This window comes from Mytilus trossulus, chromosome 6 (genome assembly GCF_036588685.1).
Source record: "Mytilus trossulus isolate FHL-02 chromosome 6, PNRI_Mtr1.1.1.hap1, whole genome shotgun sequence".
Taxonomy (NCBI): domain Eukaryota; kingdom Metazoa; phylum Mollusca; class Bivalvia; order Mytilida; family Mytilidae; genus Mytilus; species Mytilus trossulus.
In genome coordinates this window covers 16,340,624-16,402,811 of record NC_086378.1, presented here as the reverse complement: position 1 = coordinate 16,402,811, position 62,188 = coordinate 16,340,624, and the positions used below count along the sequence as shown (strand labels likewise).

At 32.5% G+C, this 62,188-nt stretch overlaps 1 protein-coding gene across 1 annotated transcript; it reads left to right on the top strand.

The window, feature by feature from the left end:
* Positions 1 to 24,233: 24,233 nt before the first annotated feature.
* On the top strand, positions 24,234 to 42,903 carry LOC134722359 (hemicentin-1-like). The gene is made up of 6 exons (XM_063585974.1): positions 24,234 to 24,532; positions 33,567 to 33,865; positions 34,704 to 35,000; positions 36,101 to 36,412; positions 39,829 to 40,113; positions 42,767 to 42,903. The coding sequence occupies exons 1-6, from the start codon at positions 24,234 to 24,236 to the stop codon at positions 42,901 to 42,903; spliced, it is 1,629 nt and encodes a 542-aa protein (XP_063442044.1).
* The last annotated feature ends 19,285 nt before the right edge of the window (positions 42,904 to 62,188 follow it).

Sequence of the window (62,188 nt, the reverse complement as noted above, 5' to 3'; positions counted from 1 at the left end):
ATACCAAATCGCCTGCACTACAGCCGTCCCGCTAGACCACACCACCAACTGGGCTCTTAAAAAAAGAGCTTTTGCTGACCATGTGTTACCTTTCCACGTCAGTTTTAATCTAGCGGCGTACTACAGTACATGATATATAAGGCATGAAGATGTTATTGTTACAGATCAGCTAAATTATCTATAGTAAAGGATCCTACAAATTAATGTAAGATACAGTCACAGAAAATAATTATATTCATAAGTACGTCTGAGTCAGTGACAACCCTACAACAGATCCGATGGATACAAATTTCACTAACAGGTCGAACAACTGATGTTCTTTAACCCTGCTGACTGCTATTGGCGATTACCGAATAAAATTGATCACAAGATGTTACAAAATGGATCTTAATATAAATTTAATACTAAACAGAAAACAAATTTTAACGTGTGGCCACGATGTTATGTCACGGTGTCAATATTTTTTAGTACACCAGATCCGGATTTCGACAATAAATGTCTCTTCAGTGATGTTATGGATCGAAACGGTATTTGGAAGGCCATATAAAAAGAACCCTCATTTTTAGAAAAAGTACCCTCATTTTTAGAAAAAGTACCCTCATTTTTAGATCCTGACTTTAGAATTTAAAGAGTCAATATAGGATGAACGGATCATATAAACCGGAGGGAAAATATGATACAAGCCCAAACGAAAAAATATAAACGAGTCTAAATTGAAAACTATGTTCAAACCTATGATTGCCTTGGATAAAAACCACAATTTTTATACGTGTGCATGTAAAACAAATTTCGTTGTAGAATTCTAAAACATCACAAACAACATTTTCCAAAAGACCAAAAAAGTGAAAAAAGTATATTTAAACAAAAACCTTTGACTAACAGGTCGAACAACTGATGTTCTTTAACCCTGCGGACTGCGATTGGCGATTGCCAAATAAAATTGATCACAAGATGTTACAAAATTGATGTTAATATAAATTTAATACTAAACAGAAAACAAATTTTAACTTGTGGCCACGATGGTTTGCCACGGTGTCAATATTTTTTAGTACACCATATCCGGATTTCGACAATAAATGTATTTTCAGTGATGTTAGGGATCGAAACGGTATTTGGAAGGCCATATAAAAAGTACCCTCTTTTTTTGATAAAGTACCCTCATTTTAGATCCTGACTCTTGAATTTAAAGTGTCAATATAGGATGAACAGATCGTATAAACCGGAGGGAAAATATGATACAAGCCCAAACGAAAAAATATAAACGAGTCTAAATTGAAAACTACGTTCAAACTTATGACTGCGTTAGATAAAAACCGCAATGATTATACGTGTGCATGTAAAACAAAGTTCGTTGTAGAAGGGTCTAAAACAACACAAACAACATTTTCCAAAAGACCAAAAAAGTGAAAAAGTATATTTAAACAAAACGCATTTTACTAACAGGTCGAACAACTGATGTTTTTAACCCTGCTGACTGCCATTGGCGATTCCCAAATAAAATTGATCACAAGATGTTACAAAATGGATCTTAATATAAATTTAATACTAAACAGAAAACAATTTTTAACTTGTGGCCACGATGTTATGCCACGGTGTTAATATTTTTTAGTACACCAGATCCGGATTTCGACAATAAATGTCTCTTCAGTGATGTTAGGGATCGAAACGATATTTAGTAGACCATATAAAAAGTACCCTCATTTTTAGAAAAAGTACCCTCATTTTTAGATCCTGACTCTTGAATTTAAAGAGTCAATATAGGATGCACGGATCATATTAACCGAAGGGAAAATATGATACAAGCCCAAACGAAAAAATATAAACGAGTCTAAATTGAAAACTACGTTCAAACCTAGGACAACGTTGGATAAAAACCGCAATTTTTATACGTGTGCATGTAAAACAAATTTTGTTGAAAAAGGGTCTAAAACAGCACAAATAACATTTTCCAAAAGACCAAAAAAGTGAAAAAGTGTATTTAAACAAAACGCATTTCACTAACAGGTCGAACAACTGATATTCTTTAACCCTGCTGACTGCCATTGACGATTGCCAAATAAAATTGATCACAACATGGTACAAAATGGATGTTAATATACATTTAATACTAAACAGAAAACAAATTTTAACTTGTGGCCACGATGGTATGCCACGGTGTCAATATTTTTTAGTACACCAGATCCGTATTTGGACAATAAATGTCTCTTCAGTGATGTTAGGGATCGAAACGGTATTTGGAAGGACATATAAAAAGTACCCTCATTTTTAGAAAAGGTACCCTCATTTTTAGATCCTGACTCTTGAATTTGAAGAGTCAATAAAGGATGAACGGATCATATAAACCGGAGGGAAAATATGATACAAGCCCAAACGAAAAAATATAAACGAGTCTAAATTGAAAACTACGTTCAAACCTATGATTGCGTTGGATAAAAACCGCAATTTTTATACGTGTGCATGTAAAACAAATTTCGTTGTAAAAGGGTCTAAAACATCACAAACAACATTTTCCAAAAGACCAAAAAAGTGAAAAAATATATTTAAACAAAACGCATTGAATAACAGGTCGAACAACTGATGTTTTTTTTAACCTTGCTGACTGCCATTGGCGATTGCTAAAAAAAATTGATCACAACATGTTACAAAATGGATGTTAATATAAATTTAATATTTATACAAAATTCTCAGAAATGATCCTGAATATGTTTAATTGTCATTTGTTCCATGTTTGCATTGTGTTCTGATTCTTTGTAAATATTTTTTTAGGGTAAATTTATTTCTGTTTGATGTGATGCTGTTCTAATCTTATTTTAATTGTCTTTTGTTTATACTGTATCTTTTCTGTGGTAATCTGTTATGTAATAGGGAAATGTGTGTTAACACCTGAGCAAACATCCAACCTCATATCTTCTTGCAAATTCTTTGACCTGACAATTAAACCATCCTGATCTAAATTTCGGCCCTATATTTTAATTTAGCTAATAAATGTGTCAGTGAACAAAATCCTCAAAGTCACACATAATGAGTTCATATTAATTTCATAGTAATTTAAATAATTTAATTACCCTTGATTTCTTTCAGAACACACCGTTTGAACTCATGATATGTAAAATTAAGGATTTAGTGCTCACATTATTATCAACCTAATTTTTCCTGCTATCACCTATCTTGTAAATAAACTCCTGGGAAATACTGTGTAGCAATGCCATTGGTATCCATGTTTGAATTAAACATAAATCATAATTTAATTACAACTTTTATTTTATATATATACACCACAATTATAATTTGGCCCTTGGGGAAACTACTCAGCTAAAAAATTTAATATTTTGCTCCATGCCTAAACCAAGAGCCTAGCTATGTGCATACTGAAAAGTAGCAAAGTATAGACCCCTGGCTTGACATCACACCAACCCAATTGGAACGATGGTTCAAAATAAATGCATGAGGCTATCAGGAAGCCTATGAGGCTATCATTCCTAGAGGCTATCATGCCTATGAGGCTATGAGGAAGCCTATAATGAGACAATTAGGAAGCCTGTAAGGAGGCTATGAGGAAGCCTAGTAGTGTTGATGTTGAATTGGTGTTGGAAGGAATTTGTATAAAATTTGACAGTTTATCCCCAGAAATTCTTGGGGGATGAGTGAAATTTTTGAAACAACCAGTGATAAAATTTCATAAATGGCCATAACACAGATGGTAACAGCTGAGTGTCCCGAAGGATTTGTGAGGTTAGGGAGGGGGTACCTTCAATAAAGCCATGAAATAAAAAAAAATTAAAAAAAATTAATAAATGTTATCACATAATAATACACAATATCAAAATCAATTGTCAAACAAAAACAATATCATCCAAAATCTCTGTAAAAAACATGCGTATGGAATATTTGAAAATGAGCATGCCCTTAAATTCTACCTAACCTACTTTGAGCTGTTTTAATAGATGCTGGCGTTACCCTAATGTAACTGATGTAACTATCTGAAGTCCAGCGCCCTAATGTTTTTATCAAGTGATCTTCTATTTTTGCCTTACCAGCACTTGTAGCTGCCCCAATTCTAAAACTATGACCATTATAATGACTTGAGTTGAAACCACATATATCCAGTAATTTTTTAATACAAGTGATGAAATATTGTCTCTCCAGAGGTTTCTTATCAATGGTTATGAAAAGTGGATCAGTTTGATTAGTAGGAGAAAATTCTTTCCTTATTTGTATATATTCTAACAAAATTGTGTAAGGGCAGATAAGCTGACCTAATTTATGTAGCTGTATATTTATGCCTTTTCTAAAAGGATCTTTTTTGGATTGTTTTAATTTCAAAACTACTAAGTCTGAGTGAAATACAACATCTTCAATACATAAATTAAGATGTGGATCAAACTGTGAGGCCTTTGACACTGTAAACTCGCCACATCTCAAAAATCCATAAAATGCGACAATGCATGCAGTTCTTAACATTAAATCAATAAACTTGGAACAAAAACCTTTTCTCAAACAATTTACAATTTTTTCCAAAATTTCGAAAGTTATTGGTAATCTTATGTGATTTTTTGGTTTTTGCAGTCTTTTTACAGAATTTAAAACATAATCAAGTCTGATTAAAGGTGTATTATGAGCAGATTGTAAGGGATCATTTTGATTACCCTGTACATATTTATACCTAATTCCACATAAATATAGGTTAATGGTAGAGTATTGTTAACTCAGAATTTTAAAGCAGTGGGCTATGAAATAAATTAAAATATCCTCAGAAATAGGAGGTAAATTAGAAAATTGAAAACCATTCAATAACATAAAAGTCTCAAATTTTCTGAACCCAGTATCATACACAGTTCTTGTAGTATTAGCAATAGCACTGTTCCAAAGTTCATTCACTGCTTGATTTAGGACCACATTACATCTGAGCTGCTTGGGCACTTCATTGGATGTTGTGCTGCACTGGGAATCTGTCTATCTGTTAACGAGATAGAGCATCACTTATATCATTCTGATATCCTGGAACATGTTTGGCACTAAAATGAAAGTTGAATTTACAAGCACACCATGTAAGTTTCCTCATTAATTTCATTATTTGTAAACACTTTGAACGGCCCTTTTTTACTATAGCCACTGTAGCTTCATTGTCACACCAGAAAAGAATGCGTTTTGTTGTCCACTGCGAGCCCCACAGTATTGCGGATACTACAATGGGGTATAATTCAAGAAAAGCCATTGAAAATGTTTTGTCAGGATAAGCAATGTTTGATGGACATGATGAATAAAACCATTCTCCCTTGAAATATCCACCAAATCCTTTTGTTGATGAGGCATCAGTAAAAAGTTCCATATCATAACTTGAGTAAAATTGTCTACTGTAAAACATGTTCACACCATTCCAGCTGCTCAGAAAAAGTAACCAAAATTCTAGGTCAACACGGCATTCCTTATCTAATTTAACATAATGATGCAAATCATTGACAGTAGTGGACCTATGAGGTATAAAACAAAGGATCTACCAGGTAAAATGACACGTGAAGCAAAGTTTAAGTGACCCAAAAGCTGCAACAATTCCCTTTTTGTACAAGATTTTTTCCTGCATAATTTTTTGATGAATTCACAAATGCGATCAACTTTATTAAGAGGTAGTCGAGCTTCCATTTTTTCAGAATCTAGAATAATACCCAAATATTCTAAACATTTTACAGGACCTATTGTCTTATGTTTTGCTATAGGAATGTTCAGTTTTTTGAAAATCATCATCATTATAGCCATAGTCCTCTCACCATCAGCATCTGGTGGATCTATGGTTAGGAAATCATCCAATAAATGCAAAATGCTATTAACTTTGTAATTGTTTTCTGCAATATGACACAAAGCTTGGGATAAATGGTCAAAAATTTTGGGGCTTGAACGACATCCAAAAGTTAAACGGACATAAAAATAATACATTTTTTCCCATTTTATGCAGAAAAGTGGCCACTGACTTGGTACAATTGGACAATTTTTGAACGCATCGGATATGTCGAACTTGCAAAGCCAGGAATTTCTTCCAAATTTCAAAATAACATCAATAGCGTCATCTATTCTAACATAAGACATTGAGCAATCCTGTTTGTCAATAAGATCATTTATACTTAGATGTTTATCATCATTATGTGGTGAAGATAAGTCCAATATTAAACGCTTTTTACCAGAATATTTCCCTTCTGCAATACCAATTGGGCTTACCCTATATATTTGAAAAGGGGATCCTTAAAAGGCCCATACAAGAAACCTTTAAAAACTTCTTTCTCTATCAAATCAGAAACCAATTTTATTTGGCAATCGCCAATGGCAGTCAGCAGGGTTAAAGAACATCAGTTGTTTGACCTGTTAGTCAAATGCGTTTTGTTAAAATATACTTTTTCACTTTTTTGGTCTTTTGGAAAATGTTGTTTGTGCTGTTTTAGACCCTTCTACAACGAAATTTGTTTTACATGCACACGTATAAAAATTGCGGTTTTTATCCAACGCAATCATAGGTTTGAACGTAGTTTTCAATTTAGAATCGTATATATATATATATATATATATAGAAGGGTCTAAAAACAGCACAAACAACATATTCCAAATGACTAAAAAAGTGATAAAGTATATTTAAACAAAACGCATTTGACTAACAGGTCGAACAACTGATGTTCTTTAACCCTGTTGACTGTCATTGCCGATTGCCAAATAAAATTGATCACAAGATATAACAAAATGGACCTTAATGTAAACACTGCCAAGAAACAATTTTACCTGTGGCCACGATTTTATGCCACAATCATACGGTGTCAATATTTTTAGTACACCAGATCCGGATTTCGACAATAAATGTCTCTTCAGTGATGTTAGGGACCGACAAGTATTTTTTAAGCGTGTGTAGATGTTATATCCTTGTTCTTATACACACTGTCTTTTTCATTTGTCAGCAATCTAACTCAACAATGTGTATATATTTATATTTTAATTCAGTAACTGTTTCAGTTAATTTTAACATCCTGATCCAAGCTCAAAAAGATTGAATGTTGATTGTTGCTATTCTTAGACATAATCATTATGAAGCCCCGGTGGTCGTGTTGTCTAGCGCACCGGTTACAGTTCATGCGATTTGGTGTCACGATACTTCAGTAGCATGGGTTCGAATAACGGCGAGGGAAGAACAAAAAATTTGCGATACCAAATTTGCAGATCTAACATTTTTAAGACGAGTTGTATATAAAGAATGTGCACAGCCATGTATCGCCATCACTACCGGTGATCCGATGGATGAATCTGTTGTGGAGTTGTCACTAAGTGAGACGTTTATATTTGTCATCCTCGCTTATACATGTTATACATATTCTGTTTTGGGTTATTTTTGGAGAAAAACGATAATAATAAACATATCAACCACACTTGTAATTGGCGGCTATTTCACGGGTGTGTTCTAGTATTTAATATAAGTTAAACTAGTGAAATCATTAGAATAGAGAAAGGAAACGGGAAATGTGGTAAAGACACAACGACCTGGCCAAAGATAAAAAACAAAGAAAAACCACTTAGGGGTCTGTAACGCAGAGAAAATTAAACGCCTTGTGACCGGTTTCGGATGGCCCTTTGACACCAATGGTGTATTCTAGTTGAGCGATGCATCAAACAAACCTCGAAATATGCAAATGAACAAATGACCGAAACTAACAAAACACAGACAAGTTTTATAAAGGCTTGGGGTTCCTGACTTATAAGGACAGTCGCAACAATGCGGCAGTTTAAAGATGAGAAATGTGATCTGCAGTACCACAATATCCTTTTCTAAAACAAGAAGACGTGATAATTTAGCAGTTCAGACAACATTCTACCAATTTGAAAGTTCAAACGCAGTGGATGTAACATATAGCATTTATAGACAACCGTATTGTCATAAATGCATGAACAGCATTTACTGTGAAACTGACAGTAAAAAGGGGAGACAACAATTTTAAAATTAAGTAATTGAAATCATTCAATATTCAAACTTGTTTATTGTGATCATTTATCATTTATTTCACGGATTACATATTTATATAGATAAAAGAAGATGCATGGTACTCTGATCGTTGTAAAAAATAAACATATACAAGTCTTTACATTTAAAAAACTAGTTTAATTAAACATTACTGATATGAGTGTATATAACATGATGTCTGCTTGTAAATGTGTATTTGCTTGTATCATGAAAGCCTGCAACCTTAAAATGCCAGGGTATGCTAGAGCTACACGTATATTATCTGTATTTGGATAGGAACCGGCTCCCGATGTCCCACGTAGATAAGTACATATGTACAATTTCGTTTAGTACCAATTGATGATGTAACAAGGCGTCTTGACTAAATGTATGTCATGTTGTTACCATTCACACTTCCAAACTTCGTTTTATTTTAATACCCAATTAGTAGAATTGTATCAATTTCTATGGCAATATATTGAAACTATTATTATTAATAAAAATGTTTGTTTTTTTTTAAATACAACATAAATTTGAAATTGTAATTTTTGATTGTTTACCATGTTTACTAAATATTTTGCCCGACATGAAGACGATTTCTTGTTCAAAGTGATAATGGTGTGTCCAACTTATGTATGTTTATGTCCAGTCTTACAAAGGACAGTTAAAAATGTCCATCACGCGTTAACATTTACAAAAGTTATTATCTGAACCTACAAGGCAAACTTTAACAAAAAGTTGTCACAGTCATCATTGAAGTATATAGTTTCAGAAGTGTGTCCGATGACACACTATTACAGCATGGCTAAAATAGAACATGCCGTAATAAATGCAAATTTGTTTATTCGAATATTTTTTTCTTTTTTTGCCTCTTATTCCGAAAACTCTTACAGATGAAAAGAAATTTTGAAATTATTAAGAATCTAAGGTTTCAATTTCAAAGCTCATCGGACGCAAGAAATAATAAAACGTGTTGTTTTTAATATTTGTTATATCACTTGGTCGATTCCTCTGCTGGTGGACTATCAGTTCTCGAGGGTTTCATCAGTTCAGTAGGCAGTACTTAGGTACTGATATGATCTAAGAAACTTTACTAAAATTGTCCGTTTATCCATTTTAAAATTTGTAAGAAACTAAGGTTTCAACTCCCTTAGGCAAAGTTGGATTCAGATGAAATTGGCTATTTGTTGTAAGGTATTTTTGACATATGTATGTGTAGCTTTTCAACGATTCTCTAATAAAGAGCTGACAACCGATAACCCACTTTTTAGATAATTATAGGAAATAATATCGGTATTATTGTCAATAAGACAACTCTTTACAAGAGACCAAATGAAACCAACTAAAGATCTTACAACAAAATGAGCGAAAATCAAATATGTAGCACACGACATACGACAACAACCGAATTACAAACTCCTGCCTTGCGACAGTCTTGCATGCGTAAATTCTGTTAAGCTAGCTGACAAATTTTGGTTTTGAACGGATATGTCTACCAGTTATAGTTTCTAAGTTATGAATGCACTACGACAAAAAGGAACAATTCGATATTTATGGACAATAATTTCGGTAAAGAGTCGACAAAAGATCCCTGCTATGTCGGCTTCTTTGTTGATCTTTTCGAGGTGGCTCATAAGTCTTGCTTTATATAGTTTATAATTTATGTTTCAAGCTAAAAGGCAAATACAAACAATAAAATGGGAAAGTTTTGTCATATTAGGGAAATTACTTCTATGAGAAGTTGATTGACAGTCTTGATATAAATGACTAATTGGAAGGTTTCAGTATTTCAATCGGTACTGACATGATTTAACAAACTTTTCTTAAATTATCCGTTCATAAATTTTGAAATTCTTGAAAACTTAGGTTTCAACTCCCTCAGGCAAAGTTTACTCGAGATGAATTTGGCTATTTTATCTTATGTATTTGTTGTCATAAAGATTCCAACGGGCTCGGTACTTATACATCTTCGGATTTTAAATGTTTGTATTTAAGTATAACTGATGAAGGTAAATCCAGAAAACCGCTTTGGACACATGAATTTTTAAACGTGTTGTGTTTCATTTTATACATCACTCGGTCGTTACCTCTGCTGGTGGACTATCAGTCCCCGAGGGTATCTTCAGCTCAGTAGTCAGTGCTTCGGTACTGACATGATTTAACTAACTTTTCTAAAATTATCCGTTAATAAATTTTTAAATTATTAAGAAACGTAGGTATCAACTCCCTCAGGCAAAGCTGACCTTGGATGAATTTGGATTTTTATTGTAGGTTATGTTTTTGTCATATACATGTAGCTCTTCAACGGGTTCGGTACTTATACATCTTCGGATTTCAAATGTTTGGCTTTGAGCGTTCCGGATGATAGATTACGGTTGGATATCATCTCTATGTTCTTTTTCTAGCAATGCCGACCATGTTAACGTTGGTAGGCATGCAAGTTCATCGCAGACATTTGTTAATTAAGATGCCTTACTAAAGTTTTGGCTTAGTTTGGTCTACCGTTGCCTAGTAAACAAAGTTTTAGACGGGATGTTTTTTTTATATAAAAGAAAACAGACATCGATGTTGGATCCCTCTTTGAGGCTAGCTAGGTGTGATTTAAAATAAACGGGTTGTGATTTAAAAAAAAAACTAGACGGTATCTGCATGAAAATTGTACCTGGCTGGAATGTCGCGATTCATTGTCGTATGTAATGTTGACCTGTGTTTTTTTTATGTTTAGAATAATTGGTTGATGGCAAATATCCATTTTTTTTAATATATATTTAGATTTTGCACCATTAATTTCTCCAAATATTGTTCAGCCACCAGTCTGTTATGTCTTGTTAGTTAATTATTTGGTAAAATTGACTTCTTTTATTTAGAAATAATTGATGCAAGCTACACTTTATTGTAGTTTTTAAATTGGTTGGCATTATATTCGTGTTATGTTAGTCCTCACTATGCTTATATGCAAGAAAAACTTTACTGTAGTTTTAACATGAATAAGCATTATATTTGTGATAACTTTTTGCCCGAACGATAGTGAGGACTAACATAACACAAATATAATGCCTACCCATTTTAAAACTACAATATAGTATAGCTTGCATCAGTTATTTCGATTATGCATAGTACAATTAGCAAAGGTAATTTCTATGTCAGATTAGTATAAGTGTAAAAGCGTTTTTGTAGGCTCTTTCATGGACCTCACTTTTTTATTTGTAAACAAGCAAACGACTGGCACTGTGATTTGTCAGAGGGAGTAGTTTGAACAGCCAGCTATGTCTTTGTCAAATATCTCAATTTCGGAATTTAACACATTACAGTCATTATAAATGAATTAGTAACATCATCTGCATAATTTTTAAAACAGTTTGAAAGTGTTTTAAAGTTAAGGAAATATATTAAGTGCATTATAATTTGATTAAGTTCATTATTCTGAAGTAGTCAATATACGCATGTGCAATCAACTTTTATTCGATTTAGAGCATCGGTTAGTTCACAAAGCAAAAGAAGCGCGTCATATCAGAATTATATGTACTTACTATATACCTACTTATAACAATAGTTATGATTATTAATGAAGTTTGCAAGTACATGTACACTGTGAGGTTCGACTGTACATCACAGTGTCACAATGACCCACTTAACAAGATTCAAATCAAGGGATATAATGTTGTTTACTTTTATATAAATTCAAAGGAAAGAGAAAAATCAAGATCTTTCAATAATCTTTCAATAATATTTTCATGATAATTTCATGTTTACATAATAACAACATAATTGATTTATTATGTTATTTGACGTAAAAATTGTGATTTTACAGTTGAATGCATAACTTTACAGTTGAATGCATACGAAAATTGCTGATATATTCTTTTAATCAACAGTCAGTTCGACCTCCAAACCCATGTCTAAGAATTGTTCTGTCATATTTCAGTCTCTCAACAAGCGAAGTAGTCAGCACTTTTTGTGCTGACATTAATTGTCATTGATATGGTTATATTTATAAATTTACTGTTTACAAATTTTGTGATGTTTTTGAAATACTTAGACTTTTCTACCTCAGGCATAGATTACCTAAGCTGGATTTAGCAAAAAATTTAGGAATTTTGGTCCTCAATGCTCTTCAACTTCGTACTTTATTTGACATTTTTAATTATTTTGGGTTTTGAGCGTCACTGATGAGTCTTTTGTAGACGAAACGAGCGTCTGGCGTATATACTAAATTTAGTCCTGGGATCTATGATGAGTTTGTTTATCGTAAACCTCCAATACAGTTTTCTACGATTTATCATAAGAAATCCCTTATTCTGTTTGAGTATAGTTTGTGTTCTTTTATTGTTATTAAAATCTGAGACATGGTTTAAAGTATAATTATTCAAGAAACGAAATGTGATAAAATCAGGGATAGTGCATCCATCAATATTAAATAAAAAAGGATTTTCCGTTTTGAACCTCATTAACTTCAATATAATTCATACATTTACAATAGAGATTCTTCAAGACTGGCCTTTTAATCATAAATCAATGAGGTTTGACGAATAAGAAAACTCGTTTTCAGCAGTATAAGGAACATTTAAGCTGCAACAAAAATCTGATCTTCCGTGGGAATGTTAATCATGTACTCAGTTTAAACATATTTATCTATAGTGGATTTGGGAAACAATTAAAACTAATTTCCCAATTGATGTTAAAAGAGGAAATTATTCAAATTTAACTTGGTGACGGTTCCCTCAAATAAAAACTAGTTTATGTAGAAATTTGTAATGTAACTTAACATAAGTTTGATCACTACTCCAGATGAGATTTGGAAGTTCCTGTACATTGAATATTAATATTAGATTGTTTTAACATGGTCAAACGGACGTTATAATATTTTAAACATTTCATACTCAAAACATGTTAAAGTTTTTGGGGGTGTTTTGTTTTTGTTTTAACTTATCGATACTGACCAGTTCATGCACGTACAGTTAAGATACAAATTATTGTCCGAATAACATCATTTAAATGACTTTTTAACATTTTCTAAAAAATGTTTTGCACCCTTCTGGATATAATATGACAAATATATTTCAAATAACATCTCAGAATATACAGGTGGCATGAGGGTCAGGTGACAATTAAGTTTTTTTTAAGAAACCATTCAATTCACGAAATGAAAAACACAATAAACACGATATCATTTTATTATTTCAGATGGACCTAGCAATGTTACCATCTCCCCACAAACACCAACTTACACAGTTAATGAGTCAACTGGTAGTGTTGGAGCAGTAACTTGTCAAGCCCATGACTGCAAACCTGAATGCGAAGTTAGATGGATTGGACCAACATTTACTGGTGATACCTCTCTGACCTATTCTGTATTAAACCTACGAAACATTTTAAGGAACCAAACAGGAAACTATTGTTGCAGGGCAGCAAATCAGGCCTGGAATAAGACATCTGTTTACATTAGTGTTATTGTCAATTGTAAGCACATTATGCACATACAATTTCTGTTTATTTTATCCAATTAAGCTGAGCGCATATATACTTTTTAAAACTTGACCTATAGGTTGGTATTATATTTACCTGTGACATAATAATAAACGGTCAAACATATAAACATAAAAAGAAAAATATAACGTATTTTTTAGCAACTGATACATATGATCAATTAAGATGAGGGAATACTAGTATCAAAATACACAAGACAACCAAGCGTCAACCAGGGGAATTCCATTAGTACTGTTACATATTCGTTTTTAACTTAGTTTCTACATTATTGTGAATGTAATTAAAAATAAAACCCCCGCTGTGTCTGAAATCACCGCCGTAGGTTAATGAGGTTCGTGTTGCTCAGTCTTTACTTTCCTATTGTGTTTTGTATACTGTTGCTTGTCTTCCTATCTTTTCCATTCATTGGAATGTTTTTGTTCGTTTGTTTTTCATTATTGAGATTGGATATCCCTTTGCTATATTTCGCCTTTCTTTTTAGATTAAAGGAGGGGTGGGAGGGAGATTCTTTTTTGAAATGAATACACAAAATAAACATAGGTTAGAATGAAAAATGTGTTACCTCTAAGTGGACAACAATGTTACGAAATAGAACATGAACAATGAAAAGTATAAATAAAAAAGTCTTTCGTGCTTATAGATCGTCCAACCAAGGTCACCATAACCCCACCAAGTCAGGTTTACACTGTTCGTGAGACCACCGATAGCGTTGGACCAATTAATTGTACAGCCGATTGTAAACCTGAATGTACAATGACATGGAATAGACCTAATATTCATGATGGTACCACATCTGTATTGAATTTACAGAACATCGAGAGAAACCAGGCAGGAGACTACCAGTGTATGGCTACAAACATTATTGGCAGTGAGATGTCTGTTATAGTGGATATAACGGTTATGTGTAAGTATAATTCTAGTACATGCCATAATACATAACATGATCGTGATTTATAATCTGTTTTTATGAACATTGTTGTTTTTACATTTATTTATGAAAAATCAATTCTGACCATTTTATATATTTTTGATCATGTATGTTTCATAACTGACCAACTAGTATGGTTTGTTTACGCACTCTTTTTCGAATATCTTACCCCATGTATAAGTCTTAAGGGAAATTTGTTCACAGATCACTATATCAAAATATATCGTATATTTATTACCTTTTATTAATTTTGTTTATGACATGAAAAGTTTTGTGTGAAACGAAAAGAACACATATGAACAGGCTTTTTAAAACTGACAATACACGCTAAGACGGGTTTATGGAAATTGTCACAGAGATTCATTTAAATAAACGCTGTAATGTATTAATGTTCGGCCGAGTATAACAGAATCGTGGTTAATATTTAGGCGTATTAGTAATTTATCTATAGGGCATTCTTATAAACAGTGGTATTCGTGTTTTTAACGTACTGAATACATGGTGTATCACATCATTTGTAAGTACATCATATTTTGACTTTGATTAACTCTGGTTCCCTTACATACAAGTTATTTTTAGTTACAATTGGTCACCTTCTGAAGAAGGTAACCTCTGGTCACTTCACTCATATACTGACGTTGGTTAATTGAGATCACCTTAAACATCGGTTTAATTTGTTCTCTGTGTTCTTTTAAAATGTACACATGTATTATGTCCACAGACTTTGGTCATCTTTGATCACATTACTTTACGATGGTACATACTCTTGTAATCCATTTTGAACTGATATAAAAAAATAATTTAGATAGTTGAAATGTATATATACATTCAAATGCTTCATTCTTAAAAGATTTTGTTTTTACTTTTATTTGAAGACTTACTCACTCAAATTATAACCGTGTTCGTGATTATATCAGCTGCTTCAAAACGACATCATTATATAGACAAGCAACTAATACAGTGACAGTAAACTTCGTTATAAGTGAATAAAGATCAAACAAAGTTTTGCATTACCCACAAAATGAAATAAAACATAAAAAATTGTAAAAAGGCATAGTGACTAAATAATATAGCTCCAAGAAATGTAATGTTGTTATTTCAGACGGACCAAAACAGGTTAACATAGAGCCAAACACACTTATATACACGGTAACAGAGACATCAGGAGCAATTGGTCCTATCACATGCACAGCTGAATGTAATCCGAACTGTTCAGTGTCATGGACAGGACCAAATATTCGTAGTGGATCTTTATCAGTACTTCATCTACAGAACATTGATCGTAATCAAGCAGGGAGTTATATGTGTACGGCGACAAATAATTACGGGAGTAAGACATCTTCAACTGTCAGTGTTATTGTTGAGTGTGAGTATTAAATGTATTATTGTTTGATTCAATGTAACTTTCTTTAAGATGTTTGTTGTGGTTAGTGACAAAGTCGTTTAATGACTTTTCCATATTATACTTTTTCATATCAGGTCTATAAGATGGTAAGTTTACATATTGTAGTTGATCGGGTAACTTAGTTAAAACATGTAGTTTTGCCAATTATACTGCCACAAGATTGTAATATGCTTCGTATATATACATACAATATTTGGCCAGACAGAATGATTTGAACATTTGAATGATGGAGTCGTTGTTTTAAAGCAAAACAATATATATATATATATATATATATATATTTATTGTCGAAATCCGGATATGTTGTACTAAAGAAATATTGACACCGAATGTTTGTGGCACAACATCCTGTCCACAAGTTAACAACTTTTTTTTCTGTGACGTATTAAATTTATTTAGATCCAGTTTGTTACATCTTGTGATCAATTTTATTTGGCAATCGTCAATGGCAGTCAGCAGGGTTAAAGAACATCAGTTGTTCGACCTGTTAGTCAAATGCGTTTTGTTTAAATATACTTTTTCACTCTTTTGGTCCTACGAAATTTGTTTGACATGCACACGTATAAAAACTGCGGTTTTTATCCAACGCAGTCATAGGTTTGAACGTAGTTTTCAATTTAGACTCGTTTATATATATATATATATATACGAGTCTAAATTGAAAACTACGTTCAAACCTATGACTGCGTTGGATAAAAACCGCAGTTTTTATACGTGTGCATGTCAAACAAATTTCGTTGTAGAAGGGTCTAAAAACAGCACAAACAACATTTTCCAAAAGACCAAAAGAGTGAAAAAGTATATTTAAACAACGCATTTGACTAACAGGTCGAACAACTGATGTTCTTTAACCCTGCTGACTGCCATTGACGAATGCCAAATATATCCGGATTTCGACAATAAATGTCTCTTCAGTGATGTTAGGGATCGAAACGGTATTTGGAAGGCCATATAATATATATATATATATATATATATCACCATCATTGTTGTAGAGTTGTCACTGATTCAGACGTACTTATGAATATAATTATTTTCTGTGACTGTATCTTACATTAATTTGTAGGATCCTTTACTATAGATAATTAAGCTGATCTGTAATAATAACATCTTCATGCCTTATATATCATGTACTGTAGTACTCCGCTAGATTAAAACTGACGTGGAAAGGTAACACATTGCCTGCGAAAGCTCTATTTTTGTAGAGCCCGTGTGGTCGTGTGGTCTAGTGGGACGGCTGCAGTGCAGGCGATTTGGTGTCACGATATCACAGAAGCATGGGTTCGAATCCCGGCGAGGGAAGAACCAAAAATTTGCGAAAGCAAATTTACAGATCTAACATTGTTGGGTTGATGTTTAGACGAGTTGTATATACATTATGTACACAGCCATGTATCACCATCATTGATGGCGATCCGATGGATACATCATCTGTTGTAGGGTTGTCACTGACTCAGACGTACTTATGAATATAATTATTTTCTGTGACTGTATCTTACATTAATTTGTAGGATCCTTTACTATAGATAATTTAGCTGATCTGTAACAATAACATCTTCATGCCTTATATATCATGTACTGTAGTACGCCGCTAGATTAAAACTGACGTGGAAAGGTAACATATGGCCACCGTGAGCTCTTTATTTGAGAGTCCAGGTGGTCGTGTGGTCTAGCGGGACGGCTGCAGTGCAGGCGATTTGGTGTCACGATATCACAGAAGCATGGGTTCGAATCCCGGTGAGGGAAGAACCAAAAATTTGCGAAAGCAAATTTACAGATCTAACATTGTTGGGTTGATGTTTAGACGAGTTGTATATATATATATAACAAGTCTAAAAGAATACAACATCACCAAAAACATAATAAAACGAACAATATGTTAGATATTTCGGATAACAGATATTCTTCTTCGGTAATTGCACGATGAAAAATGAATCATGTCAATTCAAATTAAGACTCTATCAAAATCTTGATTTATACAATTTAAGCGAACGCTGGAACAATTTTAAAATTTTTTTCAAACACACCGCAAAGACTACAAAAATATGCCAAAAATAAAAAAAGTGATTTACGATGTGAACTGGTACAACTCTAAATTCCCAAAGGTGTGGACAGTTGAGATGTTAAACAACTGCGTGGAAATACAGTCCCAATAAACAGTCCTGACCGATCTAAACTGGTATGATATTTAAAATGTGACAACGGTAGGGCAGTTGCATCAGAGACTGCGTATTTAAACATCTAAAAAATATAGTAATTTGATTATAAGAAAATTGAGTAATAAATGTTTACTAAGGTTAAGTAATAGAACGTGGCTGCGTACTTACACATATACGAGTCTAAATATATAACAAGTCAAAAAGGGTACAACATCACCATTAAACAACTATAAAATATACAAATACTAGATATTTCCGATAACAGATATCCTTCTTCGGTAATTGCACAATGACAAATGAATCATGTCAATTCAAATTGAGACTCTATCAAAATCTTGATTTATACAATTTAAGCGAACACTGGAACAATTTTAAAATTTCCAAACACACCGCGAAGACTACAGAAATCAGAAATATGCAAAAAATAAAAACAGTTATTTACGTTTCAAAACATGTTTCCTGAAATTCGAGTAAAAGTTAACAAAATGTGTGAAAACCTTTTTTTTTTCTTTCTGGTGCAACTGCTAATCACTTTAAACTAAGAAATACCCTGTAATGACTATCAAAGAGGTTTTTGACATCATGAAATTTCCTAAAAGTATGCTTACTTCTAATCAAACAGCAAATCATAACAACTCATACAGTTGCCCAAAATACCGCCATCTGCGAAAACGCTGCTTTTAAGAATTTCTTCCTATTCAAACAGTGTATGTGGTCAATATAAGATTTAATAAACTAATTCTTAAGAATCTGAAAAATTTAGAGTAAAAAAATATGTGCGCGAATCATCTTATTGCTTGAAATAAAGGGGAAAACGAAGAGATTGCAATCTGCATTGTAACTACCAGTCTGAAATAAACATATTTTGACTTTTTTAATTGTTTGATTTGTAGCTTCATTATCAATATTGATGTAGTAAAAAGACCTTTTTATTTTTTTTATGTGAATTGAAAATTTAGACCAAAATAAATAAAAATAAATTGATGAAAATTGAAATTTTAAAGAATTTAAAAAAAACGAGTAAACACATTATAAAACTTGATTTCTTGATTGCTTGACTTGCGTTGTTCATTGTTTACATGTATTAATTCATTAAATAAGAATAATTTCGAAGAAAAAATATCCATTTATACGCAAAGATTCTAGTTACAACTAGACTTCCTGAATAGCTTGAATAACTAGTTCATTTTTCATACAAGGATGACTTCATGCAAGAGTTTCTGATGACGACTGAAAAGAAGCTATCATTATCTTGAAACTTCACTTTCCACTATATAGATGTCATCTCACTAAAGAGTGCAAAATTTGTAACAATGATGGACTCGTATTTTCCATTGAAATTGGAAATAAAAGACTCTACAGATATAGTTTACTCCATCACGTATCTTGAAATCGATGATGAGGTTTAGTTGAGAAAAAGTTTTACGACAAGAGAAATGTGCATAAAACAACCAATCAAACCATCCCTTACTACAAAATTATACACTTCTCATTTCCATCTAACAACATTATAGCAACGCCTGCATATCTATACTACTAAAAGAGGAGACCGATTTATTGAGCCGCAACTCATCTGAAATAAAGGCAACTATAGTATACCGCTATTCAATAGTGATCAATCGATTTACTATAGTAACTGAAATAAATCCAGGTCACAAAGCAAAAACTAGGGAAACGCATCAACTTTAAGAGGAACACAACGGTATAACAGAACACTGAGCTGCTACAAAAAAACGCACGCAAACATTCAAAGAAACAGATTATTCGATACCAACTGTCATATGCCTGACTTGGTACAGGACATTTGAAGAAAAATGGTGGTTTAAACATGGTTCTAAACCAGAGTTCAAATGCAAAGTTGAAATCAGCCCTTTGAAAATTTCATGGACGCCACTGCGAGTTAGTTGACAATTATGAGATATTTGTTTCGCCAGATTACGACTGATTAGTTCCATCGACGTAACCAAATTGCCGTCATCTCTGCTGTGAATGACACCAACCGAATAAGGCTTGGCACCGAGTTATGAAATACATAAGCCACAAGACGGGTAAAAGAGAGCAGTGGTGTAGTGGATAGTGCATCGAACTACTAATACAAAGGTGCATGGTTCGATTCCCGTTCCGTGATGAAAATTTCAGGGACTGAATTTTCGGCTCTACTAGACACCATTTGTGAGTATGGTTTTAATTAAACAATGAGAGTCCGTCGGAAGGGGACGATAAATGGCTGACCCGTGTAAAGAGAGCGCCATATATCTTGCGCGTTAAACACACGTTTGTAGATTTCGAATAAGAGCAGACTAATGCCGCTACAAGGCAGCACTTGCTCACGCAAAGTGGAAAGAGATTAATTTAAGTTGCAAAACTTGTTTTCCAATCCACTATAAATAAATATTTTTAAACTAAGACGGTTGTCACAAGTGGAACATAATCTGCCTATCCTTTGGAAGCCCCTGAGTTCACTCAAAGTGTTTTGGGGAGATTGTGTTACTCAATCTGTAGCTTTATATGTTGTGTTTTGTATACTGTTGCTTGTCTTGTTCGTTTGTTGCCCGGCTTTGTCAGTTCGTTTTTAATCAGGAGTTTGATGTCCCTATAGTATATTTCGTCACTATTCAAGTAGTAAAAGGTTTTAAAATGATAGATCAGTGTAGCTAAATGTATCATGATAACGATTTGGTTCTATATATATATCACCGTGAGCAAATTAAGTTACTTAGTATTTTCGCAGATATTTGTCTTATTGCGTTTATCTTCTTCACTTTACTTTGAGGTGATTTTTGGCCGATTTTCATTACTGCAACTTAATGTCTTTAAAGTAAAAAAAAATACCACAGGGACAATCAACATCTAAAACCATGAATCAAATAAAGTTCAGTAAAACCATGAACAAAATAAAAATTAAAGTCCAAGAGACGAACAACAGTCCACAAAACACAGCATACCATGATCACAACGATCACTCCTAAAACAGCGAATGATCTTATAAGGTAAAGAAGGGTATTCAACTTTGTCATTTTGTTATTATACACTGCTTATAGTTTTTACATCCACAATGACATGCTTTTGTATTTCAAAAGCTTATGTAGAAATTTCTCAAAGCATCTTTTATTCAAATGATTAAAGCGATTAAACTTCTAAAGACATCTAATTTGATTTAATATAACACGATTTTAAACTTAATAAGAAACAGCCGCATTTTATTTAGTTCGTTAACATCCCGCTCTAGACAACCAAGTGTTTCTAACCATTGTTACTTATTTCAATGTTGCCTACGATTTAGTAGCAAAGCCACGTTTGCATTTAAACATAATTACAAAAAGTAAAAAAGTTTGACTTAGTAAAAAACAGTTTAACCTCAATTACCTCGCATATATTATGTTCTAACTTTAAAAATCCCTTCTTTTATTATGAAATCTCATTCTCCTCCCTGATATACACAATTAGCGATGTGCTTTTTTAACATAAATTAACAAAATGATTGCTATTTGAAGATGGTTGATTTTTGGGCAACTGCAAACACTTCAATAGAATAGATATAGGAAGATGTGGTGTGAGTGCCAATGAGACAACTCTCCATCCAAATAACAATTTAAAAATTAAACCATTATAGGTTAAAGTACGGCCTTCAACACGGAGCCTTGGCTCACACCGAACAACAAGCTATAAAGGGCCCCAAAATTACTAGTGTAAAACCATTCAAACGGGAAAACCAACGGTCTAATCTATATAAACAAAACGAGAAACGAGAAACACGTATATATTACATAAACAAACGACAACTACTGTACATCAGATTCCTGACTTAGGACAGGTGCAAACATTTGCAGCGGGATTAAACGTTTTAATGGGCCCAAACCTTCTCCCTTTTTCTAAAACAATAGCATAACATCACAACATATAAAAACATACGATAAACTATCAATTAGCAGACTTAACTCAATCAAAAAATAGAAGGCTGTTCCATGAACAAAAATAAATAAGAACATCTTAAAATTACAAAACAAATATTCCTTGACCTAAAATATATACATTTATCTATTTTTTAGCATACAAATATCGATTTCCCAAAATATATTTTGCTTTTTGAAAAAAAATCATTGTTTTAGGATTTGTGATAAATTTCAATTTTCGGGAAATTTGGCGCATTGAATTTAGAATTTTTGTTTGATTTGAAAATAATGTATCATGTTCCATAAAGTTCATATGATCTTTTGAAAAATTTTAGGGTACAAGAATTAGAAAATAGCGTTTTATTTAATAATCGCAAAAATTGGAAATTTTGTTCATGACCTTTGATCTTGATTTAATAGTCCAGCAGCTAAGTCCAATATTTTGGGACAATTGATCACTTTATGGTAAAAGCATGAAACTTTGCACAGTGTTAGTTATGATGCTTATAAACATTTTTGGATATGGAGCCATAAAAAAAAAATCCACAATGTCTGCCAATTTCAAAATGGCCGCCAACAGTTATGAAGCAGAGTCCAAAAATATAGTATAATTTATCATTTGAAAATAAAAGCACACAACTTTGCATATTGCTAGTTCTGATGATTATTGATCTTTTCTGAATATGGAACAATAAAAAAAAATCCATAATGGCCGCCAATTTTAAAAATGGCCGCCAGCAGTCATGAAGCAGAGTCCAAAAATATGGTATAATTTATCATTTGAAAATAAAAGCATAACACTTTGCATATTACTAGTTACGGTGCTTATTAATCTTTAATGAATATGGAACAATCAAAAATAATTCCATGATGGCCGACAAATTCAAAATGGCCGCCAACAGTTATGAGGCAGAGTAAAAAAAAATGGTACAATTGATCATTTGAAAATAAAAACATAAAACTTTGCATTTTGCTAGTTATGATGCTAATTAATCTTTTCTAATATTGAAAATCAAAAATAATTCCTTAATGGCCTATTATCAGAAACTATGTCGGGTATATCTAGAAAGCTATTAGCGTCACTGATATGTCATTTGTAGACGTAACGTCGCATCTGGCATACAGAAATTATCCACAAGGAATATATAAATCAATTTATGATCATAGTTTTTACAACATGGCTACTGAAAAGACATTCAGGGTATCAAGTGTAGAATATGACAAACCGACTAAATCAAATAATATTGATTGGGCAAATTGTATCCTATGCCAAGACAGTATAGAGGAAAAACTTATATGCCCATTTGATTCTAAACGTCTAAATGTTGGGGCTGGTTATCAATCTTTAGCTGACAATATTAAGAAGTTTCATAAATTACGATAGATGCCTGAAGGCCTTAATGTGTGCATTGAAAATTTAGATGAGGGATCTGGAATAGCACAGTCTTTCATTGACCAAAAGGCATGTTGGCACAAATCTTGCAACTTAAAACTGAACAAAGTTGAATAGAGCAGAAAAACGAACCTCACATGAGAGGATATATAATAAAGCAACCACATCTGAAAGAAAACTATACATAGCTTTTCCTTTCAGTCCACCAGTAACCCGTCTGTGTGCTATTTCCATAATGAAAATAGCCAAGAAGCCCTTGATGAGTCCTCAACATTTGGATAAGATACACGTGTGAGAGAATGTGCAGTAAAATTAAATGACACATCGTTTCTTGCAAATTTCAGAACTGTTGATCTAATTGCACAGGAAGCAAAGTACCACTCGGAATGTTTAGTTTGCTTATATAATCGTGCATCTCGAATTGAAACGAAAAATGATAATGTCGAATATAAGAAGGAAAGTCAAATCCATGGTATTGCATTTTCAGAAATAGTCTCTTATATAAATGAAACAAGATCGTGCGATGAGACCATACGTGTTTACAAGTTGTCAGATCTATGTAAACTTTATTCGGAAAAAATAACATGTCTAGGTGCAGATGTTTCATCTCGAGTTAATAGTACACGACTAAAACACAGAATTGTATCTAATTTCCATAACTTAGATGCTTACAAACAAGGCCTTGAAAACATTCTTGCTTTCAAAGATGACATTGGTCCTGCATTGAAGAGAATCTGATTAGAAGGCTTTGATAATGAGTTTGTCAACATATCAAAAGCAGCTAGGTTTGTTCGTAATGATATTTTCGCATCAAATTTAGAATTTAAAGGAACCTTCCCAAATGGATGTCAGGAAGTTTCTGTACCCCAGTCATTGCTTTCTTTGGTCCGTCTGATTCAATTTCGACCTAACATTTAGGATCGTTCATATTCTGAGTCGACATAAACAATAACACAGCCTCTAATGTAAAGTTGTACAAAGAAACTATCCAACCGTCACATGAAAGATAATGAACTACCTCCAGTTTGTGCTTATTTGGGAATCATGATCTACTGTCATGACTGTAAGACTAGAAAACGTGATCTAGTAGATACTTTCTTCAAACTTAGACTGTCTGTCATCTACAACCAAGTGTTAGAAATTTCTACTTCCATGGCCAATGATGCTTGTCGTCGTTATGTCCAAGAAGGTATTGTTTGCCCTACCAATCTACAACGAAATGCGTTTACCTCATCTGCTGTAGACAACATTGGTCACAATCCAAGCAGTATCTCGTTAAAAGACATTCCATGGTACAGGTATATCTTTATTCAAGCATATTTCAGAGGTTGGTCAAGGCGTTGTTTAAACATTTGACCAATCTGAACCTATTTGCAAATGCCAATCAAAGAGAGTGCCTCTTTTACCAAAGAGTTATTCAAATCTTCCACCAGCTGTACTAAGATTCAGCGAACCAGATATCCCATTAAATGAAGGAGAACTTTCAATTGACATGTCCTTAGTTCCAGCTGTATTAAAAGGGGAAGTCAAATGGCTGAACAGCTGTGGATAGGATTTGACACTGGAAAGAACTCCCGACATATTTCAATCCATGGATTGTGCCTTGCTCTAGGACCATTGAAATTGAAAGTATTTCCACTGTTCCATTCATTTGCCAGTTGTAACACAGTCTCAGCTTTTTTTTTGGGAAAGGTAAGAAATCAGCTTGGGACATATGGTTCGTATATGAGGAGTTGTCAGAGGCATTTCTGCAGGTTATCGAGAATTCAAATGAAGTGGAAATTTTAAAAGTGTTAAAAGTAATAGAACGATATATTGTGCTTTTGTATGACCGATCTAGTACAGCTAATGTGGTGAATGAGTAAAGAAAACAGTTATTCACGCAGAAGACAAGAACAATTGACAATATTCTTCCAACACTGCACTTCTTCATCAAACATACGAAACGTGCAGCTTACCAAGGTAGTGTTATTTTGGGCAATTGTTTAGTTGCAAATCCAAGTATGACCTCACCAGATTTATTTGGTTGGCAAAAACTCTATGGTATCATTCTGATCTGTGCTTGCTGAAGCTTCAATGACATGCATGTAAATTCTTGAAAGCAGCATTTAAATGCACAGCATTATGAAACTGCTCACCGGACTGTGAAAGAGAAACTGATTAAGACTGTGCTTTCTTTTGATTTTCCTACATTTGTATCATATTTTAATTATAATTTTGATCTGTTGTTATGTTGAATAGTAACTTGTGAGGTTTTTTTTTATTTCATTTCTTAAAAAAGAAATACTCTTTGCACTGATTCAATACTGCATATGTTGGATATTTTTTTCATTTCAGGAAAATTGTGAAATTTTCTTAGGTCATTACCTGTAGCTGTGAAAAATAAGAACTCATCAAAAACGCCATGTTGAGTTATATCGGCCATTTTTATTTCATAGTTAATGTCACCTGTTACATTAAATAATAATATGCTTGTTTATTCGTTCTTGTATTGAAATAATTGATCCATTATTTTTTGATTATTTTTATACCATATTTAAAAACAAACATCAAATTTTCATATGTTAAACGGCGCCATTTTGAATATTGCCGCCATTTTGAAAATATTATCTATGCACCCAAGTATTTATGATACATTGTAGGCCTTTGTCGATATCAAATTATCCAGTTTTACGAATTTGGTAAATTTATAACACACAATGATGGTGTATACATACGAATACTGTCAAACTTATACATTTTGACGCGCCATTTTGAATTGGGACGCCATTTTGATGATTTTTGTATTATAAGGTTTAAAAAAATAATAATTGACATATCTTAATTGTATTTCCTTAAGTTTGTGACATCTTCTGAACTCATTAAAATTGGAAGACTTCATCAAGTGAATTATGTTATACTTATGTCGGCCATCTTGAATTTTGCGGCCATATTGGATTTTTTTTTCGTGGCTCCATATCTAAATTTTGTCTATACCCCTTAATCTTTCACTATGCCAAGTTCCATGCTTTTACCATAAAGTGATCAATTATTCTGATATCCGCTGGACTATAACAGAAAATGCACCGTACGATTTTTTAACGACCAGGCAAAACAGAAAGTACAGATTATCAGCTTTCGAATGATATATAATACAGCCGTGTGTTAAGGTGGGTGCATTAAAGTCGTTAACTAAGCGTCTTTTTGAAAAAAGTCACTCGCCTAAATACATTGTGTACCGTAACGTTCCCGATTTTGGTTCTGTTGTTAGGGATTTAGCTGTGACGTTCTTTAAGTTATGGCGTCATATTCAATGTAAACAAAAGAAACGCTTCCATCAGGTAACGTTTTTTTTTTTTAAATCAAACCATTATCAAAAAAGAAATTGTATTCCAATCTTATATCTTACTAGACTGATAAATATATATTTTTTTAAAAGTCTCATGCAAACAAGACAGATTTCTGCGCAAATGCGAGGGAAACCGGAACAGGAACTAGATCTGAAATTTTTTTTTAACGATTTTGAGTTGATTAGTAGAATGAAAAATTCGGGAATTTTTTTTTTTTATTGATTTTTCTACCGTTATTGGGGACTTGGTCCCCATATAAACTGAATGGAAGGCGGTCTTGTATAGTACATATATTGTACATACATTGACGTTTGGTTTGTGAAAATGTCATAAAGTTCTAGCCGAATCGTTTCTACAATGACAGCATAGCCAATCACATTTTGACCAACATTGACAACACGTACAACTGATTTATTATTCATAGGTTACTAAGTGTGTTTTTTTGTTGTTGGTGCGAAAACTAACTTAATGTCCCTGAAAAAAATCCTTTATTCAGACACATTATTTAAAGTTCATATTTTCTTGGTATTTTATGTATTGTGCAGTTTTGAAATTATCTAAATATGTGGGACAGTATAGCCCTGAAATTGGAATATCCCGTTTTACACATGACTTTTACGTGACAAAAATTTCCAGTTGAATATTTCACCGTTGCAACAATTAATTTGTTTATGAATTCATAGGCTACCCCAGATTCAGGGCCCCCCTTTTTGTTTGAAAATTTGGTAGATTATAGGGGGAATAACAAAAGCATGACTTGATTGAGCAACGTCTTAGTCAGTCATTGAACTCGCTCCGGTGGGGTTTATTCCTATATTATTAGTGACGCAAAACAGGGTCGCTTTGTAATGCCCTGTTGTTTAGAACAGGGTCCCGTTTTCATGTCCTGCTGGTTGGAATAGGGTCTTTTTTAAAAGTATTTGTATAGAATGGAATCGCTAATTAAACTGTTAAAGATAATCTAAAACCAGGGTCTAGAACAGCATCTATTATTTACGGTCTAAAACAAGATCATTTCCGGTGCATATTTTAACAACTGTCATCTTCAACAATTCAACAATATGGCAAACCATCGTTTTTGACTTGAAGATATTAAAAAAATAATTCAATCGATCGCTTTTCTGCTTCAGACAAAACAAAAATACTGAAACTATTTTGGCAGTGTTTCTATGTCTAGCAAAAGACGTTAATCTACTATATCTCGAACTGCTTTTCTAAAATAATCAAACAAATACAAATTTGCTTTAACTTGAGTCTTCGATACGTTGGTAAACATCACAATTGGCTGACACACCAGATGGTATTTATTCCAAATACATCTTCAGATGTACAACAACAAAACACGGTGATACTTCAGGGATCCATTTTAGGAGCTGTGTGTTTTTGATTTTTATAAATGATCTTCCTTTATCTTTTCCATATCATAACGCAGATTTATTTAAGATGGATATCACCATATCAGTCATTGGACAAAACTAAAGTTGCATCATTCAAAAATTTAATATAAGTTCACCTGATATTGTTCGCTTGTGTACATATGCTGACAATTAAATGACTGTAGATGCATTTAAAAAGCTGTATGTATTTGCTCAAAACACAAACTTCCTGTGCTGTCAGAATTGAGGCCTCTCGAAAATTGAGAATAAATAAAATTTAAGATATGTAATTATTTAGTGTTTGTTATATCTTATGTAGTAATGTCGAGTACAAGTTCAGATTGTTAAAAATGCTATACGATGCCGTACACTATACACTCGGACTTCACCCTCAGGGAGAAAAATATATCATAAAGTAAGGAAGCCGCCAACTTTTAAATTTGTTTGCCACTCATACGAAATTAGTTAAAACAAATTCTTCAGAACCGCCATATCATGACAAACAAAATAATTGAACTCCAAAGGTATCATTTATATTCCGGTAGTCTTGTTATCACGTCTAATTGTTGAATTTGATTTTTGTTAACTTTTGCGATTATCATCATTGGTAAAAATAATAGAAAACTGAGCTGCTAATAGCTTTTTCAATGAGGAGCAATATCGATACTGTAATATCGTTGCATAAGTGTAACTTGTTGCCAGATTGAAGATTTCTGGTTTCAGACGGTCCACGAAAAGTTAACATAATGCCTTTAAAACAGAATTTCACAGCTATAGAAACATTTGGAAATATTGGTCCTATTAACTGTACAGCTGATTGTAAACCTGAATGTACTATGATATGGAATGGACCTTATCTTCAAGAAGGCATTACATCTGTACTGCACCTGCAGAAAATCAACAAAAACCAAGCCGGAAAGTATTCGTGCATTGCTTCAAATAGTGTTAGTAGTCTGGTATCTGTTCATATCAATGTTATCGTTTACTGTGAGTATAAAGTACTTAACTGATAGATTATTTGTTTTATATTCTTGATATAGTATGCATATGCGACGAAAATAAGAGTGTAATATGTTGTTGTTATTTGATGTCTCAGTTTCAGGTCTTAAAATGCAACGTACACACAACACATGCCATGACACACATAAAACACAGCTGGTATTGTCACAAATAGGGAAGTCTGATCACATAAATAAAAATGAATCCGGATGTATTCGTCATTCATCATTTATCCTTGTCATTTCGAAAAACTCGAAGTAGATTAAAAGTTTCATACTGAATAATAAGAAAAGTAAAAATAGGGTTTAAATTTTACCTCTAAAACACATTTATTAAGAACTTTACACCTTATTAAAGCGCTTCTTGTGTGTCATGTCTTTAATTTTAACAAAAAATATTTAAATGTTATTGAAATGATTTATAACCATGTGATTAGTGTAACTTTGGGACACATTTCACTGTATGATAACTTTACTCCACTAAAACCATAAATCGATACTATGCTTAAGTTAATAGTTAAAAGTGTACAGTAATCATATAATATATCTGAAACGTTCAAAATATTTTTAATAACATTGAAAATATTAGTAACAATTCAGTATTTAGATTGTTGGATCAGCTTATTTTATTTTTGTTTTAAAAGAAGGACGATGCCAGAGGGACAGTCAAACTCATAAATTGAAAATAAACAGACTAAAACTAACAAAAAAACTAGGGGTGATCGCAGGTGCTCCTGAAGGGTAAGTAGATCTTGCTCCACATGTGGCACCCGTCGAGAGCCGTGGTGTAGTGGTTAGTGCATCGGACTACTAACACAAATGTGCCTGATTAGATTCCTGTTCCGGGATGAAAATTTCAGGAACAAAAATTTCGAGCATGGTCTCAGGGAAACGATGAGAGTCGGAAGAGGACGACAAATGGCTGACCCGTGTTAAGAGAGACCCATAACTCTTGCACGTTAGAGACACCCTTGTAGATTTCGAAAAAGAGCAGGCTAAGGCCGCTACAAGTTGCAAAAATTGTTTCCCAAACCACGATAAATAAATATGTTTGAACTTAAAACCCGTCGTATTGCTCATGTTAATAGTATAACAAATCTGGTATATAGTCTAATTCGGTAGGTCACATTCATAAAAGGGAAGGGGATTGTAGTTACGACGTATAAGGAACATATTCGAAATTCTTAAAGTAAACATATACAATGTACATATAAGTGTGGATACCTATGGTGTTGAAGTTATAATTATTATGTCCATTGTGAAATTTCGGTTTCAACGCTATATTGATTTTTTTTAATTCAAATTGTTGTTCAAAGTTCTAGCCAGGGAAAATAGCTGTTGTTAAAAACAGTTCCTAAATTGATGAACTTCAACAGATAGATTCAAATTTTCGAGTACTGATCAAGTAAAGGTCGAGTACAAGTTCAGATTGTTAAAAATGCTACTGTCCAGTATTATCAAAAAATGTCTTACCGATTCAGATTGGTCGAGTAAAAGTCAGTACAGTCGAGTGCAAATATAGGCCATTTCAGACTATAACATTTTTAAAGTGATTGCCAGCCTTAATCTGTTTCCACGTCTTTTACGTTTGAATATTTATCCTGACATAACATAATTAATTAAGAGATACTGAACTGCACAGTTTTCTAATTTTAAAGTTTGACACCTCTGACATATTTAAATTGTATTAATTAATTTTGTAAAACATTAAGTTATTGATTAAGATATTTACCACGGTCATCATGAATATAAAAAAAGAAGATTTGATATTATTACCAATGAGACCAACTCTCCACAGGAGACCAAATGACACAGAAATTAACAACTTTAGTTCACCGTACGGCAGGCAACAATGAAGAAATTAAAGCCCAAACTGCATAGACGGATATAAAAGGCCTTGAAATGAAATGTAAAACAATTCAATGAGAAAAATAACCACTTAATATTTGTATAAAAAAAAAACGAACAACAAATATAACACACCAACAAACGACAATCACTGAATTTCACGCTCCTGAATTGGGACAGACATACACGTACAATGGCTGGGTAAGACATGTTAGCGAAATCTGAATCTCAATCCAACCCTTCTTTACCTGGGACTGTGGTGTAACAGTAAAACATAAGAGCGAACTATAAAAAGGTTTAACTCATCAGATGGATACACATAGAAATACATCTAACAAACACTCAGAGTGAACGACAACCTGATATCACTAAGCGATAGTAATTCTTACCCTACATCTTGCAACACTCTTTCTCTACTTCATATACAAAAGTATTCGATTTTGAATCTGATTTCAACTGGAAGTTACAGATATAGACAAATCAAGAAAAACAGAAAAAAACAATAACATTGTTTTATTGTAACAAATTATATAAACGAAGCCGCAAAATTTAAGCTTTCAAAAGTAAAAAATACGATATTTTGAGTAAACATTTCCGGCAGTTAAACGCTTGCCGAAGTGGGGCGTCCGTTTGGCTGTGCGGGATGTATCAAGTTCGAAGTCACATCCGGTCAGAAGGGGAACGTTAAATCCGATGTCTCGTGTAAAGAGAGTGCCACGCTCTTTGCACGTTAAGAACCCTTGCAAAAACTCTTTGAGGGGTCCGTAGGTGGCCTGTTGCAAGGCAAAATTTCTATCTCTATCCAGTATACCCTCATTTTCCAGTGGCAGTCCAAATTCCCCCGACCATCATCCTCTATTATAACAACCTACCTATTGTATTTATTGTTAACTTGTTCTCGTCCTGAATATGCATGAAATATTTGCCACTGGACGTTAAGCAACCAACAATCAATCAATGAGTAAACATTTCACAAAGAAATCATGCAAAGCAGAAACAAACAAAGCAAACACATGAAATTAATCAAAACAAAATCAGGAAATATGACAAATTCTTATTTGTTTATAATTTTTCAATGAATAGCAAGCAAATAGTATTATTAAGTCGCAGAATAAGATTTTAACACTAGTTCTTGTATGTGGAAGAAAGAGGGGAAAAGACCCATTTGTGTCTAGCAGTATAATTGATGTCCATATAATCATGTTTGCTGATAAAATGTAGTTTATGCTTTAAATGCAAATGTAGCTTTCCTTGTTTTTAAATAACATATTATACAAATTAATATTGACCTCATATATAGGCTACACTTATTTTATTATTAATTTCCGATCATATTTTTATCAAAATCGTCATTGCATTTTTGTTGAAATGTTATACAGATTTAAACATGGCCTTTTCCATATCGGCCAGGGTATCATCCAAAGTCCCCCATATCAGCCGAGGTGCTGATATGGGTCAAGGGATGATATCCGGACCGATATGAAAAAAGGTCATGTATTAATCACTTCATCAAATACTTCCGACAATTGATATATTTATGGCAAATTAAAATATAAAATAACTAAAACAGTCAAAAACTTTATAAAACTGTTTAATTAAGAATCCAACAAATACACTTTAATTGCTCAACAAAAACATCATAACCTCCATATTTATTTATGTTACTATTTCCTAGAGAGGCATTTTGAAACATTGAACAATGGAAAGAGTTTTATGATCATTATTGTTCCAGGTTTGTTGTGAGCAAATACTAGCCTATTCCATCAAAATTTCCCGTAAATTATGTCGTCATAAAAAAGGACGTCACAATGGAAAAGTAAACAACCGATACCGGAAATACCGGAAGTTACTTGCACGAGAGGCACTATTATGGGTTTTGTGCACGAGATGCCTCTGATATGGGTTATCAGCCCGGGTGGGAAATTATGGCTTGTGTACTTCCGCTCATTACAAATATGCAAAAGATATCATATCAATGCTAAGTATATGATAAATGTAGATTTCACATTGTCTCCTAGACCATTACAACATTATTATGTGATTAGTTTTTTTTTATCACTTTTATTTTTTTACATCTTGTATTTTTGAAAACAATGTCTTCGTCAATTAATCGATGATACATATCTTTTTTTTATAAAACGTTAAACAATCCTCATGAATAAATAAAGGCAACAGTAGTATACCGCTGTTCAAAACCCATAAATCCATGGACAAAAAACAAAATCGAGGTAACAAACTAAAACCGAGGGAAAAGCATTAAATATAAGAGGAAAACAACGACACAACACTAAAATGTAACACACACAGAAACGGACCAAACATCAGACAAAAGCCCGCGAGAATAACAAATATAACATCAAAACCAAATACATGAACTTGTGATAGACCAGTACCGTGACACGTCTTATCGCAATGTGAATTTACTCTAAAAAAATAAGAGATGAAATTCATTATATGACGTTACAAAGTATATTGTTTTTTTAGATATTTAAAAAATAACTGTGCAATATGCTTTTTGCTTTGCAATTTGCTTTTTGCTATCCCCCGTTTTCTGTCTTCTTTCGAAAATATAGTTTAGCATGTGACTATTCATTAGCGAATCAAATTAGTTAAAATATACGAATTAATAATATTGTAGGTTATCAGCCTGGGTGTGAATTTATTGCTAGTTTACGTCCTCTCGTTACTCATTTGCAACAACTATTTTGCTAAGTATAGGGTAAACTGTAATAAAAGCCATGCTACCAAATAGTATATAATTTAAATATAACATCATGATAGATACTCTTCATTCCTTTGTCATCTAGATGGCCCTGCAGTTGTTGATATTTCACCTCAAAAACAGTTTCACAGAGTAAACGAAACTGAAAGCGTGACAAATATAACATGCACAGCAGATTGTAACCCCAGATGTATATTGACATGGACAGGACCTAATTTGCCTGACAAACTTTCTGGTATTGCTTCATCTATGCTGAATATTCCCAAAATTGCCAGGAACCAATCAGGAACGTACAAATGTAATGCTTCGAATACTGTTGGTAGCAAGATTTCATTACATATAAATATTATTGTAAACTGTAAGTAAATCGTACGTCCAAATACAGAAATTAACTGTTTTTTTCGTTAGTTACTATGACTGCATGATGGTAATTAGGTGTTTCAAGCTATTACAATGTTGTGATGTCGGAGGATAAATGTTAGCTTGTGTATCTGAATAGATATACGAAGATGTGGTATGAATGCCGATGAAGCATTGTTTCTTTTTTTTTGAATATATAGACGATATGTGTCTATTTATATACATATCTTGATGATCAATATTAAAACTCTTTAAATATTAAATCTAAATTAAGATATGAGTATAATACTTTGCTGTTCGAATATACTATGCGTTATGACGTCACACATCACAAGAATTGCAGCAGTCGTGAAATTATATATAATTTAACATCGTATTTGTTCTAAACAGAGCCAAATGAACTTTGTAGATTTTTTTAATATGAAACAAGTTTAATTTATTTACTCAAATCTTCAATGGCATGTAAAAAATTTAGCAAAATACCATTTAAAACACAGAAATAACAATCAATTTAAAACCAAAAAATAATCTAATATAATTTAATTACATATGTTATATCAACATTTACGACTTTCACTGAATCAATACGTTATATTAGACCTGTTAGATAATATTGAAACTCGTACTTCGTCCTTGGTAAATAAAATCTTGGCATAGCCATATATATTGTTTTGGCCTGGTTAACAGTCCTTAATTGAAAATATTGTTCCTACAGTATAAGTTATTCGTTGTCTCAAGTTCCATGCAAACCACATTAATGAACCAATATGAACATGACTGCAAAATATCAAAATATACGATGAATGACATAATAAATGACACAATTACTTTCCTAGTCCTACCAGCAGTGAATACTATTTTTGGAAACAGATCATTTCATGAAAACGACACTGCTGTATTTTCATGCAATGTGGAGAGTGTACCATCTTCGAACATAACATGGTTATTTGCGGAACAGATCCTTGGAAAAACTCACATAAATTTTATTCACGATATACGGGAACAAAACATCAATGTCCAAGTTAGTACACTGACTATCAGACCAGTTGGATGCTTATCAATGGGAAAATATACCTGTGCTGCTAACAACATTATCGGTGAAGATACGAAAAAAATTGACATCGACGTAAGATGTAAGTTAAGTAAACGCTTTAGTTAGCTTATGAATCAAACAACCTCATATACACCATTTTGTACACGCAATACAAGTATTTATTTTTTTCTCAGTAAGTAAATAGATTTGACTGTATATCCATGTCAGTGGTTAAGGTACATTAAAATCATCTGTTCGCAAGCCCGACTTTTATCAAAATATTTCATAATAGGTCGCAAAGGTACGCAAATTATAAAAGTGTTGGGGATTATGTAAAACGAATCAAATGTTTTAGTATCTAGTAAATCCACATTTAACTTACCTGTATTGAATTTGAAAGCGCTTTACTAGTATATCAAAAATAGGACATATAACTTCATTTTATTAAGATATAGGATTTAAAATTTTATCAATTCCTCGATCTTTTCCTGGCTTCTGTTATTCGTTCTTCTCGACCCATTTCCTTTCTTCTATCCCCTTGGTCTAGCAGTCGTCCAATATTGAAGAAATATTATGTAGTTGAATATATGTATTCGTCACTGAATATAGAATATCATATTATAATATTTCCAAACTAAAGTCTGCTTAGGGAAACAAATATGCATTGGGGGAATTTAAACACAGCATTCAACTGCTACACATGTTACCTAAATTGTTAAATCCCTTTTGTGTTTCAAACACATTTAAACTTAAACTATAACTGTCAAACGCAGCGTCAGTAAATATCATTTCGTAATACAGCTATTGATATTAAACTTTGATACTACATCAATACAACGACGAACTTATTAATGTGTACCTGATAATCATTCAAGTATGATAAATCGATTTCAAGAACTCCTATTAGCAGCATTTGACTATATACTTGAGAAGGACATTCACGAGGTACACAGCGATGATGGATTTAAATAACAGTGGAGTATATAAGAAATTAAAGACTGATAAGAATGTATTTTAATTTTGATAACTTTTGATAACGTTTTATCCAATGTTTTACCAACAATTTAATTTGCAAACAAATAGAAGAGAATGTTTTGAAAAGAGAATCTTAACTATAATAAAATAATATAGTTACTATCTTGCTGTAAGTACATGTGACATTTAAATGTGTCAACTTATATTTTTTCTTGTCTGTTTTAGGTTCTCCAAGAGTAAATTCAATAGAGTATAATGTTACAAAATTGATTGCAGTCAAAGACCAAGAGCCTTTAAATATAACGGTCCCAATTATTGCATACCCTGCACCTTATATTTATTGGACTTTAATAAATAATAAAACGTCTGTTAATGTAACACTACAAACTTCAAACAGTGTTATCAACAATAGAGTATTTTCTAGTCTGTATCTAGAAAATGTAATCGAGAAAGATTTTGGTCATTATTACATTCATGCCGGCAATGGAATGGGTAGTAGAGAAGATTATATATATTCCGTCGAAGTAATTCCTAAAAGTAAGTTTTTGAATTAAAGAAAATTTTCTTCAACATTAAAAAAAGAATAATAAATCACTGGATATCAAATACACACCACTAATCAACAATATTGAAAGCATACGTAATATCGCAAAACGGGTACATTACTGATGTGTGTTTGCATTAAGTTTAGTTTCTTTATCACTAAGAACAACGGATGCATTTAGTTTTATCAAACTTGGTCTAGATAGAGAGTAAAAGATGTGGTATGAATGTCAATAAAACAAATCTCCATTCAAGTCACAATTTGTAAATGTAAACCATTATAGGTCAAAGTACGATCGTCATCACGGAGCCTTAGCTCACACATAAATGAGGACAATTAAGTGCCCCAAAAATGAATAGTGTAAAATATCGGTCTTATCTATATAAAACAACAATAAAAAAAACAAGCTTATGAGTCACATCAACAATCGACAACCAATAATCATCAGGTTCCTGACTTAGGACATTTACAAACAAATGCAGCGGACTTAAACGTTTCAGGTTCCAGCATTTACCCTTACATGACACAATAGGTAAGGTAACATCACAACATATAAAGATACACTAGAAAATATCAATTGACCTAACTCAATCAAAAGACATATTAACACAAAGAAGTGGACATACACTGAACGAATACATTTGATCTATGACACAATGTATACACAAAATCAATAAAACAAGGGGCGCAAAGTAACGCGGAATTCAGTAATGCAATACGGAAATATTTTTTAAGAAATAAATATTTTTTTAGTTCATCGTACGGGAACAGAAGGGAATACTTATAGTCATGCTTATTACAGCTGGTGTATATCAAAAATAGAGAAACTAGCTATAACATTAACTAGGTAAACAATGAATAACAAAAAAAGCATAACAAATTGTAGTAACAGGTCATATTAACACGAAAATACGATTTGTTAGTACTTGCAGCTTCTGGTAGCTACTTGAAAGACCATACAAATAATTATAAACCAATATTAATTAGAGATAAAAATCAACTAAAACACATACATGTACCAGGAATTAAGTATTTCACGTTATGAACAGTAAAAACAGACATGCCTAAAAATAAATGTATCGACAGTCAGTAGAATAGTTAAATATCTTTACATTTGTTTAAATAGGTATTATGAACAACACATATAGAGTAATTGCTTGCATGTTTGAAAAGAGTACAAACGTTGTTGTGATATCTAAACTTATTTTGATTTTTAAAATTTGAAGCATGGAATTTACAGTAATCGGAAAATCATGTAATAAAAAAATCAAAGTAATCAATTACACATAAACCCTTCATGTAACCGATTTGATCACATTTGTTAGTAATCGGGCCCATCCCTCGATTTTGAGGGCGGATTTAATAGTTGTTACTAACACAACATAGAAAAACACGCGAGTAATCTTTGTTTAAAATCTTTTTTATAAAGTCTGCGCATTTTGAACAAAATTTTGGTTTTATTTGCCTAAAAATACCCTTTGTCTATGAAATGTAATTTATCAATAAATTATAATGCTTTGCATGAAGTCTACTCTTGGTATATGTCCAACAGGGCCCATTTCTATTATCCTTATTTTTGCTGTTTGTATATTTTTGCAGTTTACACAAAAATGTAATCCACATATCTAAATAATAGTACTAGTATTTATTGTTTTGAAGTGTGTTAAAAAATATAAAGAGGTTTTAGATAAAATACATGCAGCTTTTGATGGTCCTTTTTATTCTGTTGTCAGGTATAATTTGTTTATACGCTGCACTTCCACACAATCTTATCAAGAACAAGTTTTCATATTTAATTAAATGGTCTTTTGAAAAGTCTCATTGCAAAGATATCTGCTGTAAATCGTTTTCAGCATTTTTCTGTAACGAAACAGGAAAGTACACTAACTGAACATGTTCTGGTTATCATATTTTGATTGAAGATTTAAAGGTTCTCTTTGACAACAAGCATGTACGTTTAAGCGATAAAGTGTATCGACAAGTAGTGGGTACTCATATGGGCAGTAACTGCGCCCCTTCAATAAAAGATTTATTCCTGTATTGCTATGAATCTCGGGTTATGACTAAACCAAAATAGAAAATTTGTAATTTGAACAATTGGAACAAAATGTTAGTATTATATTTTCTCTGATATTAGTTTAGCTTTATGAACCAACCCTTACTATAAAACAGTGCATTCGTTATTCTAGTCATAGACATAGTGGTATTTTGTTAGTTCTCCTTGCTGGCAGTAATTGCGAGTACTTTCAGTTCTCTATATTGTGTCTTTTTTTATGCTAGGATGAGGAATGAATGGTTATCCTGCTAAGTCCAGCCCGAGGTTTGTGTGATGAGATAAGCTTATTCTCAACTGATGTCATTGTTTTTTTTGTTTGTTGTGCTGTTACATCCCTGTCCCATGTTATATGTAGGGTTAAGCGTTTACAAACATATGTAATCCCGCCATATGCTGTATGTGCCTGTCACTTGTCATGCGCATTTCAATTTTCATGTCTGTCATATTTGTTTGATACAGTTTCTTTTATGTCGGCCCCTTTAATAGCCGACTATATGGTTTGCGTTTTCTTATTGTTTAAGGCAGTACGGCTGCTTATAATTTCTAACATCCACTTCATTTCATTGTTGCCTCATTTGCATTCATTCAACATCTCTTTATTCATATATTGATATACTGATGTTGAGGTGACATAATTTAGTAGGCTGTTTAAAGTACAAATGAGACGATATTTGAATGTCAAAAAGTACCTTGAAGTCATTGTCTTTATGAAATACAGATACAAACAATCATAATGGTATAATGAAGGTTGGTTGCTGTTTCAGAATGTTGCCCCAATCCTCTCTAGTTTTCTTATGTTCGATTAATGAGGTAGTAAGTATTTTGTTCAAGTTGCACATCTATTGTTAATTAAAAGAATAGTCACCTAAACCTAACATTGCAAAGAAGTTTTGTATTATATTGTCGATAAGCTTAGATAATCTACGAATGAGAAACTATAATTTGTCATCTGTAAGAATCGGTTTAAAAACAGAAAAGGAACCTTATAAGAATTGTGCGATAGACTTCGGAATAAAGAAAAAGATAATAGATAATTCCATCAAGTCTTTCGTTACAGTTGCAAACTTTTTTAAGATATGAACAATTCGTCAAAACGGTTTCAAAACTTTATGTTAGGAATAACAACCAATCATCATATTCCATGATTAATTGCGGAATGTAACTTTTTATACTGGTTCAAAGTGTCTGGTTTGAAAACGATAAGAGTTAACAACAGGTATGATAAACAAGTATTCATAAACTAATACCAATAATCGAAAACTTGCAGATACTATTTTTTTTTTGAACAAGTAGAATTGTGAACATTGTGATTTGTAACCATACAAATAATGAACGACATATCTAATTTTGAAGGGGAGCCCATGTCACCCTTTTTATATATCGTTTGCAAGTCCACAACAGCCACAATAATATGGAAACCTGGGTTCAATGGAGACAGTGCTGACAGATTTTATGTAATGTATTCCGAAAAAGGACAGAAAGTTATAACAAAACAGGTAGATCTAAATGAATGGGAAGAATCCTCAGTATCTACAGTAACTGAATTAAAACCAGCTATGGAATACACCTTCGCTATAGTTGCTGAAAATCAGTTTGGACAGTCCAGCTCTCGCACAGAATTATGCATAACTGATGCTGGTAAGGTATAACATGTATAAATATTTATGTCGAAATATTTACAAATTTATACTCACAATTTTAAAAAAGCTGTAATACAAGTAAGCAATTTAGATAGGCATGTACCTAGACTCAATACATAATTTTCATCAATTATATTTTTAATATTCCTTTTAGTTTGTTTTTTTTTTTGCTGTATTGTTTCTTTGGCTAATTTATGTCATTAATGAATTCTGCACTTACTGTATTTTTCATTCACTTGACAATTTTAATGTTTTAATCCAGTTTTTTTAAACTTCCAGACTACAAAGTCGTAAAAATCGTAAAATGAATCTGACCTTATGTTGTATAAGGTTTTATTTATACAAACCATATTCAGTCATCTGAGACGACAACTTAGTTAACCCCTTATATATGCTAGTATGGCTTTTGGTATACATTAATGATTCTAATATGACGTGCTTCTTTCGCTTTGTAAACAACATTGTGCTAAAATTCTCGATATATCTATACTAAGCGCAGAGTCAGAAATATACATAATAATGCCTGTTACAATATTCTTCCCACATAATTCTACATGTATTGGAACTTATTTGCAGACCCTTTGCCGTTTTTATTGTTTTAAAAAGTGCAATTTAAAAAAACACAAAATAACTGTTATTCTTATTCGGGTGCATAATAAATGGAAGTAATGCACAAGGGCTCAGAGAAATCAACAAAATAGAAATACAATGCAATTCCTCGAAAGTCTATTATTTATTTTGGCGCATTTAAGTTATTTCAAGACATGACGTCATACAAAAGAAACTCTAAAGTTTAATGTTTCGTGAACCATTTAAATTCGTATGACATTGTATTAAAACTGATTTTTGAGGTAGGTTTTGTTTTATTTTCTACTCTATTGCATTATTTGCATATTAACTAATTTCAGCAAGTCAACATGGCTGCTTCTTAGTTACGAAATGTCAACTTTGGATTTGACAGAAGCGAGAAAATCATGTAAATTAAAAATGGCAAGTTTTAGAAAACTAAATATTTTTTTCTAGCGGTTATTCACGAAATAACCCATGCAAGCTACTGATTTATTAATATATTTGAGCTTTATCTAACAGTGAGTCAAACAGATCAGCCACACAAACACACGAAACCAAGCCTCGCCTCAGTATGTTTTGGTAAACAACATTAACTTTTTTTTTACTGAACTATTGCGTAATTTGACAAAAACAATAATTCGTTCGCTATGTTCGTTTTGGATTTCTTTGAATGCAATATATGTTAACCGGTTATTCATTTGTCAAAATTTCTATACCACAAATTAAGAGATAACTGTATTGTTTTTGAAGCTTTAAAGACGTCCATCGGTAGTTTTACTGTTGCAAATTTAGTTTTTATCTGGCGACGCCTGACGGAGACATGTAAACGTGTATTTGCGACAGTAAACTACCGATGGACGTCCAAAAAGCTTCAAATACATTACAGTTATCTCTATTCTAATGCAAAACAAGTTTTTAATTTAATTTCAATCATTATCTCAGTGTAAAATCCTCATTAAGGACAAATCCGCGAAAAGATGTTATCTTCGTTGGTCACAACACCGGGATTCTAGGGACAACATGTGGGTTTTATTGCTAATTTTTGTAGAAACTACATGTCAATAAATTCAGCAATTCAAATGTCGGCTACCTTAGTTACAGACGAGGAGATAGAGCATTTTACGCTAACTGTCATCCAATCAGAACCATTGATACAAACTAATTGCATTAGAATAGCTTGTACGAAATTCTTTCACATATTCAATATTGAAGGAAGGAAATTAGGCTGTACATCAGTTTGCGTTTATATATATTTGTTTTAACCCAACAGATCTGTATATGTGTATACATCAATATATTTAATGTAATAAATGTTTTGATACACATGCTTGTACAAAAATATTAAATAAAAATATGTTTAACTTGGATTACAAAATAAAACGTTAATACTACTCTTCGTGACGTTTTCGTAACTTTATAACCCGTTTATGTTATTCATTAATTTTGCAATAAAAGGACCGTGTAATTTGTCGCCATACATTCAATCGTACTTGTTTCGGTAGATCTCTACGTTCACATTTAAAACTAGATCGCTTTGCATTAAAAAGATTCACACTAAACTACTCCGCTTAGTGTTTTAGTTTAGTCCGAATAAAGATGGATTTCCCTTTGGACCTTTAATCGAACTAAAGTGAACCGTCTGAGTTTACATCCTCCTAAATTTCCAAGTGTTAGCGGCGTCTTATTTTTAAGTATTTAGAAGCACGTCTGATTCTTCTGTTAATCAATTGAACTTGCATCAAAAGTTAAAAAACTAATTAAAGCAGCTTGATTGCTAAAGATGTGAATTAAACTTTAATAAATGTGTTTCTTTTTATTTTGACACTTTTTTAAAACTTTACATGCAAAGTCAAACTAGTTATCAAGTCACATAACTGTCTTGTCCGGTTACACATTCAGATTTGTTCTGTACTTTCTTAAGCTTTACATTTTCGACCCCATTTTTAAGTCACTTTTTTAATACGGATGATTTTCCATGTTTTTTAAGGTGACTTTTCTCTTTTTGGTCTTAAAAGATCGTAAATAATAGACAGCATGCCAGTGTATGTGTAATTATTATCAATAGTATGTTTGTTTTGTAGCATGTCAACAGGAAAATGTGAGTGAATTTAAAAATAATGAAAATACCACCATGCTCGGTGCAGGCATTGGGACTTTAGTAGTTGCTTTACTGATACTAGCTGCAGCAACAGTTTTTGTCATTCGCAAAAGTAAGTAAACGACTAATAACTTTTATAAACTAGACCATGCGATAAAGAGCTTGATATTTTGTATAGATACACAACTTTGGTTTAATACTGTTAGTTGCACTCTAGAATTGTGTTATTACTAAAATGTGTCGTTGTGTTGTGTTGCTGTTGCATAGACGTTTCTCAATGCATTCTAATGCTTCTTTATGTTAATATCAAATAAATTGATATGCATAAAGTTCATGCGTTAGGACTTTACTTATAAAATGAAATATATATTCATTCATTAAACTTCGTCCATGAGTTTGTAAACCTTTAATCATGGTATTGCAACACGGAACGTTATCTTGAAGTCAGAAGTAATATATAACTATTATGTTTACGTTAGATACATTTCAATTCATATTCATATCAGATAATCCTTATTTGAGATTGTAATTGATACACTGCAGCAAAAATTGTTAAATTATGTAAACGATCTCGTTTTGAGATAATGTGTTAACATTCAATTTAGAAATTCAAAGATACAAAAGATTCGTCCAATCATATGTCGTAGATAACCCGTGTTGGCGGTTTCTTCTTCAATACAGGCTTTTTTAAATTCATTGCAGAGTTGAAGAACAAGAACACGAAACCAGGAAAGTAAGTTTATTTAAACCCGCTGTGACAAACGATGGCACATTAAATGTAATCAACTTTTATAATAGAACGAAATGTTGGAAGATAAAAATGCGAAATTATTTTAAATCGGTGCAATCCCGAAAAGAAGTAATAGTAGCTTTGAAAAAAAAAGATGATGTGATAAGGTTGCTACTGAGATCATATTCTCCTAGTAGCCACAAAACAAGTAACTAACCTGCATAGACTCAAACAATAAGCCTAGTTCATACTGCAAAGATAGCTTGTTTCGGGGACAGCTGAAGCACGACTTTGGGTGAGGGATTTAAACAAATTAGTGGATTTGGGTTGTGTTTAGCTCTTTGATCGGATTGTTGTCTCTTTGTCACATTTCTTCTTTCCATTCTTTTTTTCGACCTACGTAAAATAATTCAAACAAAAGAAATAACGTTCTAATCTGTATGAAAAATCAAAAAGCATATAAATGATATATATTTGCAACAAACAATATATCAGAGTTACTGGCTTCTTATTTTAGACAGACTTAGTCACACTGATACTGGGATAAACTAGGTTTCCTGACGCAAAATCTCTACAAAATCTAGGACTTTGTTGAAGTAATACAACATAGGACCATACTTAATCAACCAATAACTTTAAAAAAACACTATAGATTGCTCACTAAATACCAATCTCGTTTCAAAGTCGATACCTTTTTAAACATGTGGTTAAAATTTAGGGTACGAAATGTGATTTCCATTTCCTTGTAAATTGACATACTCCCTAAACTTCTTTCATGATGCGGCTCCTCGTAAGTTCTTTGAAGAACATTATATAGCTCCATAGTTTTAACACTCCTATTCTACTTTCCAAATTAACATGAATGGTTAATCTCAGTAACTTGTTAAAAAATAGAACAATATCCAATATCACTACACAATGTACACTGAGATGCTTTGTGTACACTCCTTATGTTGAGGCGCATTATGAATATTGACCCAACTGAGATATGTAAACAATATTCACGAATCAGAGGGTAAGTTACTGCCTATACATGGGGTATGGATAATTTTGGAATTTGAAATCAGTGTGAAGTCGTCTATCTACGTCAATATCGAGGGAAAGATCAAATTAAAGGAGTAGTCCTTCTTATATAAGTAGTATCCATAATTTCAAATTCACCATGATATATGCGATGAAAGTACTCACTGAAATATTGGTAATGCAGTGAAAGGACATAATCACTATATATATAAAAGTAAATTTGAGGAATTTTGCCACTAGTCATTGATACTTGTTTATACGAAAAATCTGGTGTTAATACATGATCTTCGGTTTTTTGGTACACACACTTAGACAATGAATGATTGTATGACGCAAAATATTAGATTGCAACAAGTTCAATTTAAAAAATAATGGATCTTGCAAATATCATAACATGCTTTTTAAGAGTGTATTCAATTCACCGTAGAACGGTGATTATTTAAGACTGTCAATTTTAATCTGCGAACACAGTTGGAGTTGAAGGCAATTTGAATGCACAACTCTTATGGGAAATTTGGTGGTATTATACAGAACCATTGCAAATACATGCAAATGAAATACATGCACATGTCTGACTGTAGTAGCAAATCATCACTTACGTCAGGGAAATATGTATAAAAATGTTTCATATCTATAACAAAGCTAGACTCTTCTGTGAAAAATTGATGGTCTGGAAAGAGTTCATTGTGAAAACTTTACCTGGACCCAGAAAGATTTCAAACACTTGTTTTGTTCTGCACTTCATGAATCGAACATAGCAGATGCATTGTTGTTGTTTTTTTTAAATGTAAGCGACGTAATTTAAATAGGAGATAACTTGTGTAAAAATCAAGAGGCTCACATTTTTCCCCGTTACACAAGATAATTCATTGCACATTATCAATTTTAAGAGATATGGTTTGAAGTTATGCTTATTGTTCATGTATAATACCAATTTAAAAAAAAATGAAAAGTAGAATAAAATTTAAGGGACAGATTTTAAACAGATATATCATGTTCAGGAGGGGTATTTGCGAAAATACTAGTCGTGAGAATGTTAAATTTCACGAGCCGTAGCTTTATGAACCAACCCTAAACTATAAAGAAAAAAGTACATTCGTTACTCATAGACATAGTGGTATTTTGTTAGTTCTCCTCGCTGGCAGTAATTGCGAGTACTTTCAGTTCTTTATAAAGTGTCTTTTTTTATGCTAGGATGAGGAATTAATTTTTATTCTGCAAAGTCCAGCCCGAGGTTTGTTTGATGAGATAAGCTTACTCTCAACTGATGTCATTGTTTTTGTTGTTGTCGGTCTGTTACATCCCTGTCCCATGTTATATGTAGGGTTATGCGTTTACAAACATCTGTAATCCCGCCATATGCTGTATATGCTGTATATGCCTGTCACATGTCAGGCGCATTTCAATGTTTGTCGTAGTTTCATGTCTGTCATATGTGTTTGATACAGTTTTTATGTCGGCCCCTTTAATAGCCGACTATATGGTTTGCGTTTTCTTATTGTTTAAGGCAGTACGGCTGCTTATAATTGCTAACATCCACTTCATTTCATTGTTGCCTCATTTGCACTCATTCTACATATATTGATATACTGATGTTGAGGTGACATAATATAGTAGGCTGTTTAAAGTACAAATGAGACGATATTTGAATGTCAAAAAGTACCTTGAAGTCATTGTCTTTATGAAATACAGATACAAACAATCATAATGGTATAATGAAGGTTTTAGTTTAAACATATTTATTTATAGTGGATTGGGAAACAACTTTTGCAACTTATATTAATCCCTTTCCACTTTGCGGGTGCGAGTTCTGCCTTGTAGCGGCATAAGCCTACTCTTTTTCGAAATCTACAAGGGTGTCTTTAACGTGCAAAATATATGGCTCTCTCTTAACACGGGTCAGCCATTTATCGTTTCCTCAAGACCATACTCGCAAATGAAGGTTGGTTGCTGTTTCAGAGTGTTTACCAGATCCTCTCAAGTGTTCTTATGTTCGATTAATGAGGTAGTAAGCATTTTGTTCAAGTTGTACATCTATTGTTTATTAAAAGAATAGTCACCTTAACCTAACATTGCAAAGAAGTTTTACGGCTCGTATTTTTAAGACTGGTATTTTTTAAAATACCCCTTCTTACAAAAAGAGGTACGAAAGATACCAAAGGGACAGTCAAACTCGTAAATCTAAAACAAACTGACAACGCCATGGCTAAAAATGAAAAAGAAAAACAGAAAAACAATAGTACACATGACACAACATAGAAAACTAAAGAATAAACAACACGAACCCCACCAAAAACTAGGGATGATCTCAGGTGCTCCGGAAGGGTAAGCAGATCCCGCTCCACATGCGGCACCCGTCGTGTTGCTTATGTGATTACAAATCCGGTAAATAGTCTAATTCGGTAGGTCAAATTCATGAAAGGGAAAGGGATTGTAGTTACGACGTAAGGAACATATCCGATATCATTTGTGAAACGTTTATTCCATAACGGTCAACCAACTCGTGATGGCGTCCGTAAAATTTACGAAGGGATGATTTCAACTTCACCATTTGGAACACTTGGTTTAATAGCTTCCTTGTAAGCAGTAACCCTCTATCAAGAAAATCATGATAGGAAATGACAGCACGGGAATATCGTATCAATTGGGAGATGTATACCCCGTATGCAGGTGCTGCTGGAATGTTGCTACTTAGAAATGGAAAGTTCACAATTGGAAAGCTGAAATCATCTCTTTTGTCGTAAAGTTTTGTCTTCAACCCACCCTCATTGTCAATTTCTAGATGTAAGTAAAGATATGAAGTCGACTTAATTGTATCTGTAGTATCCTTTATCTCCAATTCGATGGGATACATGCGATCCATATAGTCACCAAATTTTGAATTGTTTAGTGAAAGAACGTCATCTATATAGCGGAAAGTAGAGTTAAAGGATATTGCTAATTTCTTATTTTTCGTCCTAAGAAGTTCCTGCATGAAGTCAGCCTCATAATAATAAAGAAACAATTCAGCAAGTAGAGGGGCACAGTTTGTTCCCATTGGAATGCCGACAGACTGTTGAAAAACACGTCCTCCGAACGTAACATCAATCAAGAAATCAAGCATCTTGATAATATCGGTTTCAGAGATTTTTTTGTTTGAATCAGAATGATTCTTTACAAAGTAGGATTTATCCCTTCCTAAGACAAGATACTTGTATCTACGTTGGCCGTTCTTTTTTATGAGACAAAGTAATACCAACTCTTTTAATTTGTCTTTTAGTTTGGAATGTGGAATACTTGTGTAAAGAGTAGAAAAGTCAAATATTTTAATACTGTTACAAGATGAAAGTGAATTAGATTGTATGTACTCTAAAAGATCTTTAGAATTTTTAAGTATCCACATCTGATTCACGCCACCTCTAGAACAGGCAGTTTCACAATAACTTTGAAGCCCGTCTTTGATTGCTGATAAAATGGATGTTAATAATTAAGAAAGCGGTTTCGTGGAGCACTTGGAAGACCCAGCAATATACCGTTGTTTGAAAGGACACTTATGTAGTTTAGGTATCCAATACAGTGATGGAAGATCCAGATCTTCATCTTTGGTTGAAATACCAAAGGAACAAAGAACAGACCTATGATTATCCAGGATTTCGTCTTTGGTAAGTGTCGTGAGGGTATATGTTGGGTTTCCAAGTGAATTGTCTATACCTAAAACGTTTATCAAGCAATTAATGTAATGAATTTTACAGACAAAAACGATGTTATTTGGGGCTTTGTCTGCGGGGACAACAACATATTTATCATGGAGGTCAGATAGGTGTTTTGGATTTGGATCTTTGAAGATTGACGTAGTATGGACATTGATAGACCCATTCAGTTTCTTAATTCTGATTTGTATTAACGACCTCACTGCCTTAATCCATTCGGATAGAGTGTCTACGTCTTCCTTCTCGCGCTTAGCCCATTGCCTGGCATAATCTACGACTGAATCCATCAAAATTTTAAAGTTGTATTTCCAATTGATAGATTTAAACTCACGATATTTCGGACCTTTCGATAACACGTTTCGTAGAGACGTGTTATTAACAATGTTAAGGTCACCGGTAATAACGTGGCCAGCAGGATTATATATGAATTGGGAACTAGCACAAGTGCAATCAGGAGGTTTAGACTTGAAGTCGTCAATATCGAGATCCTGCAAAACGCGTTTGTAATTGAAAATTTTAGTTGCAATAGGTTTAGTATAGGTATAAGAAATTATTGGTACAGATTGGTCTTTGAAATAAGGAGGTATTTTCGATTGAACTAATGTATGATGAAGGATATTGCCTAGATTGACGCCATCGAGACCTTTATTGGCAAAGGAAATATTTAGAAAAGATCTTACCATGATATATCTGTCTAATTACACCAAATGTTAACGTTAAAAAACGCATTGATGATCGTGACGTTCTAGGCGTCCAGTCGGATAGAGTACTTTTTGGCAAATAACATGGCAGAGAGGGTAACAAAGGCATGTCCTTTTTGCATATATCCATGCGACGTTAAAAACGCACGATATTCATTTGGTAACAGTGAATTGGTAAAATATACACTGTCTATCAACTAATCGAAACCCAGGATTCTAACATAAGGTGTAATTATTTGGAAAATACCACGGCAGAGAGGGTATAAAAGGCACATCCTATTTGCATATACCCCGGTGGCGTTAAAAACGGAACGATATTCATTTGATAACAGTAAGTTGGTGAAACAAACACTGGCTATCAACCAATCAAAACACAGGATTATTTCATAAGGTTAAATTATAAAAAGAACGACCACTAATAGTTTATTTATTACGAAAAACAAATTCATAAGGGTTGAATTATATCACATAAATTATATTTTGAGTACATTTCCTTTTTAATATAAGATATAGTTCTTTGGTTTCACTTGGTACAAACAATAATGTATGATTTAATAATTTACCTTTAACAAAAGGTTATCAGTAAGTTAATAAAAAAGAAAGAAACAATTATTATACAACAAACAAGAAAATAATAAAAAAATAACAAAATGGATATTTAGCTGTAACACAGTTGAACTTATTAAAAACATTTTATACTTTTAATTGATACCAAGAATAAATCAGAAACACTATTTTAGATCTGATGAATACACGGATATACAGAGAACCAATCCAACATTTACGGATGAATACTCAATGATCCAGTCTGGAATTGGTATGTGTATAATTACAAAAAATATTGTATAACTATATTATTCAGATATGAAATATTAATTTCAACAGTCCATAATATTTAGATTTTGTTAATGTTGGTATTATTTTCAAATATTTTAACAGATAAATTAATGACGGCTTAGCAGTTTAAAGTCATGATATTTGTTAAAATATAATAAAACAAGTACGAGTACGAGTAACTTCGATTATAGAGTCATGTGGGGATAATACATGCACAAAAAAACGCTGTTTGGAAATCGTATCTTATTAATAGCCAAAGTTCAACAGATTTGTATGGAGTTGCTTTTACGATCTGATACTAGATCCTTCACAAAATCGCAATGCTTGCCCACCGTAACATATCCTTTCACAACCATTTATAGTGATACCGATTGTAAACAGTGAATATACCCTTTCCTACCGTACCTATATACTTGAATAAATAAGGGCAAAAGTAGTATACCGCTGTTCAAAACTCATAAATCCATGGACAAAACATGGAGTAACAAACTAAAACCGAGGGAAATGCATTAAATATTAATATAATATAAGAGAACAACGACACACCACTGAAATGTAACACACACATAAACGGACCAAGCATCAGACAAAATCCCAAGAGAATAACAAATATTACATCAAAACCAAATACATGAATTTGGGATAGACAAGTACCGTGCCACGTCTTATCGCAATGTGAATTTACACTCAAACATAAGAGAAAACAAACGACACAACGTTAAAATGTAACACACACAGAAACGAGTAATAATATAACAATGGCCATCTTCCTGACTTGGTACAGGACATTTGTAAAGGAAAAAAGGGTGGGTTGAACCTGGTTTTGTGGCATGCAAAACCGCGCACTTTAATGGCAATGTTAAATATAACATTGAAATGCCAACATAATATAACAGGACTACAATACAAAAAAATATGAGAACATATTAGACAAAGAAACACATGATTAATAGCTATAGATAACAAAAATCATCAGGTTTAAAATTCAATATGCAAAAAACGCGCCTCGTCCACACAATACTAGACGACACAAGACGTCCAGATATAAAATATCGAAAGTGAAAAAAAAAGTACAAAGTTGTACAGCACTGAAGATCAAAAGTTGAAAAAATGTTGTGTCAAATACGGCTATGTTTTTATGCTTGGGATAAGAACATCCTTATTATTTAGAACAATTAAAGCTATTGCAAACAGTAAATTTGATCAAATGAAAATAAAACATATATGAGACATTCCACAGTACAGTGTATATCTATTGTGAAAGATGTCCAAATTTTAGAGTGTAGCATATCTTTATTATTTTTGCACAGCCTGTAAGATTAACACTAACACTGTTATTTGACGGAAAATCGTAACGCTTGGGTTATCATCTAAATAAATCAAAGTTTTCCTAGAAAACACCACTAAAACAACTTTATGTTCATAATTTAAATAAAATATTGATTGCACTATGCTTTAAAACCATCAACTTGAACAGAAAATAGTATCATGAACCAAAACTTGTGCTGTGAAAATTTGACACTCTGTTGAATTTTGCATTTGTCCGTGATTTTTTCTCTCAAAATTTACAGTTTTAACTTCAAATCTTTTTTAATATAACTCCAATCACCATGAAATTTTAAGAACTATCTCTTTATTCATTTAGTTTCAATTCTGATATCTAACACTTTTATTTTTATGATTATAATTTGCTCTACACAGGTTATAATGAATGTCACTGTAAGTTCCACTGTAGCGTGGAATGGCTCATATACATAATGAAACTGAAGTATTAACTAATTACAGAAAACTAAACCCGAATACATAATGCTAAGACCAATACAGAATAGACACACCCTTACACAGTCCAGGCCTCAACGCAATATCATAAAAATGACGTCACATACGATGGCAAAAAGGCACAACAAATACGTCACATTTAGATTTATGAAATTTCCGAAACAGCGCAAAAATGACGTCACAGATGAAAAACAATAATTCCAAAGTAAGATGGAATTAGGAAACATTGACATCATTATTAAACAATTATTCTATCTGTAAATTTGTGTTGCATTTAGACACAGTCATAATTTTTTGATGTGTAAATGTGATTGGGGAAATGAAATAAGACATTACAAACAAACTTTTTTTTCAGATAAAAAGTGAGAACAAAAGTGTGTTTGTATTTAGAATAAGGGGAACATACTTACCATTGTTGTTCTGCAAATACACCCAAATCTTATTCCTGCGTGTACTTAAAAACAACACTTGTTTGATGTTAATTGTCCAAAAGTGCAAAACATTTCCCTGAAAAAATGAAATGTTAATATTTTTTGTTGTCAATCCAAGTTAATCAAAGTAATTCAACATTTTAAAATTATCAATCAAAGTAATATCAAAATAATTGTACGAAATCTAGAGGTTACGGAGTTTACTTACACGTATACAGTCATTGATTTATAAATAAATTCTGTCTACAGCTACTTATCTTTATTATCTGCTCTACACTTTCAATACAATAAATCCTGGAAAACTGTCATAGGCAATGCAAATCTGTGATTCTTTTGCATAAAGCATGGTACACATTTAGGCTATTTACCAGGTAGGAGGGGGGTTCACTTGCATTTTTTTTTTCATTTTACACCTGCTGACAGTGCTGATTACTTGCTATGCAAACTATTGCTTGCAAGAACCAGCACAAACTATCTTACGGTTATTACCAGTACGAAATAATTCATTTTTGTTTTTGTTGTTCCGCTACTCTAGCCTGCATAGCTCTCAAATTACTCTTTAGTATTAAATCGATTTTCCTAACGCAGCGATCAATTACCTTCGATTGAAAAATCATTATAGATTTTGTTTTCACTTTCCCTATAAAAATTTCTTAAAATATTGTTTTAAATATTGAAATCACCCAACACCCAAAATAAAAATAAATCAAATGAAAATAAGTTAATATAAATTGGTCTTCGTCTTACTGATAGGCTATTTAATAGAGACATTTTCAATTCAATTTTAACTTTTTGGGGATCGAGCGTCACTGATGAGTCTTTTGTAGACGAAACGCGCGTCTGGCGTATATTCAAAATTTAGTCCTGGTATCTTTGATCAGTTTATTTGAATGAATTGTCAATGACGTACTAACAAGTGTAAACAATTATCACGTAAAGGTATTTTAAACTGGTGTACAGACCAGAACAAAGTTTATGTCAAAACTATGTTAATTACTCATTGCTACATGCTTACAGTACTCGACATTTGGTGTGGGCAGGTAAAAACGGACTATTTTCAAGAGTATCCTTAAAATATTTTCGATGTTCGAATGATTAAATAGAGTGACTTTCATTGTCTCGGTTCAAGAGTTGAATTGATTTGCTGAATATAAACGAATCATGATTTTTTTTCAGAATCAAGACCGCTTCATGATCACAGGTATATATAATTATTTATTACATTGGTTGCAATGAATTACGTTGATTTCCCAGTTAGATAAAAACCGATAATTTCACATGTGAATTTTAAAAACGTGGTTATTTCACTCTCTGACGTCATACAACAATAGGCGTCGTCAAGACGTCGATAACGTCGAAACAAAACATGCGTAGGAAAAACATATAGTTCCTTACATTTTGTACATTGATTTCATAAAAAAAAGCAATTTGACAATGTAATAAAAAGTATAACTTATCGCCGTATTTGAATATAAAAAAATAAGACAACTTGTGACCGTACGCCACTATAGATTAAACTCGTGCTGCGCACTTGTTTAATCCATGCGTCGTTCGGTCATGCGTTGTATTATTTTTTTATATTCAAATTATACTATAAATACATGTAAAAATTAAAAAAAAATAAAATAAAAAAAATTGTACATTTCATTAATGATCTAGACCGATTGTCATCTGTTTTTTTTCCCAATCCAGGATGAGTAAGACACCCTATCTACTTTAATGTTGATTTTGTTTCCTACTCCTTATTCAAAGATTGGAAGAGCTTTGGTAATTTCCTTTCTGAATTTATTCACGCTTTACTGTCACTGATTAGTTATACTATAAATACATGTCAAAATTTAAAAAATTGGAAATATGTTCTAGTGAGCTTTTCTTATGACTTGGCATCCGGCGTCTGTCTTCTATCGTCAGTCGTCAGTCGTCGTCCGTCATCGTTAACATTTACAAAAATCTTCTTTTCTGAAATTATTCGGCCAAATTGATTCAAATTTAGCTGCAATCATCAATTGGGTATACAGTATTGACAATTAGTCTGATGACCCAGCCATCTAACCAAGCTGGCCACCATGGCTAAAACATAACATAAGGGTAAAATGACGCTTTTGGCTTATTTCTCTGAAATCAATGCATATAGAGCAATTGTTACTAAATAAAATGTATCATTAGGTCAAGATCTATCTACCCTGCAATTTGCAAATAATTAAGAAAATATTTTTATAGATACAGATAAACAGTAAACAGCAATAATGTTCAGCAAAGCAAGTTTTACAAATAACTCGAATCACCAAAACGATCAGTTAACCTAGTAAGGAGTTATAACCCTTTAAAGTCAATATGTACAATTATTCGATATTTTTTGTAAACTTTTTACAAAATTCCTCTCTTCTCAAACAAGTTGATAATATTGAACTAAAGTTGTTCACAATCAACATTAAGGTATTTAGTTTTAAAAATGTCTCCGATGACCCCGCCTGAGAACCAGGATGGCCGACATGGCTAAAAAAAGTACAAAAGGTTAAATGCAGCGTTGGCTCATATCTCTGAAACAAAGACATTTAGTGCAAATCTGGTGATTATATAACTGTTTCAGGTCAAGATTTATCTTAGAGTATAGACGCAGTGATTGCTGTAAGGCTATGATTCTGATAAATGAGTATTAATGTGAGAAAAGGTTCTTTTTTTATTGAGTTAAGTCTGCCAATTGATATTTTATCGTATGTTTTTCTTTGTTGTGATGTTATGCTATTGTTTCAGAAAAAGGGAGAAGGTTTGGATATATTAAAACGTTTAATCCCGCTGCAAATGTTTGCACCTGTCCTAAGTCAGAAATCTGATGTACAGTAGTTGTCGTTTGTTTATGTAATATATACGTGTTTCTCGTTTCTCGTTTTGTTTATATAGATTAGACCGTTGGTTTTCCCATTTGAATGGTTTTACACTAGAAATTTTTGGGCCTTTTATAGCTTGTTGTTCGGTGTGAGCCAAGTCTCCGTGTTGAAGGCCGTAATTTAACCTATAATGGTTTACTTTTTAAATTGTTATTTGGACGGAGAGTTGTCTCATTGGCACTCACACCACATCTTCCTATATCTATTGAGACTAAATGTTTGTATAGGTTGCACTTTGTAAATACTGCTGTTTCTCAAACCACGCCTCTTTTGGGGAAATTTAGAATATTCATAGAAAATAAATTGTGTTTACATACTGTGTCGATGTTATGCTCTCTGTCATCCGTCTCATAGAGACATAACTTGGGAATGTTACGAGTAAATATACACGTGCATATTGTTTACATTTAAATCTGCGGTAACCCTTCATTCGAGGTAGGGGTAGTTAGGAAAATTAGTGTTAGTTTAAACCCTAGAAAATTCAGGGCATATACACGTTGAAAATATGCCGAACAGACCTATATTTTGACCTTTGAAAAATATTGTAGTGCATATGAACTTTCAATTCTAGGATAACATTTTTTTCAAAACCTCATAGAAAAAGTGGTACTGTTTAAGCCTAGTCTGATAATATAAGACTCTGAAGGTTCATATCATTTACATTCAACGTTTTTTATCGGATATTTTTTTTACTATCAATGTTGAACCTCAGAGTCTTATAACAACAATCCATTTTCTCGTAGTGTATTCCGAACGAATTGTTGTGGGAACTTTGAACGACAATTTGACAATATTTACGGCAAATTTAAGAAAACTTATGTCATTATCCTTACAAATAAACATCTCTTATAATAAATAAAATGTCTTTCCTTATCATATGATGGATTTATATCCTTTTTTAAACCACTTTTTGAACTGCCCCTCCCCCATCCCCCCTTTCATTTCAAATTGTCAAGCGGGTCAAGTACGATTAGTTCCGCAGGTCTGTCCGAATGTTAACCAGTTGTACATATTTCAGAATATTCCTTGGAAAACGAATTATGTTATGACTTTAAGATGATAATAAATGATGAAATGATGTTAATTAATTCTAATTTCCTCACCAATATAAAAGGAATTACACGGTGAAAATTTCTCCAAAGAGTTATTGAAAATAACTTGGCTGTCTCATGAAAATAATAGTCAAAGCTGGAAATGCTGACAATCATTACATACATGAATAAAGTTGTTGGCTTTCTATATTTACTTGTTTACAGATTTTTTTTCATGTTGGGGCTTTGTCATATTACAGCGGTTTTTTTCCAATGATGGTCATAACGGCGGTTTTATCCTCTCGCGGAAGGCCATATGGTATAAATTGCTTGCATCAACCCCATTTAAACTTTGATAATGTAAAATTGGTTTGTCTCATCAAGTTTAAAAAATCAATAAAATAGAACCCATATTTTTCTATTATTTATGTTTTTTGCCGATTGGTCTCTATTCTGTTAACCCCTAGAAAATTCAGGGAATATGTTTGCTTTTCACAACATGTTCTCATCGCAATTAACTAGGTGATTAAAAATTACATCCATGAGATGTACTCACCTACGTCATAGTTCACCTGTGTAACATACACTAGCTTTAGTTTTAATTTGTCTTTTAATTGAATAATTTCAATTAAGTGAACAAAAAACTGAATTTATTCCAGGGGTGGTGGTGGATTGTGGTAAGTATATTTAACCCTATAAATTCATATAAAATCTCTTCTTGAGATTTCAAAAATTACCATTTTATATGAATTTGGTTAAATATACTTACCATGAAATTACATTTATATTATATAGAATATTTACTGATTAACAAGCAGTATTTCATTTGGTGGAGGATAAATTCTCTCACACACATACAATTTCAACATATAAAAAATATTCGTATCCCCCCACCACTTTTTAGGGTTTAATATCTTAAAATTTGCGTTGTTCTATATTTCAAATAAATATTATCGTCAAATTCGTTTCGTTCATGAAATCCTTAAAATAAAGAATCGTTACATACATGTATATTTGAAATAAAAGGGCGTGAAAAAAAATGTTTGTCAACTGAGGAGAAAAGTGATGGATTAGGAACATATTTTAAACTGTTAATGCGGTAAGAAGTTACCTTCATTTATATTAAGGTTGTTCCTAATAATTTTATTTGTATTGGCAGTGTATTATTGATTTAAATTTTTGCTATGAGAAAAAAGTACAAGTTTACAAGACTCTGAGGTTCAACATTGATAGTGATAAACAATATCCTATAAATAACGTCGAATGTAAATGATATAACCTTCAGAGACTTATATTATAGGACTAGGTTAAAGTCGTAAAAGGAGTTCCTATCATAAATAGCATTGTCAATATTTTCAGAAATGCAACCTTTAGAGTCTGTAGTTTGAAGACACAATAAGAAAACTATTATGCCACGTTCATATCTAAGAATATCATATGGTGTGTGACACACTCACGTTTTGTTAAATCTCATTTAGTCAGGTTAGTTTGTTGATTAAACGTAACATGCTACGATAAAAAAGATATTGTACACCGGTGTATATTGAATCAACCAAATTGTTAAAAAAAAACATGTGTTATACGTATTTTATAGTCGAAAACCGATTCATTGATATTTTGATATGAATCATATGAAAACCGAATAATGCAGTCATGTTATTTACCTTTCAGATAATGTTATATGGCTGTATAAAAGAATGTTGGGTATGGATTTGCATTCATACATTGGTAAAATTTAAAACTGCTGTATGTGTTATTTATCTGCAATTTCGTTACCCTTTTTAAATAATGAAATGTTCTTACAATTTACAATACTTTTATTCTGCAGTACATATGAAGAAGGCGGACAAACCTTTGATGCTTCAGCATATCAAAACATCAATAAAATGAAGTGCGGTAAGACATTTATCATATCGTGTAGTAAAAATGGCTTTGATACTAGTTACTATGTAGACAGAATTGATGTAAAACAAAAGCTACTTCAACCATATCACAATTATGTTACCAGAAGTGAGAAATTTATTTAGTAGGGTATTTTAATTTTATCGTCCTTCCCTACGCCCATACAACCCTGTTCAGTTGCTTTGTTATTCTTGTAACTTGATTTTAAGACGAGAACAGGAATTACAGCGACGTAACGATCTCTGAATAAAAACTATCATCGTTGTCACAATGTGAGAGGAGGCATTTTCCAGCTTGCTTCGATCAATCGTTAAACTTTTTTAAAGAAGAGAAAACGGCCAGGTATATAATACTAGATAGATATTCGGATTTTCAACGCATACACAATAGATATCGTAAAATGTGACACGATCGACAATATGTGAAAAAAGATTCGAATTGTGGCTTCCGGCTGATATTTTACGATATTAATGTGTAGAAAACCCAACAATATGTACCTAAATAAGCATGGCATTTGATAAAAAAAAATTATATCTTGTTCACCCTTATAAAATGGAAGTTTTCGTGTTGTACCAATATTTGTGTTTATAAAAGAGAGACGAAAGACACCAAAGGGACAGTCAAACTCGTAAATCTAAAACAAACTGACAACGCCATGGCTAAAAATGAAAAAGACAAACAGAAAAACAATAGTACACATGACACAACATAGAAAACTAAAGAATAAACAACACGAACCCAGTGTTCATATACGACCGCAAACATTAATCATTGTTTTGTCGTATATTATTAGCACGTCGTCGTCGTCGTTGTCGTCAGCGTCGTCCGAAGTCGAATGGTTTCCGGATAATAACTGTAAAAGAATTAATAGAAAGCAATAAAATTTCAACATAAGTTTTATGACCACTTATGGAAGGTTTGGATTGCGTTTTGGGTGTTTAGGTCCCAATAGTTAAGGACCAAGGAACAAGGAACCAAAACGGTGTATGCTGAATTCAACCGTGTATTAAGTTCATGGAATTTGGTCCCCGTTTTTAAATTGGTCAACATGAGGTCTAAAGGGTTCAAAATTAAACTTTCTTTGATTTCATAAAAAAATGCATTAATCAGGTTTTTTGATGTGCCGATTATTACCGTGTATTTAGATTTTTAATTTTGGATCCCGTTTTCAAATTGGTCTGGATTGTGGTTCAAAGGGTACTTACAAAAACTTTGTTTGCTTTTAACAAAAATTGAATTCTTGGTGTTTATTGAAATGCTGAATCTAAACAAGCATTCAGAATTTTGATTATGGGTCCAGTTTTCAAGTTGGTTCAAATTGGGGTCGGTCCAAAATTTAAGTTTGTTTGATTTCAACAAACATTGAATGTAATGAGTTCTTTGGTATGCTAAAACTAACCACGCATTTAGATTTTTGATTTGTAGGCCCTGTTTTCAAATCGATTGACCCATTGAGGTCAAAAAGGTCCAAACTTTAACTGTGTTTAATTTCATTAAAAATATAATAGTTGTGATTCTTTGATATGCTGAATCAAACCATGGCCATGTATTTAGATTTTGGATATTGGACTATAGGTTGCACTTTGTAAATACAGCTGTTTCTCAAAACACGCCTTATTTGGGGAGATCTTGAATATTCATAGAACATTAATTGTGTTTACATACTGGTTCCATTTCACAGAGACATAATTTAGGAATGTTTTCAAGTTGGTCCAAATTGGGGTCCAAAATTTAAGTTTGTTTGATTTCAACAAACATTGAATGTAATGAGTTCTTTGGTATGCTAAAACTAACCACGAATTTAGATTTTTGATTTGTAGGCCCTGTTTTCAAATCGATTGACCCATTGAGGTCAAAAGGGTCCAAACTTTAACTGTGTTCAATTTCATTAAAAATATAATACTTGTGATTCTTTGATATACTGAATCAAACCATGGCCATGTATTTAGATTTTGGATATTGGACTATAGGTTGCACTTTGTAAATACAGCTGTTTCTCAAAACACGCCTCCTTTGGGGAGATCTTGAATATTCATAGAACATTAATTGTGTTTATATACTGGTTCCATTTCACAGAGACATAATTTAGGAATGTTTTCAAGTTGGTCCAAATTGGGGTCCAAAATTTAAGTTTGTTTGATTTCAACAAACATTGAATGTAATGAGTTCTTTGGTATGCTAAAACTAACCACGCATTTAGATTTTTGATTTGTAGGCCCTGTTTTCAAATCGATTGACCCATTGAGGTCAAAAGGGTCCAAACTTTAACTGTGTTTTATTTCATTAAACATATAATACTTGTGATTCTTTGATATGCTGAATCAAACCATGGCCATGTATTTATATTTTTGATATTGGACTATAGGTTGCACTTTGTAAATACAGCTGTTTCTCAAAACACGCCTCCTTTGGGGAGATCTTGAATATTCATAGAACATTAATTGTCTTTACATACTGGTTCCATTTCACAGAGACATAATTTAGGAATGTTTTCAAGTTGGTCCAAATTGGGGTCCAAAATTTAAGTTTGTTTGATTTCAACAAACATTGAATGTAATGAGTTCTTTGGTATGCTAAAACTAACCACGAATTTAGATTTTTGATTTGTAGGCCCTGTTTTCAAATCGATTGACCCATTGAGGTCAAAAGGGTCCAAACTTTAACTGTGTTCAATTTCATTAAAAATATAATACTTGTGATTCTTTGATATACTGAATCAAACCATGGCCATGTATTTAGATTTTGGATATTGGACTATAGGTTGCACTTTGTAAATACAGCTGTTTCTCAAAACACGCCTCCTTTGGGGAGATCTTGAATATTCATAGAACATTAATTGTGTTTATATACTGGTTCCATTTCACAGAGACATAATTTAGGAATGTTTTCAAGTTGGTCCAAATTGGGGTCCAAAATTTAAGTTTGTTTGATTTCAACAAACATTGAATGTAATGAGTTCTTTGGTATGCTAAAACTAACCACGCATTTAGATTTTTGATTTGTAGGCCCTGTTTTCAAATCGATTGACCCATTGAGGTCAAAAGGGTCCAAACTTTAACTGTGTTTTATTTCATTAAAAATATAATACTTGTGATTCTTTGATATGCTGAATCAAACCATGGCCATGTATTTATATTTTTGATATTGGACTATAGGTTGCACTTTGTAAATACAGCTGTTTCTCAAAACACGCCTCCTTTGGGGAGATCTTGAATATTCATAGAACATTAATTGTCTTTACATACTGGTTCCATTTCACAGAGACATAATTTAGGAATGTTACTAGTAAATTTACATGTGCATATTGTTTACATTGAAACTTTTGGTAACCTTTGCTTCGTGGTGCTAGGGGTAGTTAAGAAAATAAGTGTAAGTTTAAACTCTGAGAAGTTCAGGGCATGCAAACATTGAAAATATGCCGCACAGCCCTATATTTTGAATTTTGAAAAAAAATGTGGTGCATATGAACTTTCAATTCTAGGATAAGATTTGTTCAAAACTTCATAGTAAAAGTGGTACAGTATAAGCCGTGAAAGGAGTTCCTATGGGAATTTGCAATGTCAATATTTACAGAAATGCAACCTATAGTTGGTAAATGAAAAAAATAAGATTATCAGACCACATTTATTCTGTGTCAGAAACCTATAATGTGTCAACCTTTTAATTAGAATCAAAATTCAGAGCTGTATAAAGCTTGAATGCTGTGTCAATAATTGCCCCAATTGTTTATGGTTCGACCTCTGCGGTCTTATAAAGCTGTGCCCTGTGGAGCATCTGTTTTTTGAATGTTTTTGTTCTTTGGTAGGTTTTAATAACTTAAACCATTGATTTGCAGGTTTTATCTCAATTATTAAGTTTGATTAGTCCTTGGTTAAATCCCTTTATATTTTTTTTTTCAAACGTTCTCAATTACAACTGCACAAATGTAGTTCACAAACACAAAGAAGAATTAAATCAGTCACCAACGAATGTATGATACATTTCTCGAATTAGTATATAAATTCTGTGAATCTGCTTCTTTCGAATGTACGTTACTGAGCTGTAGAATGTAGATCACCATTGAATTTATATCGTATGCTCCAATTAACTTTATACATGTGTACAATATTGATGATCAAGTAGTTTTTGGCGATCATTTGAGACTACAAGAAAAAGTAAAAAACAATATATTAAAGCTAAAACAAGAAAACTTCGTTACCACATTAAAACATGTAAAGATAATACACATTGCATTTTTTTTAATGTTTCATTCAAATTTATCTATTAAATAATTTGTAATTTTTTTTAAACAATACAATTTAACAATTGTATTTCTTGAATAGTTTTAAAAAAATAAGACAATTAGAGGTTTTTGTTACACATCATCTGCTATTATTTTATAAGACAATAGGTCG

Coding starts and splice junctions, on each gene's coding strand:
- LOC134722359 (XM_063585974.1), top strand. CDS start 24,234: ATGAAAGATAATGAACTACCTCCAGTTTGTGCTTATTTGGGAATCATG. Junction 24,533..33,566: donor AAAGACATTCCATGGTACAG/GTATATCTTTAT, acceptor ACATCATGATAG/ATACTCTTCATTCCTTTGTC. Junction 35,001..36,100: donor AATTGACATCGACGTAAGAT/GTAAGTTAAGTA, acceptor TGTCTGTTTTAG/GTTCTCCAAGAGTAAATTCA.